Raw genomic sequence first — 59,695 nt, 5'->3', positions numbered from 1 at the left:
AGTCTTGCTGTCACTGAGAGGTATTTGGCAAATTTGATATCGAAAAGTTGGTTTATGTCAGAGCAGTAGTGATACTTGTGTTGATATACAACTGAACAGTACAATTTAAATATAATGGTTGCTATGAACGATGATGATGATGTTATGTGTATCTGCTTTATCAAAGTGATTTTCCTCCATCATACAGATGAAGTTGAAGCAAATCTCTATTACCACATTTAATGTTATGAAAAGAACCATCATGACAGAAATATATATTTATATATGAATTGAAAGTAATACAAAAAATAAAAAATAAGACCAGAAACCCATCATGAGTTAAAAAACTGGCTATGCTCAGTTGTAAGGACTTTTTTGAAATGATTAAGTAATTTCACATTATGTGTCATTTTCTGTTTTAAATTAAAGTGACAACACAAGTAACAAAATTGGGTGTTCCAATAATAAAACTGATTGTGTTGTTTTAACACATCTGTTTTTAAAGTGTATTTATTACTGTACAGTATGCTGTAGCATTCATTAACAAAGTTTTAAATAATATAAACTGTATACTACACTTTACTATAGTATGGGTATTTACTATAAATTACTTTAGTACTTTTTATGTGGGCAGAATTTTTATGACTGGACTGACACACCTGATCCACATACAATCACGATATAGTTTGCATACTGCTCAGGCCTGTCTTTCTGCTTACAAAGAAGGAACGTGAAACAATACATAGGCTTCCTATACTGTATTTGGCACACATAATGTTTCTCAAAGTGACAGGTTTGGAAGGAGGGGAATGGTACTCTAATGGATAAACTACATAGGCCTGTTTGCCATTTTTAGTTGAGTTCAAAAGAAAACATTTAAACAAAAATAAATAAGCTACAAAAGATGCAAGAGAGCATACATTATGTACATTATGTAGCAAACATTGTGTATAATGTTTGCTTAATCTGGGTTTTGACAACCAATAAGCCTAATAATCATCTAGCCTACAATCGGAGATGACTACCCATCACACTGGTCTTATTTATTAATAGTGTGTTTTTAATTTAATTATCATAGCAGCATTAACATATACATATAAGCCCAAACAGAAATGCACAGTTTGTGTGTGTGGCCAACACTACGTATTCATCAAGGTGTGGGGTCTGTTTACACAGCCAGAAACAAACAAACAGCTTTATTTTATCTAACCCTAACCTTATTGAGCCTTCAAAGTGCTCTCTGAAACTACACCTGAGATGGCTTGTGTACTTGAAATGAGAACATGAAAAGTTTGTTGTAGAGCTAAGCCTAATACATCGTTAGAAAGGTCTTCTTGACCTGCAGAATAACATATGTCAGTATAAAGAATCTACGTGGCTCCTGCTTTGAAATACGGACCTTTGAAACATCACTTTGGTGCATTTTTGAAGGCTTATAATAATAACAAAAGGGGTTATAGACATGGGACAAACTCTTAATGAGAGCTCTTGGCCTCAGTTATAATGTCAATTATAGTCAACAATTTAGGACACTGTCAAATATGGTTAAAATTAATTTAAACCTATTTAACAATTAAATATTAAAAAACCTGATTGTATAAGTGTGTTAACAATCCCCCTAAACACCTTACTGTACTCTCAACTCACTATTTACAACCTCCAATTATAAGAAAAACACAAATGTTTTAAAAAAACTACAATTCCCTACATGTGTGTAATGCAGCTTGATACAAATTAGCACTAAAATTGTAGTTTTTCTAGTTTGCAAAGTAGGGCTGTAAAAACATATATCTACTGAATATATTAACACCTAGTTCAAGATGATCTACGTTAAGAAAATGTAAAAAAGTTGTTTTTTTAAGGTATTTTAGCATAAACAGTGTTTTTTTGCTAGATGGGATACAGCTACGCAATTTATGGTTATGTTTGGGGTAGAATTCGGATGGAAACAGCGGATCTGTCTAGATGTGATGCAACTTGTCTAAATCGCGTGAAATGTTTGGTTCAGTGTTAGGTTTTGGGGATAGGATTAGGATAATAACAGCGCTCATCCGCGAGATTTTGCTGTTGCTGTATCCCTTCTAGCCACAACGCCGAAACAGCAGAACACGCAAACCCCGCCTTCAACACAATGCACTTCTGTAAACTTCTGCTACCAAAAAACTAATTTCTCAAAATCGACAATGAGAAATTGTTGAAAATGATCGTATTGTTGAGTTATCAAATTTTGTTTTCTGTAGTAAAATGTTAAATGTCATTTAAAAAGAAAACACGTCATGCAAGCTACGTTTCAGTGATAGCAGCCTCATAGCAACCACCATAGCAACGAACTATATAATAGCCTACTAAAGGTAATATAATGGGAAGAAAAAAGTATTAATCCACATCAACTAAGTTCGGGAGAATTTTAAGCCAATAATGGTTATACTGTATGTGGCAGTCTGTCTTGTGGATTATGACTGTAAAATAAATCATAAGTCATTTATTAAGTTCATCACAATTCATTTACCTCTAAAGTGTGCTGTGACAATAGCTGAAATCATGATTATAACTCATTGTGGAAAACTTTTTATTTTTTACAAACTTTTACAGTATTTGTTTCAAAGGATTCAAAAACAAAACACCTTACACACATTGACCACATTTGTACATTAAAGTAAATAAGTAACATCACAATGGTAAACACACAATTTTGTCCTCACACAGACTAGTGTGAATATGTGTGCTTAAAAACAGTACCTACGCTTTAAAATAAATCAGACCTAGTAAAACATCATGTTTGCACAAGTAGGGGAGAGCGGGGTAAGTTGTCACACGGGTAAGTTGTCACACTGTTAATAACTCCAACACTAGAGGCTCTATCTCAAAAATCAAATAGCCACTTTATGTGACTTCTTCTTCTATAGTGAACTTCCTGTTCACATGTGGTCAAGATCACTGTAATCTGAGGTTAGCACAATTTTCTTATTTTTCTGCTTAAAAAGTAAAAAAAAATCACTTTACATTTTATGCAATACAACTTTGTTAGGTGTGAATGTTTAAAATGATTATTTTGCACAAAATAGAGGAGACCGTAAAGTGTCTTTTGATACTTTAGCTAAAGTGATATGATGAGCTAAACTTGAGATTTAGACAACATTAGCACACAAGTAAGTATGGGGCAAGTTGTCTCAATGACTTTGGGGCAAGTCGTCACATCTGACAACTTGCCCCTGTACAAACAAACACATCGAACATGCTCAGAAAACATGATATAGAAAAGAATAAGCCTCAATCTAGCAAAAAGCTGTTTCAAAAGAAAGGGAAGCAGAAATCTGGACCTATGAAAAACAAGGCAGCTAAAAGAAGAAAAATCATGCAAGAGTCATCATCAGATGATGAAGAGTGCTTCTGCCTCGTCTGTGTAGAGCCATTTTCAAAGAGTCGTCCAAAGGAGACCTGGGTAAAATGTGTAAAATGCAACAATTGGGCCCATGATGCTTGCACCTCAGGCCAGGCAATTTATGTGTGTCAGAATTGTGATTCTGGAGATGAGTCCTATTAGTCATACAGGGCATGTGTTTTGTTCAGAGGTTAAACATGTTAAGTTAAGCAAGTTATCTGCAGCGTTCCATTCAGTTATCTGGTTTTATGTGAAAGCCATAGAACATTTGAACCAAAGTTCAAAGTAAAGTGGTCTTGCCACTTAATTGAAATGTGCATTATTTGGATTGAAATAATTGTTTTTCCAGATTCTCCAGGCACGGATGTTTATATTTCCAGTTTGGTTTGAGTTTAAAAATTAAAATCAATATTCACAATTAAGTAGTTGTGTTCTTATTTTTAGATAATCTAGTGTGACAACTTACCCGCCCTAGTGTGACAACTTACCCTCCGATGGGGCAAATTGTCACAAGTGCACAGTCACTATTCAACAGTCTACAACTCTGTAATGAGATAAGATATAAAGATGTTATGAATACAACATATGTGCCCAAGACTTCCTTCTTTCATTTGGTATGAGATTTATACCATTTTGATGTATGGTGCTCAGTAAATGTTAGACAGTGTGAAAAGTGTGACAACATACCCCGCTCTCCCCTAAGGCGAACATTATATTACACCACCATAAAGGTTTCTATGATATGCTGCAACATATACTAACCATTTTACATCTTTCTTTTTACAGAATACAATATCAGACTAAAAATTAACAAAAAATCTGTAGTGCTAGTTATCATATTTATCCACATTTTCATCATTATCACTCTTATCATTGTATACCAGTGTCTGTATGCTTGGCATGGGGAGGGCCTGACACAAGTGGGGGTTGTCTGTGGGTGAAACATCACAATGGCTTGATGTAGTTTTCTTTCCAGGTGTTGGACGTGTTGAATGAGAGCAGCTTTTGCACCAGGCTGCTCAGTGTCTTTGATGTTAGAGCACAAATGTTAGAGGCCTGCTGCTGATGGGGTGTTCAGTTAGGGGCCGGTCACACCAAAAGCGCTTTAAACGCTTGCAAACGCAAGGCGCGAAAAAAAGAGCAGTGCGACGCGGCTTTTCATATTGCTAAGCAACCACCTAGTCAGCTGTCTTGTCAATCAAATATTGAAGCGTGAGCGCTCTTTTGCTGTTAACTGTCATATTAACAGAAACTTTAAAAAGATGACGCTTGCTCTGACCTTGTTTGGGGGTGAGAGGTGCAGAAACATGCAGGAGAGAGTGAGCGAGTGGAGTCCGGTTCTTCAAAGCAACTGTAAACTTCACTCACCACAACGTAAGGCCCGCCTCTCCCCTCATTCGATTGGACAATGGAAAGACCCGAATGACGTCAGCGCTTCTCCGCTCTCAGCGCTCCTTCAAAAACGCAAGGCGCTCGGCGCGCATAAACAGCGCGCAAACGCGCCCTGCCCATAGAATATCATTCAAAAAAGGCGCCTGCAACAGCCATAAACGCTTTTGGTGTGACTGGCCGCTTAGACTTCTCATTTCCTGGTAAAGCATGCACTTTTCCTCAGCTGCCCGAGTCTTCATATGTAAGGCATCAATCCCTCGCCTTTTAGACTCCTCGAAACATCATCTTCTTCAATCTAGAAGACAAAAGAAAACTAAATGCTATGTTATGTTACCAGGTGGTTTCTAATATGATTTGCAGGTAGTAAGTTTGTCAGATGGTTACTAGAGTGACTGCTGTGTGGTTAACTATACTTACAGTGTCATTAAAGCAGAAGTAGACATGCCAAGAGGGATCACATGATTCCTGAAAATCAATTGGCTACCTGCTTGGAGAGTCTAATGGCATTGCCCTGCCCATCTGAAGCAAAGCTAGGAAACACACATGCAAAAAAATTAAATGTATTAGTTTGTATTATAGTCCTTTTTAAGTTCAAACCTATAATGTCATATTGTATCTACTTATCCACTTATAGCACTATACCTGGATATATTCTTCTCAGGTGGAGGACGACTGCTCTCTCCCTTGATACAGTTCTAGCCTTGCAGTTGGACTCTGAGCTCACGGTCCACATCTTTAAGGGTAGACTGGAAGTTTGAATCAGACTCTTGCCATCTTCTCCCGATACGGTATTTTTTCCTCAATGTTCAGCAGAGTCCTCAATTCTACAATTGTTAGCAAATAATTAGTATTAAACGTTATGTACACACTTGATCAGAGAACAGTAACAGACAGATTATTGTTTCACCCTTTTTGTGTGACTCACAAGTCCCATATCCAGTGTTGGGAAAGTTCACTTTCTACATGAACTAGTTCAGTTCACAGTTCACAAATTTTAAAATGAACTAGTTCAGTTCATAGTTCATATTTCCAAATTTTGAAATAGTTCACAGTTCCAAAAATGAACTAATTTATTGTTCTTTTTCCCCATATTTTTTTTTTTTAAATATTGCCATTATAGCCCATATAGAACCACAGACAGGAATTATTTTATCAGTTTTAACACTGAAGCTAAATGCATCAGATTTCATCTTCATATCCAACTTTAAAGGAGCATTTCACCCGTGGAAACATTAATCTTTATTAAAAGTGGATCATATTTGTAGTCGAAATGTAACATAAATTTAGAATTTGACCAAGAAAAGGAGTGTTTGTAGTCTCACACGCTCTATAAAGATAAAGGACTTCCTTCTTTCAATGATGCAAAATGATGATTTTTACATCATTGAAAGAAGGAAGTGCAACACTGAAATCCACATTTCTCCTGTCTCAGGTGAAACAGAGGGAATGATGCACGACTATTCAAAAATATGACTGGGTTTCTAACTATACAAAGCTTAATGCAAATGGGTGAAGTGTCCCTTTAAACCCTTATCCAACCAGGGTTTACGAGCATTGACTGTCTTTTAATTTTGTATTTGCTTGCACATACCTTGAAAGGCTAGCCGGGTGCTTCAAGGGGGTTTTCCGGGCGAGAAACGCTGCGAGGCGTTGCGTGTATGACAACTCGCAGGTATTGCACACGCCGCACGTGCACGTTAAATAGCGTGAGCTTATTCAAAGTCTATTTCAAGATCCAGAATATGCGTAAGCAGCCTTTGTTAATCGTTAACGATTTAGGACAAATATGATGTTATTTAATGTTAAACTATGCGAGTGGCGCGGCAGGGATTTGGATAGCAGCGTCCAGTCAGTGACAGTGTTGTTTTGATGACGTATGCAGCCTGGTGGCAGTGTTGCCAGATTGGGTGTTTTTTCCGCTACACATTAAGGCCTGTTTACAGTGTGTTTTAGACGAGTTTTCGCCTGGAAGACTCTATAGAAATCTGGCACCCTACTGAATGACGTTAAAGTGAGAGAACGTGCCGTTCACAAGCCCCAGAATGAACGAGTTCACCTTGCGTTCATCAGGCAGTAATACAGTACGTTCAGTTCACGTTCGCCCAAAATATGAACTAGTTCAATGAACTCGTTCAGGCACAACACTGCCCATATCTACAGATTACAAAAAGTACAGCACAAAAGTTAAGTAGCTAGCAAGCAGAAAGCATTTCCGTGGTACACCTGACCAAACATACGTTACAAGTAAAGCCTTGGTGGTAATAGATTACTAATTACACCACATGAAGATTTGCAATAATGCTGCAATATTTTAATTTATAACCACTGGTGACAGTTTCCTTCAAAACTATGCCATTAATATAATCACACGTTAAAGCACATCAGCAACACCGCTTTTCATAATTTTACTACAGGGCTATTCAGATCTTACCCTGGAGGGCCAGAGCACTGCATAGTTAAGCTCCAACCCTGATCAAACACACCTGAGCAAACTAATCAAGGTTTTCATGATCACTAGAAAAATCACAGGTGTTTAATGGTACATAAACTCTGTAGTGCTCCAGCCCTCCAGGGTAAGATTTGAATAGCCCTGTTTTACTATGTTCTTACCTCAACTTAGACGAATTGATACATACCTCTTTTTTCAATGCGTGCACGTGTCTTTGTACAGCATCTTGTGAATGTATAAGCTTTTACCCTAGCCCCAATAATTCATATGGCTCCAAACAGGGGTGAATTTAGAAGCCACCAAACACTTCCAGGTATTTACACGAGTAAGTATAGTGGCACAAAATAAAACTTTTGTTTGGAGCCATAGGAATGAATGGGGCTAGGCTAAATGCCAACACATTCACGAAGTGCTTAACAAAGACTAAAAGTGCATGCATTGAATAAAGACAGGTATGTATTAATTCATCTAAGTTGAGCTAAGAACATAGTAAAATATTGAAAAACAGTGGTGTTTTCCTTTAAAGACGTCTGTAATTACCAAAGTCTTACATAAAAACATTAAACTCTTGAACTTGTAGAACTGAATCAGTCTGATGATGTAGTCCCTTTTCCATCTACAGACAGTGTCTGAAGAAAAGACGACATTACTACCACTCTAATAAAGTCAGTAATTTCATGTTACTTCTTAACATGATTATATTTTATTACTGTACACGGAAAGGTAAGAATTACATTTGCAATATTCTTTGTTAATAGTATTCATGACATTCTTACAGTATTTAAGACTTTAACTTCAGTTCCTTACTTATTGGTTTCTGTTGGGCTAGCTTTTTCCATCTCTCCATGTCTCCTTCAGAAATCAACACTATACAACAACAACAATAACAGAAAACAAGACACACATCAATCCTAAATACTCTTGTGCAAAATGCACTTATAAATGGAATGTAATATTCTCTCATCTACAACTAATTGTTACCTGCTTCTTATGTGCATTGTTTACCTGATGCCTCTCTGATGACATGAGATATCTTTTTGAGCAAGAATCAATATTTTCTCTGCTTTGTCTACTCTTTGCAGGAGCTGCACCTCTGAAAAGACAGTTTAATCTACTTATAGTATGCTTACCATTTTGTGTGTGATCGGCTTCACTCCAGAAAATATAAAATGTATAAACAGTGAACCACCAGCACAGAATTTTGAAAGGTTATACAGCAGTAGACACACCTAGGTCAGTTGATTTCCTCCGTCCATAATGCAAAAGGGCATCAGTCAGTAGGTCAAGGCGATGAGATGGAGTCATCTCCTTTGTGACTCTGGCAAATCTTTGGAGGAAAGACCACAGCCTTTCCATTCCTTCCCCGTCTGTGAGCCCAAACCCATCAAGCCATCTGGTACTGTACTTGATCTATGATTAAAGCAAAGTGGTAAAATATCACATACTGTACACAAAGCATGACCATACTGCTTATAGTGATCTTATGTTATTTTATCTTTTAATTTGTAAAAATAGCAAAGCTGTTCTTTTTATTACTTTATATTATTGTAATTATTATACAAATTAGGTAATCTGAATAAAAAGAAACAAAGGAAACCAATTTGGTTATAACAATCCTCTGCTTATAGTGATTAGATTGACCCAGACAGATTTGAGATAAACGGTTTCCACTGGATTGTCTTACACATTGCATCTCTGAAACAAGTTTAGACAAATGTCAGGTTGGAAAAATGTTAGATTAAAGATTATTTTAGGCATTTCTGGCTAATTTCAGCTTTGCAGTGCATAGACAGGAAAAATTGAGGCCAAACGGGGAGTGAATGATGTGTGTTATATGTCCTGATATCCCTATAAAGTCAATGAATTACCTTGCAGGGCAATTTGTGTCCATAAACATGAAATGCTGGTACGGCCAAGGCAATGTTGTGTGATATGCCCTCACCTGATTTCTGATTGAACATAGTATGACATAAATAAGTTAAAGGTCTTTTCTTAAAAACAATAATTCAGTTTTACACAGAAAAAAAGGGTACTTACCTGCAAATGTGAGGCAATAACACAGGCAATGTAACAGACTACTCGCAGGTGTATGTTCTTTTCCTCACATCTTTGAAGTAGCGCATCGATGACATACAGGGGATAGGCTAATTTATTTCAACACAAAAATGTGAATGATAAAATACTTTATACCGAGGAAAAGTGAAAAATAATTATACAATCTCCAGCATCACATTCAATACCTAAATACTCAAATCTAAATTGATCTATGCCCAGCCCATATATATATAAACATAAACTTTGTTAGATTTACCATGTTAATAACTGTGGAAATGCATCATCACAATCTGTGAAAAAAGACCATTATAATACAAAAAGTTTTTCAATTGGTAAATGCATGTGTACACATAAATGCCTCTTACAACAGCCTCATAAAGTCTCTGCATGACTGGTACTGAATGATGCCTCTGAACGTTGACGTTTTTTGTGGAGCGATGCTGGCCTCTCTGCGTTGTAATAAAGAGCATTGGAGAGAAGCCCAGTAATTCCATCTTATGAAGCTGAGAAGAGAGAACAAAATGTTTTAAACAAGAGTACACAGTCAAATGAAAAACTATGCTCTTATCCACTATCTACTCAAATAAATATTTGGGTTTTTTTTACTGAACTGAATTGTACTTGTAATAATTATAATAAATAAAAAATATATATATTTTATAAATGAAACTTACAAGCAAGTCCACACAGTTCATAATTTTGCCCACTGATCATCAAATTTTACTTTTGGGGCTTCCAAGTTTTTTCTTTTGTATAATCTTTACTCCACAGTATTTGCAGGTAGGGGTGGGCGGAATGACCAAAAATCTATTTCACGGAATGAGTTATTTTATTTCATGGAACGGAATATTTCACGGTATAAATGTTTTTCAGTTTATATTGTTTTTTGATGATAAAAATTTATTTACACCACTCACTATAGCTTTTAACTAAATGCTCACCACAGTTTTTAAAATATGAGCAATTTAAAGTTAATAATGTTAAAGTGAAAATGCCCAGAAGATAACAACAGATAAGTCTTGATTAAATAGAATCTTGTTTTTAATTGAGTTATTAATTTTATAGACTATTGAAGCTATAGTATGGCAGGCTTCATTGTATTTTGTATTTATGCATATATTACATTAAACATATGCAATATGTAAAATGAACATGTATAAATATATGCAAAAACCTACAGACAGGATAAATACTATACCTGTGTATGAGAGAGGAAGCTCTGGATGTTATGGGTGTGACATGTGCTGTGATGTGATGATCATGGAGTTTGTTTTGGGGTTTTGACACCCTTTGCTTTCTATTGGACCTTGACATTTGCATCTTTTTCTCGTCTTTCCGATCAAATATGTTTGTAAGCAAATGGCGCGTCAAACTACATCGCTCCAGCAGCGCACGTGTCACTGATATAAACGGGAGTTTTGTCTTAGCTTGCTTAAAGTTCAGAAAACTTTACAACTATTAGCATTCGAGTTCGAGAAGAACTCTTTATTTGGCGTCGCAGCTCCTTGTGCTTGCCTAGAGACCTCTGCACGCGAGAGACTGGCCGGCTGCTGCATGACCCGCGGTGGATTCACTGGCACTTATTATAAAAATTACACAAATAACTCGTTCATTTTTAATAAGTGAACTATTTTACATTGCTCCGTCACACTCAGTCTAACATGCTGGAGGGCAGAGTTAGCCACGCCCACTTATTTGCATTCCGCGGAATTGAAAAATCTGTTACGTCAGACATTTTATTCCGCGGTAACGGAATATACCGTCATGCCGCCCAGCCCTATTTGCAGGTTTTGGAGGCACTGCCAATTTCTTTGTAGCAAGCACTATAGCGTGTTCTGGATCCAGGTGCCATGTGTGTGTCAGTAAGGTGAGTGAGTGAGTGAGTGAGTTGGAAAGTGAGTGAGTGAGTGAGTGAGTGAGTGAGTGAGTGAGTGAGTGAGTGAGTGAGTGAGTGAGTTGGAGAGTGAGTGAGTGAGAGAGTGAGTGAGTGAGTGAGTGAGTTGGAGAGTGAGTGCGTGCCTGAGTAGGAGAGCTTTTGCAGGTGATGGCTCTTAAAAGAGATGTTGGTTTAAATGTTGTGGAGCGTGTAGATGGAGGAGTATGAGATGTATGTGAAGAAACTGCAAGACAAAAAATTGTGAATTACAAACTTTGGATATTTTTTTAATTCTTTATTTACTAAACATTGTATGTGTATAACTATTTACAACAAACCCCAAGATCCGCCCACTATCATAAGAATAATAAGATAAATAAATAAATAAATAAATAAATAAAACGGCAATAGATTAAAACTGACCAAAAAAGAAGGATCTGAATGTCTAAAGATTTCTGAATTGTACATCAAATGTATTAAAAGCATGGTGTTGTTGTTGTTACTGTTTTTTACTATGTATAAAAAGGCTGAACTAGTGTGGTAAAAGCATAAGGTTTGCTGTTACTGTACTACAAAATACCACAGTAGAAGTAAACTAACTCTGCGGTAGAAACAAGGTATGATTTGTGTACTATAAACACAAAATATCACAGTAGAAGAACATTGGTAGTTAATTCCAAAAATATGAATATAATAAAATAATCGAGGATCTGTCACGTTATGTTAATGGTGACTAACATAACGTGACTTTTAATCACGCGCTAATCACTATTTTGAACAAAAATAATGTAATATAGATGACCAATACAATCCAGACAACATTTAGAAGCCGATCTGGATTAATAAAAAACATATAATGAATTTAATATAGATCAAACAGAAATTTAATGGTATACTCACAAAGATGCGGCGACTGGCGAGGTTTGTAAATAAACATCGCGATGATGTGCGAACGAGATTTGGGTCACGGCAGGGGCGTAGCCACGGGTGTGCGGGAGCCACCCATGGGAGCCACCCACAGTGGCACACCTAAAATGGATGCAGAATATTTATTTATAGTTTCAATAAAAACATGTTTACTAAACCTGGGCTGTTGTTGTTTACTTAGAATATATATATTTTTAAAATCAACCATTTCACGCGTAAGTTAAAAATATTTAACTTTAGATATCCGACCCCTTGTGTCCATGGCGACGAGTCATATTAGGTTAAAGGGATACTTCACCGATTTAGCATTCAGCTTTGTATCTGTAGAAACCCGGCAGTATTACTGAATGACCATGTTTCCCTCCCTCATTTCCCCCTGAGAGGAGAGATATCTGCATTTTGGTTCTGCAAAAAAGTCCTCCGATGATGCAAAAATCGTCATATTACATCATCGGAGGACTTTTTTGCAGAACCAAAATGCAGATATTTCTCCTCTCAGGGGGAAATGAGGGAGGGAAACATGGTCATTCAGTAATACTGCCGGGTTTCTACAGATACAAAGCTGAATGCTAAATCGGTGAAGTATCCCTTTAAGGACCAACGTAATAGCAATGCTTATATGTTGGCATGTAACGTAATTGCGATTTGCAAAATAGTTTCCTCAGAACGTATTTCATGTGCTACAGGGTTGCAAAATGTATATTCATATCTATATTAATTACCATCAACGAGTCTTTGATAAAAAATAATTTCCCACCCAGCATGCATCAAGTCTATAATAAAAGCACTTACCTACATGATCAGAAAACGCTTAAAATGCTTACTCTCACGCGCCGTGGAGCGTTGTTAAAATCACCTCTGAATGTTGTTTTACCTGTAGCTGAATGCGGTTTTAATAAAAAGCTTGTTCGACTTCATGCGGCGCCGTAAGAACCTTCAGCCGGATGACGTCAAAGTACCGCGAGAGCGATTTAAAGGAGATTTCTCCGTATGAGTTCGCAAATCGCTCTCGCGGTACTTTGCCGTCATCCGGCTGAAGGTTCTTACGGCGCCGCATGAAGTCAAACAAGCCTACTGTCTTTAAAAGACGTCATGTGACGAGCCCTGGCAGTGTCCATAGCAACCAAAACGTATCAGTTTCACATTATTCTGGCGAGATCTGAAAAATCTGCGTAAAATCGAGCAAGCGATGATTATGTAAAGTCACTGAGTGAATATTATGAAAATAAAATATATATTTCTCGCTAGAAATGTAATCAAAACATGTTTTTTGTTCTCACGGCCGGTAGCTTGAAAGTCACGTGACTTGGACGAAAAAAAAAACGTAAGAGTCATACAATTCAAGGGCCATTAAAAGAGTAGGCGAAAAAAAATGTAACAGTCATACAATTCTAGGGCCATTATTGTAACCCCTCTACGTTTTGCAGATTGGACCAACGTAGTCAGGGTACGTTTTTACATGAGACTTGGTTACATAGGGACATTTTGTGCCATTCTGATTTTTACTTTTAAACCATTTTGACTGTGATGATTGAATAGAGAATGTCTGTGATGATCATCTAAAATTGGCAGAGGTCACTCATTTTTGATACGTTTTTGATTTCAGTTTTTCAAATTAGCTTAAAATGGTTAAAACACATGTGATTCTAGGGCCAAAAAATGCCCCATTGAAAACCATTATAATTACCATTTTGACCCCCCATTTATTTTAACATAAACTAATGCATATCTTTATGTCAAGATAAATATTTTGAACTACTGGCCTTTTTATACTTGTCCACCAGGTGGCGCTACTTTTTACCATTCCATCCATGCATCAGATTTCATTTTTTTCTGCGGGTGCATTGCTACTGTAAAGATAAGCATTTGATGTGAAAAATGGCGTGTGTTTAAAAAAAAATGTCTGAGGGGTAAGAGGGTATAAAATCTGCCCTGCTCAAAAAATATCAATGCATCAAAATCTATGTTGCTACCAATCTTTGACCCATCATAATAATAATCAAATGGTAGTTTAAAATTATATATATATTTTTTAAATATTTAGTGTTTTATTTTTATGTTAAGAAAAATGGGTTAATGTAAACAAACTGGCATATAAATTAATAGCTACCATTAATATTTGATGTGTATGTTGCAGGCAGAAGTATTCTTAAAATATTGTCTTGTTTAAAGTGGAAAAAATATTGATGCATAATTTTTTACATTTAAGCAGAATTCATAAATGCCCGAGGGAATAAAACACAAGTAGCAAATAGTTAAATCAGTTAACCTTGAGTATCTATTAATTAAATGAAAACAAAGAAATTATTAAAATAACTTGTGTTTTAAGGTATTAAATACAGTTATGATCACAAACTGATACTGTAGGCATCATGTTACATATATAGGTACATTGTTAATATGTAGTCGTCTAAAAGTAAAATCCTACCATGATAAGGAGAGAGATGGTCTTGAATTCTGCTGTAGTTTTCCATCAGTTCTCTGTCAGGATCTGATGAAGACACTAAAAATAAGAGGAAATTAAAAGATTTGAATCTTAAAACCCACACATATAATGTGCAAAATAACTTGGAGAAAATATCAAATAAAAGGTCATGCTCTCTATTTTTAATAAACATAGTACATGTAAAATAAAACACATTTCTCTCGAGGTGCTCAAACCACTTTTGGTGTCCATGCATGTACACATACTAGACGTCTGTTTGTTAGTATGTTCAGGATGTTGTTCATGAGTAACAGTACTTACAATTCATCCTAAGAGTGCTCAGTTTTCCAAGAAGAAATCAAACCCAGGCGGACAAAACCAGCAGGAAATGTTTAGTCCTATCAGACAGATTGACTCCATTATGACCTGAAGATGATGACCTGAAGATGACTTCATGATTTTAGTGATATTTTGTTAAATATCTATATGATGATATAACCGCACTTATGTTAAAATGTAATTAGAAATTATGCAAAACCACATGTGTTAATATGGAAGCCCATTTCCGCCACATAAGAAAAAAAATCATGCTCTGATAAATCATAATTATGACTTTAAAAGTCGAAATTATGACTTTTAAAGTCATAATTATGAGATAAAAAGTCGAAATTATGACTTTTAAAGTCGAAATTATGACTTTTAAAGTCATAATTATGAGATAAAAAGTCATAATTATGAGATAAAAAGTCATAATTATGAGATAAAAAGTCATAATTATGAGATAAAAAGTCGAAATTATGAGATTAAAAAGTCATAATTATGAGATAAAAAGTCGAAATTATGAGATAAAAAGTCAAAATTATGAGATAAAAAGTCAAAATTATGACTTTAAAAGTTATAATTATGAGATAAAAAGTCAAAATTATGAGATAAAAAGTCGAAATTATGACTTTAAAAGTCATAATTATGAGATAAAAAGTCGAAATTATGACTTTTAAAGTCGAAATTATGACTTTTAAAGTCATAATTATGAGATAAAAAGTCGAAATTATGAGATTAAAAGTCGAAATTATGACTTTAAAAGTCATAATTATGAGATAAAAAGTCGAAATTATGAGATAAAAAGTCATAATTATGAGATAAAAAGTCAAAATTATGAGATAAAAAGTCAAAATTATGAGATAAAAAGTCGAAATTATGACTTTAAAAGTCATAATTATGAGATAAAAAGTCGAAATTATGACTTTAAAAGTCATAATTATGAGATAAAAAGTCGAAATTATGACTTTAAAAGTCGAAATTATGACTTTTAAAGTCATAATTATGAGATAAAAAGTCGAAATTAAAAATATAGAGATGTAAATGTGAATTCGTAAAAGACGGCGGCTCTCATGGAGCTACTGCAGAGACAAAGCAGGTCGTATCACCCAAGTAAGTCATATAAATGATTAAATTACAAGAATTAAATGATTAAATGAAGATTAAATTTCATGCATACTGCAGATGTGAATGAATTGCAGTAGTCTATACTGTACAATTTACATTTTCTTTATGTTTATAATATTCTGTACTGTTCTATAGTGATTTCATTAACTGTATACTACAGTACTATGTGGGTGTACACGAGAATGCATATCGCAGTCTGTTAACTGTATGATAAGTATGCACTATTACCTAAGGCATTATTGTTACCTAGGTGATTATTTATACATTTTAAAATGTTTATGGTTGGGCAATGTTTAAGAGAAAGAACCGTAGGCGCTTAGGAGGCTATAGTTCTCGCCCTGGAACGTTGGTCAGAACGCATGACAGGAGCCGAGGCAGTTATCAATTTGACTAATTTACTGAAATTCTTCAACAGCACAGACATACATTTCCAATTGTACAGTGTGATAGCAGCTCAGCTTATTATGTATGTTTTCATAGAGTAGTGGCGTGAATGTGTGGCTGCAATAAACAAAATAACAGTTTACTTGTACTATAAAACAACAAACGAGATTACAGGTTAACTAAAGCATTGCTCCTTATAAAGGCATATAAACTTAGCATTATGGCTGTCTCATAACTCGTAAATACAATGCTCTTAAGTATAAAGTGTTAAAAACAAATAACCAATAACCGTTTAAATAATAAAACAATGTCTAAATAGCAGGCATAAGAAGTCAGCAATGGCGTTAATCATTTAGTACTAATGCCACAGGATTATATGACATTATACACATTTCCTATAAATTAATTTCCTAATGAAATACTTATTTGTTCCTAAATATACACGTCATCAACATTTAACATAAAGGGAACAATAATAAACGCACTTTTCTCAAATGGACGCACACAATTCGTAACAAACACCACAAACTCTGCACCGCAACTTTCCGACGATCTTTCCAGTCTCCGTTTCTCAATACCAAGTACGCCAAACTCGGACTTGTGTCCTTCCTAGTTCGGACTTGCAAGTTCAGACTCTGAAGAACGAACTCCTGACGTGAAATGCATTCTGGGAAACTTCGCTGTCATAAGTCCACACAAGTCTCCTCTGATGCATCCTCGATAAAATGGGCGGATCAAGAACACATCCGGGGATTTTATGTGAACTTGGGCTTGATGCGAACTTTGAATTGGAACAGTACTTGGGCCGCGACTGATGACGTTTCACAAGTCCACAAGAACGCAAGTACAGACAAGAACGCATATTGAGAAACGGCTAGAGTGCCTCAGTTAATGAGATGCGGATTTCTCACGTGCACAATCAATGCTGGCAGGTCCTTCAAAGACAGCTAGAGGGCACCAAAGCCATATCTTTGTAGCAGTGTTGGGAGTAGTTGAGGTTGAGATTGTGTTTTGGTAATGCTTACTGCTCTGCTCCTTGTGGACAGCATGCGAAAGACAGTATATTTTATAGTTTGAATTTATTTGTATTTATTAAAATTTTCTAAGGCAGCGCAGGTCAAAGTTAGTTATAAAAACATGACGACAATAACAAAGTTAATGTTTTGCTGATGGATAGCATGAAGCATATGTACTGCAATGTGCAAAGGAACAATTTTATGTAGCTCAGTACAAATACCGTATTGTCCCGAATATGCAATTTTTACGAAAATGCATATGAATATGAAACGTATTGAAAAATGTGGACAACCGAAGTCCCTTTGGCTTATGAAAAGTATTTTTTTTAAATTAAAGCTTCTTTATAAAAGACAAGAGTTGGTCTTCAAAAAGCTTTATTTTTCAAAAGGTACACATTGAAATGGGGGATCGTATTCAGGGTTGTCTTATATTCAGGACAATACGGTATGCATAATTGATTGTCGAAATGCGTCAAGTGTCAGGATGGCCAATCAAACAAAGATGGAATGGCTTTACTTTTCACCGAGACATGTCTAGGCTTTAGGTTTAATGATCAGAAAGTGTACGGCAAGATGTAAGTAGCTAAATATTTAATATTTGACAACTGCTCTACGATATACGTTAAACAATTGGTTAATCTAGATTCACAAATAAATAGAATGATATCCACAATTGTATTAGTGGCATATTGTTAAACGGATGACGACATTGTTAAACCTAGAATTTCCTTACGAGTGATACATTACATTACATGTAATGTCAATCACTGAAAGTGAACGTTTGCATAACGGTGTATTACTGTGACTTAAAATGACTGGTTGGCAAACATAAGCATTTCAATGAACATATCTGAACTAACTGTATAATACATTTAAGTTCCCTTTCAGTCGGTCACTACGACGTCACGTCGTGACCGACGAATTGGGAACCGCTTCGCGGGTGACCTATCTACTTCGAGAACTATCAAAAACGCCAATGAACTTGGCATGCAGGTATTTGCATAATGCCGGCGCCGCCCCGCCAGGTGCGTATATAAGGCGCAGGTGCATAATACCAAATCAGCTTTATTGCTTCGAAGCCGGCAGACATCTGCTCTCGAGAAGCTTTCTAAACTGATCTTCGTAGATCCTGTTCTGTGAAGGGAAGAAAATAAGATCTCAGCTTGCTGAAGTTGGTTGGGCAAAGACACCTCAGCGGAGGCTCGCAGTGTTTTTTCCACCCTTTCTCTCTCTCTCTCTGTCTCTTTAATTTAGGACTTGAGTTCGAGTGAGTGCGTTTGCCTCTCCCTGTGTGTTTCACCAGCTCGCACAAAAGAGTGATTTCCCTAAAAGAGCAGCACGTTTGAGCTTTGTGTCTTTTTAAAGACAGCCACTCATTCGTGTCACGGTCGGGGTCGTCTTTTTAAAGATGGATTTCCGTCCGTGCTCCGTTTCTGGATGCGGTGTGTTCATCGCCCCCCAGGATGGCCACAAGCGTTGTCTTTCGTGTCTGGGGCTCCAGCACGCAGAGGCAGCGTTGCGTGATAGCTCATGCCCCATCTGTGAGGGCATGACTATAGCGGATTTGCGGAGACGGGTGTCGTTTCTCCGGCAACGGCTCCCGCCTTCCCAGTCTGGTGCTGCTAAGAGCGCAGCTACCAAACTTGCGAAGGATGATCTCCGTATAACGGTGCTGGGTCGGTCTGCTGGTTCGTCCAGTAGCTCCCAGCGCCCTGATCCGTTGCCAGCGGAGGTCCCGATGGAGACGAGCGGCCCGTGTTCTACGGTGTCCTCGCGCTCTGTCGAGCCTCCACCTGACGCGATATCCACCGTAACGTCGGAGGGGGGGTTGTCAGCCTCGGACGTCGATCCGGATCCGCTCCCGCCTTCGGGCCAGGTTGCGGGTCCTGCGTTCGACCCTGAGATGGCAGCCATGCTCGCTCGGGCGGCGGAGGCGGTCGGCTTGGAGTGGACTAAACCTCCCCCACCTGAACCGTCCCGCCTCGATGATTGGTTCTTCGGGGGTGCCAGGGCTTCTCAGTCCTCGCCCCCGGTGCCTTTCTTCCCCGAGGTGCATGAAGAGCTGACGCGGTAGTGGAAAACCCCGTTTTCCGCCCGGAACCGGCCGTATCAGCCTTCACCTCTCACCTCTCTCGAGGGTGGAGATGCCAAGGGGTACACTGGTATCCTGTCAGTGGAGCGCCCGGTCGTGATGCAGTTGTGTCCGGCCGGTGTCGCTTCCTCCTGGCGGGACCAGCCTACTCTCCCCTCACGGGCCTGTAAGCAGTCTTCGGCGCTGTCCGGTGCTGCTTACAAGGCTTGTGGGGAGGCAGCCTCTGCCCTGCATGCCATGGCATTGCTGCAGGTTCATCAGGCTAAGGCTCTGAGGGATCTGCACGCGGGAGGTCACGACTCGGCGGAGTTCTCTGAACTACGTGCGGCTACAGATCTGGCGCTTCGTGCGACCAAGGTCACCGCACGCGCCGTCGGGCGTGCGATGTCTACCCTGGTAGTCCAGGAACGCCATCTCTGGCTGTGTCTGGCGGACATGAAGGACGCTGATAAAACCCGGCTCCTGAATGCTCCGGTTTCCCAGACCGGCCTGTTCGGCGAGACGGTCGAGGAGTTTGCGCAGCAATTCTCCGCGGCCAAGAAGCAGACTGAGGCCATCGCTCAGATCATGCCACGTCGGAAGCGTCCTGCGCCTGCCCCATCCACGTCGGAGGAGGGCCGGTTGGGGAATCTTTTGTTTCATTTTTCTGTTCCGCCGACTTTTCAGTCGGCACCCACAAATCCACAAAAAGAGCGAATTCCACTTCCATCTCTAGGTCTTCAGATGAGCGCCGGAGACACGAGCGGGCTCATAACCCCCCCTCGTTCTCCGACTCATCAGAGGAGAACGAGAGCGACGCACGGGCTCATAACCCCACCGCGCTCTCAGCCCGTAGGAGACAGCTACGGGCTCATAACCCATCGTCTCCCTCCTCCTTCGCCAGAGGGTGCATCGAGTGGTGTGAGGTGTCTTCAGCAGAGCCTCCCTTACTCAACCACCCAGCAACGGACTCAGGTGAGTGTTATCACACACAACACTGCTGTCGGTGCGGCCGTTACGCACACACCGGCGATCACCTCCGTTGCGCCCGCCGCGGGTACACCGATCGTGCCTTTAGTCCCCCTCGCACGGTATCTGGGGGCGTGGGAACAGCTTCCCAGCCCGTCGCGTTGGCTTTTACGCACGATTCGTCTCGGCTATGCGATCCAATTTGCCCGGGGTCCCCCCAAATTCTCCGGCGTTCGTTTCACTACGGTGAGAGCTGCCGATGCGCACGTCCTCCGTGCGGAGATCGCTGTCTTATTGGCGAAAGACGCGATCCAGCCGGTCCCTCCAGCCGAGATGAGGTCGGGGTTTTACAGCCCTTACTTTATTGTACCCAAGAAAAGCGGCGGCTTGCGACCGATCTTGGACCTGCGTTCGCTGAACCGTGCACTTCACAGAATGCCGTTCAAAATGCTGACACCCAAACGCATATTTCCATGCATTCGTCCAAACGATTGGTTCGCATCTATCGACCTGAAGGACGCGTACTTTCACGTATCGATTCTCCCCCGACACAGGCCGTTTCTCCGCTTTGCGTTCGAGGGGCGAGCATACCAGTACAAAGTCCTCCCATTCGGGCTCTCTCTGTCGCCCCGTGTATTCACCAAAGTAGTGGAGGGGGCTTTAAAACCCCTGAGAGAGAGAGGTGTGCGCATTCTCGCGTATCTGGACGATTGGCTAATAATAGCTCAAACACGTCAGACGCTGTGCGATCACAGAGATTTAACTTTAAAACACCTCGCTCGTTTGGGTCTTCGGGTCAACTGGGAAAAGAGCAAGCTTTGCCCCGTGCAGAGAATCTCTTTTCTCGGTATGGAACTGGACTCGATCGATTTGACAGCTCGTCTAACAGAAGCGCGTGTACAGTCGATTCTGACTTGCCTGAATACATTCAAGAGCAAGAGCGCGGTCCCGCTGAAACAATTTCAGAAGCTTTTGGGGCATATGGCAGCAGCCGCAGCTGTAACTCCGCTCGGAGTTTGGTGGCACCGTATTGGACAACCAGGAGTTGGTTTCCAGAACTCTCTCTCCTCGCGACAGCCCCTCCGTGGAAGATTCCCCTGAGGAAGGACCTTCTTTCTCAACAAGAGGGCACATTATGGCACCCGCGCCCCGACCTGTGGAACCTCCATGTGTGGTCTCTGGACGGGGCACGGAGGATATGAGTGATTTACCGCAAGAGGTATCTAACACTATTGCTGCTGCGCGAGCGCCGTCTACAAGACAGGCTTACGCGCTTAAATGGAACCTGTTTGTCGACTGGTGTTCTTCCCGAAGTGAAAACCCTCGAGAATGCCCGATTAGTGTTGTGCTTTTATATCTCCAGCGTCGTTTGGAGAATAGGCTGTCACCATCCACTATTAAAGTCGATATCGCTGCGATATCAGCTCACCATTCACCCGTAAACGGTAGAACAGTGGGTCAGCACGACCTAGTCATTAGATTTCTCAGAGGCGCTCGAAGACTGAATCCTTCGCGTCCCCCCTCTATTCCTCCTTGGGACCTGTCCTTGGTGCTGAAATCACTCCAGGAAGCCCCATTCGAGCCTCTGCATAGTGTGAGTGTTAAATTTCTTACAATGAAAACATTAACTCTCCTTGCTTTGGCTTCTGTTAAGAGGATAGGGGATATTCATGCATTTTCGGTCGATGAATCGTGCCTTCAGTTTGGGCCGGCTGCATCCAGCGTAACACTGAGACCCCGGCCCGGCTTTGTGCCCAAAGTTCCCACCACTCCTTTTAGAGATCAAGTGGTGAATCTCCAAGCACTGCCTTTGGAGGAGGCAGAACCAGCCATGGCTTTGTTATGTCCTGTTCGTGCACTACGTGTGTATATAGACAGGACGCAAAGTTTTAGGACCTCAGATCAGCTCTTTGTTTGTTACGGTGGTCAGCAGAAAGGAAAAGCTGTCACCAAGCAGAGGATGTCCCATTGGATTGTGGATACTATAGCCCTTGCATATCAAAAGCAGAATGTGCCTTGTCCATTTAATTTACGTGCCCACTCTACACGCAGTGTGGCATCATCTTGGGCACTGGCTCGCGGTTCCTCGCTAACAGATATTTGTAGAGCTGCAGGCTGGGCGACACCTAATACGTTCACAAGATTCTATAGTGTTCGTCTCGAACCGGTTTCCACTCGGGTTCTTTCTACTAACTAGTTAAGAATGCCGAGGGTCGGCTCGTGTGTCGGCTTGGAGCCTCTATTTTGGTGCTGCACATTTGCACCATTATGGAAGGCAATCGGGGCAAAAACGTCTAAAAAACTGTTTTTGCCTCTCCTCCACCGCCCTGATAGCTGGTGTTGCGGAGCATCCGCTGTCAACCTATCACTGATGTATTCTTTGTAAACCTGTGTAGGCTAGGCGTCCACATTTGTCCCCTACGTGGGGTTCATTTGTGTGTAAAGTCCGTGGGGTTCTAATCCTCCACGTTTTTCCTTAGCAGAGCCTGCTCTGCATCTCTCAACATACCATGTATTGTTCAGAGACTTTATTTTGAGCAACCTGTCGGTTGTTTCATATATTTTTATGTCATCCATTTAACCTTCTTAGGGGATGGCTTCCGCAGTGTTCTAGCTCCGCTCAGTTTAGACGCTTCTCCCAGTTCGCTGCTTCACTATCGTGGGTTAAGGAACAGGTAGTGACCGGCCTTCTGCATTTCGCCTTAGGTTCCGCCCCTTATGTGGAGGGCGGAGGGCTTTTGCAGGCACTGGAAGGGTTCAGCTGCAGTGGCGTTTTGGTAGGGATTCCCAATTCGTCGGTCACGACGTGACGTCGTAGTGACCGACTGAAAGGGAACGTCTCGGTTACGTATGTAACCCTCGTTCCCTGAAGGAAGGGAACGGAGACGTCACGTCCCGTCGCCACAGTTTGCTGTTCCATTGCTGTTCAGGCCGGGCACTGTTGCTCGGCTTCTCAGCAATAATATAGCTGATTTGGTATTATGCACCTGCGCCTTATATACGCACCTGGCGGGGCGGCGCCGGCATTATGCAAATACCTGCATGCCAAGTTCATTGGCGTTTTTGATAGTTCTCGAAGTAGATAGGTCACCCGCGAAGCGGTTCCCAATTCGTCGGTCACGACGTGACGTCTCCGTTCCCTTCCTTCAGGGAACGAGGGTTACATACGTAACCGAGACGTTATTATATAGGCCTACATTTATTAACTGAAATCCTCCACTACAACAAATGTGTCAGTCATTTGTGTGTTTAATGTTCTAGGATGGAAGACCTTTGTGACTTTTTGAAGTCAAGAAATGTTTCTGAGGACATCATACAGCGAATGCAACAGGATAAGGTATTCAAAGGAGCTGTTAAAATTTTGAAAAATGCATCACACATGCAGCTTAAGATAAGTTTGATGAATCCCATCAGTCCTTTGAATGGTCCCTTTGCAGAACTGTGTAGATCAGTGATTCTCAAACTTTTTCAGCGTGCGCCCGCTCGAACTGATTTTGCCAAGTGAGATATGTCCTCAGGGCAACATATAATGTTGACCCAAGGACAACATTTTTGTAAATAAAACCTAAACCCAATCCAAACCCCAACCCTAACCATAACCGAACCCTAAAACCAGAGGGACATGATAGGCTACATGAAAAACAATGGTCTAGAAGCAGCTAATCCTGGTTGTAAGCTTAAAGGGATAGTTCACTTTAAAATGAAAATTCTGTCATCATTTACTAATTCTCATGTTGCTCTAAACCTGTATGAATTTCTTTTTTCTGATGAACACAAAAGAAGATATTTTGAGAAGTGATGGTAAACACACAACAGATAGTGACCATTGACTTCCATAGTAGGAAAAAATATTTTGGAAGTATTGTGATAAATGATGAAGAAAATATTTTGATAAATGATGGTAAGCACAGCGTTGACGATACCCATTAAATTCCATCATATTTTTTCATTTTTTAAATTATTTTTATTATAAATTTATAACATAAAACATTCCAAAACTTAACATTTGAAATTAACAAACTCTTAAAGTATACAATGTAGTGCTGTTGTAGTCTTATTTTTCTGAGGTTTTATTACTGAGGTTTTATTACACAGAATTTTATAATAAATAAATGTATTTTATAAAATGTCATTAAACTGGGGTCTAAATAGCCAGTTTGAGAACCACTTAGTAATCTGCTTTTACAAAGAAATTGTGGTTGTTGTGCTGAATATCCTAAAATAATTCAATAAATATAATAGATAGATTTGAAAACTTGAACTGAATTGCTTATAAACATATCAGTCACAACTTCAAACAGTACCTTTTTACATCATGTGATGTAAGTGTTAAAGATATGTATTGGATTATGATTATATGCATATAGAAAATGTATTCAAACTTGATTCTATATTCACAAACTGTTAGTGGCATAAAGGTATATACCAAAGGCCCAGGAATACAAAGTTATACATATAATTTCATAAATGTAACACAAATCAATATTTTTATGGCCATATTTACATCTGTTTTGGTAGCTTTGCAATGAGTAAGACCACCAGCTATTTGTTAAACCTTTAGGTTTATAATAAACAGTTGACTATACATTATTTGTTATTTAGCAGAGGATAAATGCCATCAGAGAATGAGACAATTTGTGTTCTTAAAGTATTTTTTTTTTTGCAGATTGATTGCAGTGTCTTACAGCTTATGACAGATGACCAGCTGAAGGAATATCTGCCTTCCTATGGTGACCGACTGGCTGTTCATGGATACTGCAGGAGAAAAGAAAAAGATCCCACTGGCCGAAAATCTAAACTTTTTGATAGGTTGAAAACCAGGCTAGCAAGAAGCACAGGCGATGCTGACAATGCATGTGATAAAAGAACGGTAAAAAATGCTCAAAAGAATATGCGAAAAATTGAGATGGGATGGATGCATTTTCGTGAAGGGAAATTTACTCAAGTTCGAACAAAAAAAGGTGGGGGTACACGGAAGATTTCTGTGTCAAAAGACTGTAGAAAAAGTGAGTTGCTCGAAAAGGCTGCTGAGTTGTTTTTTCCTGGTGAGAAGTGTTCAGAAGGAAGCATTGAAGATTTTGTGGTCGATATAACAGATTTTCAGGAGCAGGCAATAGATGAACAGATCACAGTTGGAGAACTTTATGATCAGACCAAATTACCAGTCTTACGTTTTTACTTGACAACCAGGAAGAAAGTCATCGCTAGTGACACACACTCAGACTTCGACAGTGGAACAATTGAACAGGGAGGAGAAAACATGCAAGATGAAAATGTAGAGTCAGACATTATATATGTGGGAAGTAGCAGTGTTCTTGCAACAGGCAGTGTTTTAGTGACTGACTCCATAACAAACATGACTGATGTATCAAGTGAGATTGAGATTGATACAGCTTGGCAGCCATATGTGCACAGTTTGGATGATAGTAGCATTGTAACATTCTCCACAGGACACATCTCTGGGATTGAAGACACCTTACTTGATGACACCTTACCACTCTTAGAGGAATCAGAATCTTTGCCTTCTCCAGCTGATAACCCACCAGAGCCCACTGTTCAGAACCAAAAGAGGAAGAGAATTCTTGTCATCCATCGTGGTCAGGTCCTTCAAGAGCTTATTGCACATTTTTGTGAAAAAAGTGTGTTAATGGCGGACATATCCATGAAAGTTATTCTTCCTGATGGACGGCTGGAAAATGCTGTTGATGAAGGCGGTGTTTTGAGGGATGTGCTTTCAGAGTTTTGGAATGACTTTTACGAGCAATGTACTTTGGGAAATAGTTTTAAGGTCCCTTATCTACGACATGACTTTGGTCAACAACAGTGGGAAAGCATTGGCAGAATCCTTGCATTTGGCTGGCAAAAAGAGAAGTACATGCCTGTAAAACTAGCACCTGTAATGCTGGAGCAGGCAGCCCATGGATGTGTCACAACAAGTCTTGTGGACTGCTTTCTCAAATATGTTCCAGAAGCAGATAGAATGATCCTAGAATCATGTCGTTCACATTTTGAAGATGTGGACAAGGATGAGCTGTTGGAGGTCCTGGATCATCATAACTGTCGAAGAGTTCCAACAGCAGATAATGTTGAGCAGCTCTTGGAGGAGCTAGGACATCAAAAACTGATTCAGGAACCTGCATTTGTGATAGAGCAGTGGCATAATGTTCTTGCACCTTTGAGAATGGAGTTCCAGGACATTACAGCTGCCTATAATGAACTACATCCAACATCAAGAAAGATCATGAAATCAATAGTCTATCCTGCTATGGTGAATGAACAACAGAAACACAGTGGCAGGTATCTAAGTACATTTCTAAGAGAATCAGATTTACAACACCTCTCCCTCTTTCTTCGGTTTTGCACCGGTTCAGATTTGTTTCTTGGAAAGACCATCACTATTAGCTTCACACAGTTAGAAGGCTTTGAGAGACGGCCAATTGCACACACATGTGGCTGCTACCTGGAGCTTCCTGTGAGTTATGATAACTACCCAGAATTCCGTCATGAAATGAACAAAGTGTTAGAGAGCAACATATGGGTCATGGACATAATCTAGTGAATTTAGATTTTCCATGAGAAAGGAATTTATGTCGCATCAACAGCATAATTGATGTCACAATAGACTTCATTTTATTTTACATTTATTTTTTTCATATACGTTTTCATTTCTGTTAACATTCTCACTGAGGCACAGGATTTGAAATGGTGTTTTTGTCATTTTTGTTACAAAGTTTTACAGTAAATTGCCTCATTTAGGTCCATGAAAAGAAGCTTTTGATGTCACCATAGACAACATTTTATTTTACATTTATTTTTCAAGATGTTTTTTTACATCTTTAAATTTTCAAGTATACATTTCTGTTAACATTATCACTGAGGCACAGGATTTGAAAGGGTGTTTTTTTTCTTACAAAGTTTTACAGTAAATAGCCTCATGTAGGTCCATAAAAAAGAAGCTTTCAATGTCACAATAGACTTCATTTTATTTTACATTTATTTTTTCAAGATGTTATTTGCATCTTCACATTTTCATAACAAGTATACATACCCAGTTTCTGTTAACATTCTCATTGAGTCACAGGATTTAAAAGGCAAAGGGCTTTTTGTCATTTATTTTACAAAGTTTTTGAGTAAATTGCCTCATTTAGGTCTATTAAAAGAAACTTTCCCTTTAAAGTACACACTGAACAAAGGTCATTGAAATAAGTTTTTCAGTTTAAATGTCCTTCAGGTTTTCTAGTATTCTCATGATCACTGTTCTGCCATGTCTACAGTTTAAGCATGCTACAGTTTATGTTTTCTTCAGCAATGATGATGTTATTTTGTGACAGTTGATTAAACCATTCCCTGGTTGAAAGAAAACCTGTATGTCTTCACTACCTACCACATAATACAAATCTCAAATGTATAGGGGCGGTTTCCCGGACCAGGATTAGCTTAATCCAGGACTAGCACTTAGTTTAATTAGTAAATATAACTAGTTTTAACAAACATGCCCACATGCCTTACTAAAAACATTGCCTGTGTGCATTTTGAGGTAAACCAAAGGGCACTGATGTATTTTAAGATATGTAAGTGCAAGTTGTTTTCAACTTGGAGAGCTCTTAAAAGTGTTTAAGTTGAGGACTAGTCTAATCTAGTCTAATCCATACATCAGTGCCCTTTGGTTTACCTCAAAATGCACACAGGCAATGTTTTTAGTAAGGCATGTTTGTTAAAACTAGTTATATTTCCTAATTAAACTAAGTGCTAGTCCTGGATTAAGCTAATCCTGGTCCGGGAAACCGCCCCATATAGTTCAGCAACACTGAACTTTTTAGTTATGAGGCTCCAACTCACTGTTGATTAGCTGCCTAAGTTTTATGTACAAGTCCACAGCTGCATACACATCATACGTTAGGTCCAAATCATGCTCTGACATAAGATCAACACATACGTTAAAAATGTCTTCATCACAAGGAAATTCCTTGAAAACACACTCTTCTAAACAGACTTGAACCTTGTCTAGAGACACTGGATGTAGATAGTCTGTGGCTTCATAAAGATTAGGCACTGCATACATGATGGATGGTCGTCCATGTGGTGACCGTGAGTTGTGGACTGGCCTTATTCTGTGGTCGTTCCAAGCTAATACAATCTCATCAAGCTCTTCCTGTAAAGACACATGTATTGAAACAGAGTTAGCAGATGTTTGGATATTTCAAATATATATTAAAGATATTTTAGGCACACATTTTTGCATGCATTATATATTATAAATATAATTCATAACATTATCAAACATTAAAGTAGGAAGTACATGATTTTAGGTGAGTCAACAATTTCATGTTAAATTTTACATGACATCTGGTGGACACTGGGGGAAGTAGACAAAATTAAGTGACTAATTACCTATAGTACCTATCTCAGTTCGTAATTATTATAGAAAGTTTTGACTGTAAACACAAGGTTGAAGATTAGGATTAAGGCTAAGATAAAAGAAAAATATTTTGAGATTAAAGTGACTAAAGTGAAACTTTGCTCGTTGTATTTAGAGCACATCTCCCTCATTTGCCTGTTTTATTAATAAGGCAGACATTATAATGTTTTTAATTTCAAGATACTTTAATTTATTATTTTAGTTTGGCCCTAATTCTACTTGGTAAGTCTGCCATATATATATACAGTATACACACACGCGCACGCACGCGCGCACACACACACCCACTGAAAAGAGGTTTTAAGAGGCCGTTGCAAGATTTTTTTCATCCTGTCGCCTACCAACATTACTGCCACATTCCTAATAAAAATAATGTTTATATTTGCAATTATTTGAAAAATGAAATCAGTCAAACTAACAATATAACATAATATAACACAATGCTTTTATGAATTTATAAACAATTGGATATTTGATGGAATATCCCTGATTTTTAATCAAATCTTTCATGAGTCTTGGCATGCTCTTAGTCTTGCACATTGCTGTTGGGTGACTTTATGTCAGCTTTGCTTTTGTTGAATTTTAACAGACACTGTACTGAAATGGTCACAATATAGCCTATATGTAAAATAAATAAAATGCAAAACTCGAGTGCTCTCTTAAACTTTTCAGTGGCTATAAATATAAATATAATTTATTTCAATTCATTCAAGTCATTTAAGAAGATAAACTCACCTGGATTTTGTTAAGAAAACAAAACTGGACCAATGATTTGTCCAAGAAAGTGTCTGAGAAGTGCCCGTCCACTCTTAGTTTGTCAAAGAAGTCTATCCAAAATTGCACACATTCACTTCGCAAAGTGAGCCACCATCTTTCGATGCGCTGATTTCCAGAGCTTGGGCCAAAAGTAACATGCTCTGTGTCTGGCTGATCTTCAGAAAAATGCAAAAATCTTTGCATCTCTGCCACATGAACATTTTCTGTTCCTAAATCTAATCTCACTTTGTCAGGGCAACCCCCAGCTTTTATTACTGCATCCATGAAGTATCCAGCAATCAATCTTGGATCACTGTTGGTCTTGTATGCCTCGAGCCATATCATGCTCCTGGAAAATCCATCGATACATCCACTGATTCCAATTCCGAATGGCTTCAATTTATCATAGCCATCAATGTGCCATATGAAATTAGGACCACGGCTATGATAAACACGCCGCCTCAGTCGATTTCTGGATCTCAAATCAACCCCTTCTCCATCTAAAAGCCGCAGCAGAACTCGGACAGTTTCTCTGTCAATTACAATATTATTTAACCAACATTTTTGGTGCATCCATCTATAACCATGAGATTGTCCGGAGGTTTGAATTTGTTGTTCAATGAAATCGGCCACCACAGCTACGTCGGTTTTGTTCTTTCGGCGCCAAAGTTTCTTTTTACTTAAAATCCTTTCAAGGGTCCGTTTGCTCAGTACTATCCCATGCCTTTCTGCTAATAAGACAAGAATTTCATCATTAGTAAAACCACGCTTAAAATACTCCTCAATGTGTTCGCAATTCATTTCTGGTTTAGATCAGTGAGCGTCTATGTCAACAATGACCAATTATGCCATATTTCTGAATTTTTAAAGTCATAATTTCAACTTTTTTATCTCATAATTATGACTTTTTATCTCATAATTATGACTTTTAAAGTCATTATTTCGACTTTTTATCTCATAATTATGACTTTTTAATCTCATAATTTTGACTTTTTATCTCATAATTATGACTTTAAAAGTCATAATTTCGACTTTTTATCTCATAATTATGACTTTTTAATCTCATAATTTCGACTTTTTATCTCATAATTATGACTTTAAAAGTCATAATTTCGACTTTTTATCTCATAATTATGACTTTTTAATCTCATAATTTCGACTTTTTATCTCATAATTATGACTTTAAAAGTCATAATTTCGACTTTTAAAGTCATAATTTCGACTTTTTATCTCATAATTATGACTTTAAAAGTCATAATTTCGACTTTTAAAGTCATAATTATGACTTTTTAATCTCATAATTTCGACTTTTTATCTCATAATTATGACTTTAAAAGTCATAATTTCGACTTTTTATCTCATAATTATGACTTTTTAATCTCATAATTTCGACTTTTTATCTCATAATTATGACTTTTTATCTCATAATTATGACTTTAAAAGTCATAATTTCGACTTTAAAAGTCATAATTTCGACTTTTTATCTCATAATTATGACTTTAAAAGTCATAATTTCGACTTTTAAGGTCATAGTTATGATTTATCAGAGCATGATTTTTTTTTCTTGTGTGGCGGAAATGGGCTTCCATATGTTAAACATTTTAAGGCAGGTAAAATTTGTTGTTGTTAAATATCTAAAGATAGAAAGTGAGCTCAATGCAGGCATAGGCGGAGCTTGCAGTGAAGCAGGCCCCTCATTGGCTAAAATTATTTTTATAAAATAAATGATATTTCACAACAAACATACATATTAATTTATATTATACATTTTAAAACGTTTTTAAGATGCTTTGTAAAACAATTGTTATTCTGCTAATAGTGTGTATTTATCAAAAGTGGCGCGCTGTAAATCGCTTTTGTCCAATCACAATGGAGGAGAGGCGGGACAAACAGTACATCGACCAATCGGAACATTCTTCCTCTACTACTGAAAAAATATAAAAGTTAATATTTCTTGTCAATTACAACATATAACAGTCCGTGCTACCACAATATGATTCCGAATTGATAAGCAAATTATCTGCAAAATATGATACTTATAAAACAGTACTTCCGCGGAGGTTTTAATGATAGCAACCAACGCACATAAGCGCCTCTAAAGCGCCCTCAAGCGGTCATTTTTAGAACAGCGCCTGACGTGTGAGGCTTCGGTGGAGTTTATTTATCATAAAGATTATAGAAATTAATGGGCTATTGTGCTGTTCACTGTATATACATTTTCCGTTTCGTTTTAACTTGTATATTAAATAAGGCATTGAATTTTGTTGTGTTTTAGAAGTGAAGAAAATGTCATAAAATTCACTAAACCTGTGATTTTTTTTTAAATAAAGAATTTTAAAATCTAAATAACAAAAATTTTAATTTGCTTATTCCAACTCATTCTGCCAGCATCACAAATGAATGATTAACAGATTAAAGGTTTTTTTTGTACCGTATACTGTAAATGCAAAACCACACTGAATGGTATAAAATCAGAGTAAAGACCGCCTTTTATTAAATATTCATGATTTAAATGCACAATACAGAGAGACGTGCAAAGATATTAGATCGAGATTCTCATTATAGTCATCACTAAAGTGCAATTTATTATTTTCACAGATTAACATTTTCTTGTATTCGCAAGATAATTTTTTTAAAAGTAAAACCAGCAACATTCATCATAGAGATAGAAAATGGCGACTTTCGAATACTTGCAGCTCAATGCAGGCATAGGCGGAGCTTGTGGTGGAGCAGGCCCCATTGGTTAAAAGATTTTTTATAAAATAAATGATATTCCGAAACAAATATACATGTTAATTTTATATTATACATTTTAAAACGTTTGTAAAGATGCTTTGTAAAACAATTGTTATTCTGCTAATAATGTGTATTTATAAAGTGGCGCGCTGTAAATCGCTTTTGTCCAATCACAATGGAGGAGAGGCGGGACAAACAGTACATCGACCAATCGGAACATTCTTCCTCTACTACTGAAAAAATATAAAAGTTAATATATCTTGTCAATTACAACATATAACAGTCCGTGCTACCACAATATGATTCCGAATTGATTAAACAAATTATCTGCAAAATATGATACTTATAAAACAGTACTTCCGCGGAGGTTTGAATGATAGCAACCAACGCACATAAGCGCCTCTAAAGCGCCCTCAAGCGGTCATTTTTAGAACAGCGCCTGGCGTGTGAGGCTTCGGTGGAGTTTATTTATCATCAAAAGATTATAGAAATTAATGGGCTATTGTGCTGTTCACTGTATATACATTTTCCGTTTCGTTTTAACTTGTATATTAAATAAGGCATTGAATTTTGTTGTGTTTTAGAAGTGAAGAAAATGTCCTAAAATTCACTAAACCTGTGATTTTTTTTTTAAATAAAGAATTTTATAATCTAAATAACTAAAATTTTAATTTGCTTATTCCAACTCATTCTGCCAGCATCACAAATGAATGATTAACAGATTAAAGGGTTTTTTGTACCGTATACTGTAAATGCAAAACCACACTGAATGGTATAAAATCAGAGTAAAGACAGCCTTTTATTAAATATTCATGATTTAAATGCACAATACTGAGAGACGTGCAAAGATATTAGATCGAGATTCTCATTATAGTCATCACTAAAGTGCAATTTATTATTTTCACAGATTAACATTTTCTTGTATTCGCAAGATAATTTTTTTAAAAGTAAAACCAGCAACATTCATCATAGAGATAGAAAATGACGACTTTCGAATACTTGCAGCTCAATGCAGGCATAGGCGGAGCTTGTGGTGGAGCAGGCCCCATTGGTTAAAATATTTTTTATAAAATAAATGATATTCCGAAACAAATATACATATTAATTTTATATTATACATTTTAAAACGTTTGTAAAGATGCTTTGTAAAACAATTGTTATTCTGCTAATAATGTGTATTTATAAAGTGGCGCGCTGTAAATCGCTTTTGTCCAATCACAATGTAGGAGAGGCGGGACAAACAGTACATCGACCAATCGGAACATTCTTCCTCTACTACTGAAAAAATATAAAAGTTAATATATCTTGTCAATTACAACATATAACAGTCCGTGCTACCACAATATGATTCCGAATTGATTAAACAAATTATCTGTAAAATATGATACTTATAAAACAGTACTTCCGCGGAGGTTTGAATGATAGCAACCAACGCACATAAGCGCCTCTAAAGCGCCCTCAAGCGGTCATTTTTAGAACAGCGCCTGGCGTGTGAGGCTTCGGTGGAGTTTATTTATCATCAAAAGATTATAGAAATTAATGGGCTATTGTGCTGTTCACTGTATATACATTTTCCGTTTCGTTTTAACTTGTATATTAAATAAGGCATTGAATTTTGTTGTGTTTTAGAAGTGAAGAAAATGTCCTAAAATTCACTAAACCTGTGATTTTTTTTTTAATAAAGAATTTTAAAATCTAAATAACAAAAATTTTAATTTGCTTATTCCAACTCATTCTGCCAGCATCACAAATGAATGATTAACAGATTAAAGGTTTTTTTTGTACCGTATACTGTAAATGCAAAACCACACTGAATGGTATAAAATCAGAGTAAAGACCGCCTTTTATTAAATATTCATGATTTAAATGCACAATACAGAGAGACGTGCAAAGATATTAGATCGAGATTCTCATTATAGTCATCACTAAAGTGCAATTTATTATTTTCACAGATTAACATTTTCTTGTATTCGCAAGATAATTTTTTTAAAAGTAAAACCAGCAACATTCATCATAGAGATAGAAAATGGCGACTTTCGAATACTTGCAGCTCAATGCAGGCATAGGCGGAGCTTGTGGTGGAGCAGGCCCCATTGGTTAAAAGATTTTTTATAAAATAAATGATATTCCGAAACAAATATACATGTTAATTTTATATTATACATTTTAAAACGTTTGTAAAGATGCTTTGTAAAACAATTGTTATTCTGCTAATAATGTGTATTTATAAAGTGGCGCGCTGTAAATCGCTTTTGTCCAATCACAATGGAGGAGAGGCGGGACAAACAGTACATCGACCAATCGGAACATTCTTCCTCTACTACTGAAAAAATATAAAAGTTAATATATCTTGTCAATTACAACATATAACAGTCCGTGCTACCACAATATGATTCCGAATTGATTAAACAAATTATCTGCAAAATATGATACTTATAAAACAGTACTTCCGCGGAGGTTTGAATGATAGCAACCAACGCACATAAGCGCCTCTAAAGCGCCCTCAAGCGGTCATTTTTAGAACAGCGCCTGGCGTGTGAGGCTTCGGTGGAGTTTATTTATCATCAAAAGATTATAGAAATTAATGGGCTATTGTGCTGTTCACTGTATATACATTTTCCGTTTCGTTTTAACTTGTATATTAAATAAGGCATTGAATTTTGTTGTGTTTTAGAAGTGAAGAAAATGTCCTAAAATTCACTAAACCTGTGATTTTTTTTTTAAATAAAGAATTTTATAATCTAAATAACTAAAATTTTAATTTGCTTATTCCAACTCATTCTGCCAGCATCACAAATGAATGATTAACAGATTAAAGGGTTTTTTGTACCGTATACTGTAAATGCAAAACCACACTGAATGGTATAAAATCAGAGTAAAGACAGCCTTTTATTAAATATTCATGATTTAAATGCACAATACTGAGAGACGTGCAAAGATATTAGATCGAGATTCTCATTATAGTCATCACTAAAGTGCAATTTATTATTTTCACAGATTAACATTTTCTTGTATTCGCAAGATAATTTTTTTAAAAGTAAAACCAGCAACATTCATCATAGAGATAGAAAATGACGACTTTCGAATACTTGCAGCTCAATGCAGGCATAGGCGGAGCTTGTGGTGGAGCAGGCCCCATTGGTTAAAATATTTTTTATAAAATAAATGATATTCCGAAACAAATATACATATTAATTTTATATTATACATTTTAAAACGTTTGTAAAGATGCTTTGTAAAACAATTGTTATTCTGCTAATAATGTGTATTTATAAAGTGGCGCGCTGTAAATCGCTTTTGTCCAATCACAATGTAGGAGAGGCGGGACAAACAGTACATCGACCAATCGGAACATTCTTCCTCTACTACTGAAAAAATATAAAAGTTAATATATCTTGTCAATTACAACATATAACAGTCCGTGCTACCACAATATGATTCCGAATTGATTAAACAAATTATCTGTAAAATATGATACTTATAAAACAGTACTTCCGCGGAGGTTTGAATGATAGCAACCAACGCACATAAGCGCCTCTAAAGCGCCCTCAAGCGGTCATTTTTAGAACAGCGCCTGGCGTGTGAGGCTTCGGTGGAGTTTATTTATCATCAAAAGATTATAGAAATTAATGGGCTATTGTGCTGTTCACTGTATATACATTTTCCGTTTCGTTTTAACTTGTATATTAAATAAGGCATTGAATTTTGTTGTGTTTTAGAAGTGAAGAAAATGTCCTAAAATTCACTAAACCTGTGATTTTTTTTTTAATAAAGAATTTTAAAATCTAAATAACAAAAAATTTAATTTGCTTATTCCAACTCATTCTGCCAGCATCACAAATGAATGATTAACAGATTAAAGGGTTTTTTGTACCGTATACTGTAAATGCAAAACCACACTGAATGGTATAAAATCAGAGTAAAGACCGCCTTTTATTAAATATTCATGATTTAAATGCACAATACAGAGAGACGTGCAAAGATATTAGATCGAGATTCTCATTATAGTCATCACTAAAGTGCAATTTATTATTTTCACAGATTAACATTTTCTTGTATTCGCAAGATAATTTTTTTAAAAGTAAAACCAGCAACATTCATCATAGAGATAGAAAATGACGACTTTCGAATACTTGCAGCTCAATGCAGGCATAGGCGGAGCTTGTGGTGGAGCAGGCCCCATTGGTTAAAATATTTTTTATAAAATAAATGATATTCCGAAACAAATATACATATTAATTTTATATTATACATTTTAAAACGTTTGTAAAGATGCTTTGTAAAACAATTGTTATTCTGCTAATAATGTGTATTTATAAAGTGGCGCGCTGTAAATCGCTTTTGTCCAATCACAATGGAGGAGAGGCGGGACAAACAGTACATCGACCAATCGGAACATTCTTCCTCTACTACTGAAAAAATATAAAAGTTAATATATCTTGTCAATTACAACATATAACAGTCCGTGCTACCACAATATGATTCCGCATTGATTAAACAAATTATCTGCAAAATATGATACTTATAAAACAGTACTTCCGCGGAGGTTTGAATGATAGCAACCAACGCACATAAGCGCCTCTAAAGCGCCCTCAAGCGGTCATTTTTAGAACAGCGCCTGGCGTGTGAGGCTTCGGTGGAGTTTATTTATCATCAAAAGATTATAGAAATTAATGGGCTATTGTGCTGTTCACTGTATATACATTTTCCGTTTCGTTTTAACTTGTATATTAAATAAGGCATTGAATTTTGTTGTGTTTTAGAAGTGAAGAAAATGTCCTAAAATTCACTAAACCTGTGATTTTTTTTTTAATAAAGAATTTTAAAATCTAAATAACAAAAAATTTAATTTGCTTATTCCAACTCATTCTGCCAGCATCACAAATGAATGATTAACAGATTAAAGGGTTTTTTGTACCGTATACTGTAAATGCAAAACCACACTGAATGGTATAAAATCAGAGTAAAGACCGCCTTTTATTAAATATTCATGATTTAAATGCACAATACAGAGAGACGTGCAAAGATATTAGATCGAGATTCTCATTATAGTCATCACTAAAGTGCAATTTATTATTTTCACAGATTAACATTTTCTTGTTTTCGCAAGATAATTTTTTTAAAAGTAAAACCAGCAACATTCATCATAGAGATAGAAAATGACGACTTTCGAATACTTGCAGCTCAATGCAGGCATAGGCGGAGCTTGTGGTGGAGCAGGCCCCTCATTGGCTAAAATTATTTTTATAAAATAAAAGATATTTCACAACAAACATACATATTAATTTATATTATACATTTTAAAACGTTTTTAAGATGCTTTGTAAAACAATTGTTATTCTGCTAATAGTGTGTATTTATCAAAAGTGGCGCGCTGTAAATCGATTTTGTCCAATCACAATGGAGGAGAGGCGGGACAAACAGTACATCGACCAATCGGAACATTCTTCCTCTACTACTGAAAAAATATAAAAGTTAATATATCTTGTCAATTACAACATATAACAGTCCGTGCTACCACAATATGATTACGAATTGATTAAACAAATTATCTGCAAAATATGATACTTATAAAACAGTACTTCCGCGGAGGTTTGAATGATAGCAACCAACGCACATAAGCGCCTCTAAAGCGCCCTCAAGCTGTCATTTTTAGAACAGCGCCTGACGTGTGAGGCTTCGGTGGAGTTTATTTATCATAAAGATTATAGAAATTAATGGGCTATTGTGCTGTTCACTGTATATACATTTTCCGTTTCGTTTTAACTTGTATATTAAATAAGGCATTGAATTTTGTTGTGTTTTAGAAGTGAAGAAAATGTCCTAAAATTCACTAAACCTGTGATTTTTTTTTAAAATAAAGAATTTTATAATCTAAATAACTAAAATTTTAATTTGCTTATTCCAACTCATTCTGCCAGCATCACAAATGAATGATTAACAGATTAAAGTTTTTTTTGTACCGTATACTGTAAATGCAAAACCACACTGAATGGTATAAAATCAGAGTAAAGACAGCCTTTTATTAAATATTCATGATTTAAATGCACAATACTGAGAGACGTGCAAAGATATTAGATCGAGATTCTCATTATAGTCATCACTAAAGTGCAATTTATTATTTTCACAGATTAACATTTTCTTGTTTTCGCAAGATAATTTTTTTAAAAGTAAAACCAGCAACATTCATCATAGAGATAGAAAATGACGACTTTCGAATACTTGCAGCTCAATGCAGGCATAGGCGGAGCTTGTGGTGGAGCAGGCCCCATTGGTTAAAATATTTTTTATAAAATAAATGATATTCCGAAACAAATATACATATTAATTTTATATTATACATTTTAAAACGTTTGTAAAGATGCTTTGTAAAACAATTGTTATTCTGCTAATAATGTGTATTTATAAAGTGGCGCGCTGTAAATCGCTTTTGTCCAATCACAATGTAGGAGAGGCGGGACAAACAGTACATCGACCAATCGGAACATTCTTCCTCTACTACTGAAAAAATATAAAAGTTAATATATCTTGTCAATTACAACATATAACAGTCCGTGCTACCACAATATGATTCCGCATTGATTAAACAAATTATCTGCAAAATATGATACTTATAAAACAGTACTTCCGCGGAGGTTTGAATGATAGCAACCAACGCACATAAGCGCCTCTAAAGCGCCCTCAAGCGGTCATTTTTAGAACAGCGCCTGGCGTGTGAGGCTTCGGTGGAGTTTATTTATCATCAAAAGATTATAGAAATTAATGGGCTATTGTGCTGTTCACTGTATATACATTTTCCGTTTCGTTTTAACTTGTATATTAAATAAGGCATTGAATTTTGTTGTGTTTTAGAAGTGAAGAAAATGTCCTAAAATTCACTAAACCTGTGATTTTTTTTTTAATAAAGAATTTTAAAATCTAAATAACAAAAAATTTAATTTGCTTATTCCAACTCATTCTGCCAGCATCACAAATGAATGATTAACAGATTAAAGGGTTTTTTGTACCGTATACTGTAAATGCAAAACCACACTGAATGGTATAAAATCAGAGTAAAGACCGCCTTTTATTAAATATTCATGATTTAAATGCACAATACAGAGAGACGTGCAAAGATATTAGATCGAGATTCTCATTATAGTCATCACTAAAGTGCAATTTATTATTTTCACAGATTAACATTTTCTTGTTTTCGCAAGATAATTTTTTTAAAAGTAAAACCAGCAACATTCATCATAGAGATAGAAAATGACGACTTTCGAATACTTGCAGCTCAATGCAGGCATAGGCGGAGCTTGTGGTGGAGCAGGCCCCTCATTGGCTAAAATTATTTTTATAAAATAAATGATATTTCACAACAAACATACATATTAATTTATATTATACATTTTAAAACGTTTTTAAGATGCTTTGTAAAACAATTGTTATTCTGCTAATAGTGTGTATTTATCAAAAGTGGCGCGCTGTAAATCGATTTTGTCCAATCACAATGGAGGAGAGGCGGGACAAACAGTTCATCGACCAATCGGAACATTCTTCCTCTACTACTGAAAAAATATAAAAGTTAATATATCTTGTCAATTACAACATATAACAGTCCGTGCTACCACAATATGATTACGAATTGATTAAACAAATTATCTGCAAAATATGATACTTATAAAACAGTACTTCCGCGGAGGTTTGAATGATAGCAACCAACGCACATAAGCGCCTCTAAAGCGCCCTCAAGCTGTCATTTTTAGAACAGCGCCTGACGTGTGAGGCTTCGGTGGAGTTTATTTATCATAAAGATTATAGAAATTAATGGGCTATTGTGCTGTTCACTGTATATACATTTTCCGTTTCGTTTTAACTTGTATATTAAATAAGGCATTGAATTTTGTTGTGTTTTAGAAGTGAAGAAAATGTCCTAAAATTAACTAAACCTGTGATTTTTTTTAAAAATAAAGAATTTTATAATCTAAATAACTAAAATTTTAATTTGCTTATTCCAACTCATTCTGCCAGCATCACAAATGAATGATTAACAGATTAAAGGGTTTTTTGTACCGTATACTGTAAATGCAAAACCACACTGAATGGTATAAAATCAGAGTAAAGACAGCCTTTTATTAAATATTCATGATTTAAATGCACAATACTGAGAGACGTGCAAAGATATTAGATCGAGATTCTCATTATAGTCATCACTAAAGTGCAATTTATTATTTTCACAGATTAACATTTTCTTGTTTTCGCAAGATAATTTTTTTAAAAGTAAAACCAGCAACATTCATCATAGAGATAGAAAATGACGACTTTCGAATACTTGCAGCTCAATGCAGGCATAGGCGGAGCTTGTGGTGGAGCAGGCCCCATTGGTTAAAATATTTTTTATAAAATAAATGATATTCCGAAACAAATATACATATTAATTTTATATTATACATTTTAAAACGTTTGTAAAGATGCTTTGTAAAACAATTGTTATTCTGCTAATAATGTGTATTTATAAAGTGGCGCGCTGTAAATCGCTTTTGTCCAATCACAATGTAGGAGAGGCGGGACAAACAGTACATCGACCAATCGGAACATCTTTCCTCTACTACTGAAAAATATAAAAGTTAATATATCTTGTCGATTATAACATATAACAGTCCGTGCTACCACAATATGATTCCGCATTGATTAAACAAATTATCTGCAAAATCTGATACTTATAAAACAGCACTTCCGTGGAGGTTTGAATAATAGCAACCAACGCACATAAGCGCCTCTAAAGCGCCCTCAAGCGGTCATTCTTTAGAACTGCGCCTGGTGTGTGTGAAGCTTCGGTGGAGTTTATTTATCCTCAAAAGATTATAGAAATTAATGGGTTAATGTACTGTTCACTGTATATACATTTTGCGTTTCGTTTTAACTTGTATATTAAATTAGGCATTGAATTTTGTTGTGTTCTAGAAGTGAAGAAAATGTCCTAAAATTAACTAACCCTGTAATTTTGTTTGGGTAAGCTATGTTAACTTTAATATAATTCTTGTTTATAAACTGTAACTTATTATGATTTTGCTTCAATATTTGATCACTGTTTTATAATAAAAACAGTTTCTAATTACAGTGGGAGTCATTTCACTGATTATAGTATTCATATTCTAAAAACATACAAATAATTGTCATCATTCTTTACTTTTAACTTTTTATGATTTTCACGAAGTAAGTGTGTAAGAGTGCCACTTAGTGGATCTAAAAACCAAAACTATTTTTTTTTGCAGGGAAAGAGAAACTGTTGATTTATGTAAATGATATGTTCTCTAAATTGACTGTGATTTATGCCGCGTTCCAGGCAACCGGTAACCCGTAACTCACGACTTCAAAACCACGACTCACGACTCTGAACTGGGAGTACATCGATCTCGTACGAGTTCACGGGTGGGAAGTCACGAGTTTGACTGCCGTGCACTTTCACAGGTAGAAGGTTCTAAAAACACGGGTTACCGGCTGCCTGGAACGCATACGGTCGTGAGTCGTGGTTTTGAAGTCGTAATTCACGGGTTTAAAAACGCAGCATTAATCTCATGAAGTGGGCGGAGTTAACTTACACAGGTGTGCAATCATTTATAAAATGGCCGCTGCTCTCTTGTGTGGGTGTGCAGGCTAAACTCCAGATCATGTCTGAGTCATAACTTTTTTATCCTTCGTTATGTGTGACCGGTTACAAAAATCTAACTGAGATGGCAGTGCCGACAGGTTATGGGCCCAGTAAAGACTTTGGGAACCGATGGAATCGATTATATTTCGACAGAGAGGAAAAAAATGACAAACTATGGGAAGCAAAGTTCCTTGCACATTTGCGTCTTCTGGGATTGAATTCCACCATATTGGGTGAAGCATCAGCTGTGGATGATGAAGGTGCGAAAGGAGGAAGACGACGACAGTAAAAATGAAGAGGCATACGCAGTTCTGATCCAACTTTTAGACGATAAAAGTATGTCGCTTGTTGTTGAGAGAGGCCGCGGATGATGGCAAGAAGGCATTACAGATTTTGAGAGATCATTACGCTGGTAAGGGGAAGCCACGTGTGATAAGTTTGTATACAGAGTTGACATCTCTTCAGAAAGGTGTAAATGAAACCGTTACAGATTACATTATTCATGCAGAGACTGCCATCACAGCATTGCGAAATGCGGGAGAGACTTTAAGTGACAATTTATTGACTGCCATGATTTTAAAAGGTTTGCCCGATACTTTCAAATCATTCTCCATTTTCGTTACACAGAGTGATGAAAAACTATCATTTGCAGACTTTAAAGCAAAACTTTGAAGCTATGAAAGCACCGAGAAGTTTGGCACTGCTAGTTCGGGAGAGGACAGCGTAATGAAAGTTAAAGGAAGGGACAACTGGAGTATGAGACTCACTTGTTACAACCGTGGCCAGAAAGGTCATAAAGCCGCGGAGTGCACAGTGGTTGCTGGGGAGCGCGGGGAACGGAGACTTTGACAGGTTTGACATCCTGAACAGCCGCAATCCACGTGCCAAGGGATCCAAAGCTCCTCTGGGTACTTTGAATTGGACAGAGAGAGTATAGATCTTGTCGAGAGGCAGGGAATACTTGCTCAGTTTGGTGATAAAAGATGGCACCCCTCTCCACAAAACAAAGAGGGTTTTTTTAAATATTGAATGATGGTTTCCATGAAAAGTTCACAACATCATAAGTTCTCTTGTTATGCATCAAGTTCATGAGATGTTTTTTCTCTTGTTTGGATCTTGTGGCAAAAATGGTATGAATGTTCATATGATGTTGCTGTGTGCAAAACCAGAGGCAGGAGGTAATGTGAGTCCCTCCTGTTTTAAGGAGCATATCTTGTATTGCACTTTTTCTTGTTTATGATGTTTGTCTCTGTGTGTTGTAATCTTCTTGTGTTCAGTGTTTTTCAGGTCATAGGGTTGTCAAATGGTATGTATGACATGGTCTTGTTTTAAGCCCTGCTAAAAATCAATAGAAACCATCACAGAAATTCTAATGGTTTCCATTAAGAAACCATATAGAACCCAATACGTAACAGTAGAGACTTACAAATACCCATAGAGACTATTATAGTTTCCAATGCAACCAATAAAATTCTATCCTATTAATTCCAATAGAATTTCTCTGATGGTGTCTATTGTTTTTTTAGCAGGGGGCTCTCCTTGTTCAGTTTTAATATAGTTAGGGGTCAAGCCCAGAAAGGGCGTTGGGCGAGATCCCTATGGGATTGTTAGTTTTCTTCTTCTTATTATTATTATTATCTATTATTCTTCTTCTTCCGCCATTGCGTCTATGGCAGCCCATAGAACCGTATGTAGGAAAGTTATGAAATTTGGCACACTCAAAGAGGACATTCCAAACAGTCATCACACCCAATTTGGAGTGTCTATGTCAAACCCAATAGCGCCACCAACAGTCCAAATTTTCACTTACATTTTTGGTTATAACTGCTGACCCAAACGTCATAGAAACCCAATTCTTGTTTCTTCTGATTCCTTGGCTCATGCCGATTCGATTGCACCATATGACGTCATTTCCGTTATGCTAGTTATTTCGATATTTTGAATTGTCCAATGTCCAGTTTGCGTAAAGAATGGGTGTGTAGCATCTAGAGACACTCATGGCAAAAAGTTATGGAATTTGTGTCGATTCGCCAATCCGTTACCGTATAACGCGTCAATGAATTTTACGTAGAGCGCGGAAAAACGGATTTGAGGCTGTATCTTCGCCAAAGTTGAACGTATTCACACGACACTTGGTAGTTTTGATGGCAGTCATGACCTGAGGGTTCATGCCCAGTTTCGTCACGGCGCCACCTAGTGTTCACGAGAATTGAAAAATGGCTATTTTTGCTTATAACTACTGCAAACTTGAGTCTAAAATTATAAGAGTGCTATTGTTAGATTCCTTGAGGCATGCCGAGTCAAACGATAGCAAAATGTTTTCGGTCGGCCATTTTGGGGGTCGGCCATTTTGAATTTTAACTTTTTTTGTCGGAAAGTTATGAAATTTGGCACACTCAAAGAGGACATTCCAAATAGTCCCGACACCAAATTTGGAGTGTCTTTGTCAAACCCGATAGCGCCACCAACAGTCCAAATTTTCACTTGCATTTTTGGTTGTAACTGCTGACCCATACGTCATAGAAATGCAATTATTGTTTCTTCTGATTCCTTGGCTCATGCCGATTCGATTGCACCATATGACGTCATTTCCGTTATGCTAATTATTTTGATATTTTGAATTGTTTGTAAAACCTACTTTTTCGAACTCGTCCTAGAGCTTTTGTCCAATTTGCGTAAAGAATGGGTGTTTAGCATCTAGAGACACTAATGGCAAAAAGTTATGGAATTCGTGTCTCGATTCGCCAATCCGTTTCCGTATAACATTTTGCGTAGAGCGCGAACAAACAGATTTGAGGCTGTATCTTTGCCAAAATAGTTTTGATGGCAGTCATGACATGAGGGTGCGTGCACAGTTTTGTCACAGTGCTACATAGTTTTCACGAGATTTGAAAAATTGCTATTTTTGCTTATATCTAATTATAACTTGATATTAAATTTATGGATTTGAGGCTATATCTTCGCAAAGGTTTTGTACATTAATGTGAGCATTGCCAGTGGTTCAGTGGTTAGTGTAGGTTGTCTACAAATCGGAAGGTTGGTGGTTCAAACCCCAGCTCCACTTGACCAAGTCTTGAGGTGTCCATGAGTGAGACATCTAACCCCAACTGTTATATGTCATGAACTGAGGGTGCATGGAATGGTTTGTCACAAGGCCACCTAGTGGTCACGAGATTTGAAAAGTGACTGTTTTTGCTTATATACTGCAAAATTGAGTCTAAAATCATGAAATTGTTATTGTTAGATTCCTTGAGGCATGCCGAGTCCAACGATACCAAAACGTTTTGCTTGGATTTGGTACACACAATCTAGACTCTAGACAAAAAGTCATAAAAAGATTTTGATAGACCAGTCAGTTATTGTATAGCGCATCAACAAATATGATGGCGAGCACGCCAAAATGGATTTGAGGCTATATTTGCAAAAGTTTTGCATATTGGTTTGCGTATTTCCAGTGGTTCAGTGGTTAGTGTAGGTTGTCTACAAATCGGAAGGTTGGTGGTTCAAACCCCAGCTCCAACTGACCAAGTGTTGAGGTATCTTTGAGCGAGACGTCTACACCCGATGGCTCTTGCATGGCTGACACTGTATGAATAGGTGAATGTTTAATAACTTGTAAATGTAAATTGAGGGTGCATTGAATGTTTTGTTACAGCGCCACCTATTTCATCAGCAACATATTTTGAAAGCCCTTGTCATCACAGTCATGACCCCAGGCACCATCTATTGTTTCGGTGCAGCGCCACCAAGTGGTCTCAAGATTTGAAAAATTGCTATTTTTGCCTTAATCTACTGAAAACTTAGATCTAAAATCAAGACAGTCATTACCGATACTTCATTCTGTGCCCTTTTTGGCTTGACCCCGGCATCGCTGCTTTGCAGCTATATTTCCTAGTTGTTCCTGACACTGACTTGTACTCTCAAGAAGAACCTAGTAATGTAGATTACCCAGTAGATTTGTACTGCACTTAAATCATTTACCACTCAGGGACTTTATTGGAACAAAACATGTATTTCTACCACTATCACTGTCTGTCACCATGTGTTGTTACATTTTTATGAATATTTGTAGAAAAGTCAATTAATTTCTTACACTTATTATAATTACTAGGTGGTCTTGAGGTGTCTTGTCATGATCTTATTGATAAAACGTTTTCTTTTGAAGGTATCTGTCAGTAATGGGCTTTATCCGCCTTTATGGCGCACTTCATGTGGACTTTCGGTCTCGTGGCCTTAAATTGCGCGTTCTCGCTTAGTCTACGAGTCCGTAGGGTGTCCCATCTGTCATTTTTACGCTTTGAAGTGTGCTCATCAGCACCTCCTTTGCCCCCTTGATGCGGTCTTCAGGGAAGCCCGCACTGCAGCAGGCTTCGCGCACTTTACCAACCCAAAAGTCCTTCCGAAAGGGCAATCAGACCAATCAGACGACGGAAGGGATGAGTTCACACTGACGGACAACTTCTCTACCTATTTCCGGTGTGATGCTCGAGTCTGTCCCAAAATACGACTCCGGTGCACCCCCGTGGACTCGCATCAAGGTCCCTAAAGTCTGGACTACGTGATGTCATCAAAGTGTGGACTCTGAGGAGGACCACAAGTCCGGAGTGTGCCATTTGGGACAGGGCCTTTGAAGCTTAAAGTAGGCATTGCCTGCCATCGCCATCTTGGTCGCGCGTCACCGCGAATCACTCGCGGAAAACCGAAAATGGGTAAAGAGGCGGGACATGGGTGAAGCTGAGGTGAAACCACGCCCGCCTAGCGCGAGTCTAGTGACAGCAGTGGCTGTTCAAACGTCACTCAAGCGGCCACGCCCTTAATTATGCAGAACTTTAAGGCTTAATATAATTTAAACGGATGAGTTACTAAAAAATTCACCCCCCTCACAGTTGTCATGAAGGGTAAAATTAGCTTTATAGACCAAAAGCACTTTTTGTACCAGGCTGTAAACATATTATTTTCTACTGTAAAGTTGGGCATTTTTAATATGGGAGTCTATGGGAATTGACTCCCTTTTGGAGCCAGCCTCAAGCGGCCAGTCGATGAATTGCAGTTTAAGTCACTTCCGTATTGGCTTCATCAGAGAGATCGGAAGGTTGCCCCTCGGTCTGCACATACCGCTTCAGTCAGGATCACTTGGAGCTTTTTTAAATTCTGTCAGGGCATCAGGTAGAATTTTCACATTTATAATTAGTTTTTTTTTAATCCGTTGGCCAGACCGAAAAGATCGAGTAGATTTTTTTTAATACCTATACATCCCTAGTTTACAGTATGTTTTAATTTGATAGCCACCAATAGGTGACCAGTCTGAGATCACCTCATGAAGTAACCCACTCCCTAAAGTAAATGGCGCATCAGACACCAGTGTGTATCTTTTTATGGCCTACCTGTGGAAGAAACATGGTTATACAGTTATTACCTTACATTTTATAGCCTATCTGTGGGGAAAAAATGGTTTTAAAGTTTCCTTACTTACCCTTAAAATATATATCTTTTATGACTCTGACTGTTCAAATTAAACATCTCTGTAATCTAAGTGTGTATATGTTTTTGATTTTTTTTATAGGAGGCTGGAATAACAATCCAACTGCAGGGCAGTTCCAAGGCATTTTCCGCCGTCTGATGGTCCGTTGTGGTGTCTCAGCAAGTGGGTCAGGCAACGTGGCAGCACAAGATGGAACTGTGTCCCTAGCAGCTGCAGACATGCACTCTGCTTGAATGGCAGAGGAAGAGTTCTGGTCCCCATTCGCAAACATTTCTGCAGTAATATGTGACCACAGTACTTGCCCACCCGCTTTGGTGGTCTTGTGGACAATGCCCTTGTTTACATTTCATTGTTACATTGTTTACATTACATTACAATTCTGAAAAAACTGTCCTGTGAGGTGTGCCGTGCAAGCCTTGTCACAGCTGCTGTACCCTCATCCTTTGACCAGAGCTACCACTTGCTTGAACTTAAAAACAATGGTGGGCAGTGGGCTGATGATCCCCTCAGAGGGAACAGTGAAGGTGGTCAGAGCAGCAGAGTGTGTGATTCGGCAGAATTCAAAAGAACAAGGTGTCAGTCTGTCCTTCATCAACCGTTTCGTTCGGGCGGAGATTGGTTCAGAGGATGTGTTCTTACTCGGGGAGCACATTGCAGAATCCCAATTCCGAATTGAGAACCATCATTTCATGTTTGTGTCATTTGTGGTGTCTGTATTTCACAAAGTAAGGCTGCACCACATTGCAAGATTAACTACCCTGGAGTTACGGAGTGCCAGCACATAGAAGCTGTGCAAAACAGTTCTTTTTCAAGGGTTTTAGCTCCCGAGACCCAGCTGTGTTTGTGTGTGTGTGTGTGTTTGTTTGTTTGTCCATAAAAAGTTCACAACATCATAAGTTAATATGATGCTCTGTTCTCTTGTTATGCATCAAGTTCATGAGATGTTTTTTCTTATGTTTGAATCTTTTTGCAAAAATGGTATGTACGTTCATATGATGTTGCTGTGTGCAAAACCAGAGGCAGGAGGTAACGTGAGTCCCTCCTGCTTTAAGGAGCATATCTTGTATTGCACTTTTTCTTGTTTATGATGTTTGTCTCTGTGTGTTGGAATCTTCTTGTGTTCAGTGTTTTTCAGGTCTTAGGGTTGTCAAATTGTATGTATGACATGGTCTTGTTTTTAAGCTCTCCTTGTTCAGTTTTACAGTTTTTCTGAATTGCTAAAACACTAAACCCCAATTTCTGAACCAAATTCATAGCAGCCTAAACCCATTTGTCAAATCATGCACTCTTTTTGCAAAATTCTAAACACAAACTTCTCACTAACACACATTTCACACTGCAATGCACTTGTTTTATAAATGCTAAACACAGGCAGGCAAAAGTTGAACACAACTAAAACACCTTTATCATCGAGTAAACACAACAACTCAAAATTCGACACACTTTTATCTAATGGTATTTTTTTTACCAATTGTGTGAATTGGAAACAGTCTGAGAGGCAGATGAAGAGTATGAGGAAGAAAAGGACACCAGAGACGATGCAATTGGTAATATTTGCAGTTGGATTGCTGACTTTTTACAAAATACAAAAAGTGCTGCTTACAGTAATATTGAAAACTTACTATGACTTGCAGTACTTACAGTAAAGCATTCACTATATTCACTGAACTAAACTTGTGATTACAGTAATATAGATTTTTAACACTATTTGTCAAGTGTGTTGTTATGTACAATAAACATGTATTTTTCTGTAAGCAGATCTCCTGGATGTTGTGTTTTCCATTTTTTAAGGTAGTGTCTAATGGATGCTTGTAGTGTTTTATATTATAGACTTATGTGTGTATGATTTGAAAGCTTAGTTTGATTTTGAGTACAAGTGAAATGGTTTTGAAGCAATTACAGCTTTTACGATTGCTTACACACAAAATCTTTTCATGTCACACGATTTTTGAAGCCTCTCACTCAAAGTGCAAAACTACATGCCAAATCTTCAAAAAGCATAAGCTATTTCTCAGCCTTTGACTCAGTTTTCAATTGCATAAAACACTTTTTTCAAAACACTACACACAATTCTCTACCTAAAACACAAAGAGGCTGTTTACACTTGGCATTAACATGTGTTTTCGTCGATCGGATAACAAGTGGACGACGTTAATGCCAGGTGTAAACGGTGTTCAAAACGTTTTGAGCTCGTCCACTTTCAACCACATCCAGAGGTGGTCGAAACCACTTTCGATCGGATCGCTTTGGAGCTGCGGAACGCACATGTGGTTGAATGCGTTCGAACAGCCACACGCGACCGCCTTCTCTCCGCCCATTTATCTAATCTGAGGTATTAAACACAAGTTTTACGTCTTTTTTTACTTCTGGCGTTAACATTTGGTGAACAGCGCTATTTTTAGCCTTTCATTGATAAAACTAAGCGGCTGATCTCCGTAGTTTCGTTTTGAAAGCGTGTGAAAGTTGCGCGATCCTATTTCATCAATTGCGCTGAAAATTCAAAGAAAGCTCTTACACACTCATGTACAAAACACTGTGCAGCATGTTTACTTGCTAAACAAGCAGTGCACTCCGACATTAGTTTGCGTCCATATAAACTCATAATTACTCCCGCTCGGGTTTCAATGACAGCAGAGAGACTCGCCCACCGTCTCACAGACCACCCCCTCATAGTATTCAGCACAGAAGTGGTCGAAAGTGGACAAAAGAGACGGATTTAAATACCAGGTGTAAACGTATTGTGTCTCTCTCATCCACTTGTGATCCGATCGATGAAAACACATCTTAATACCAAGTGTAAACAGCCCCAAAGATCTATGAGGAAGTCACTTGCTTTCCTTTTCCAAACACAACCAATCAAAATGCTACACTTATTCACCAGGTCACACAGACACACTCCTCACATGTGCAAACACTAAATGCTTAACTGATCACTAACCAATCACTGCTTTACTTTACAGTAGTATAGATATGCCTATTAATAGGTCAAAGGTCACTGTTTTGTCAATCTGCACCCCCCCCCTGCCAATTCCTGGACCGGGACACCACACACAATTTACTGTATTCTACTGTAAAGAATATACTTTTGGTTTACATGTTTATAGTTTTGTTGTATGCTAATGTATACAACAGTAATATTTGGCCTTATAAATATTTTCTGTTTCTACATTGCATTGGTGTTTCCGGTGTACTTTTTACCCCTCTCAGCAGATTACTTTCACTGTAGAACATTGTATTGAAATGTAGATATAAGCCTATAAAAGACCAAAGAGCTTTAGATTTAGAACAGCAGTGTTTAGATGGTATATCCAAAAATATATTATTTTGAAAGAAGTGTTTGCCATTTGATGCAAATGCTTCATTTTGACACGTGTTTGTGGCATTTTGAATGCAGTGTTGCATTTTGAAGGAGATATGTGCTATTTTGCATTTTCGTGTGCAGTTTGAGAATTGTGTGTAGAGTTTTGAAAAAAGGAGACTTAGTTTTGAAAACGTGTGTAAGCAATTGGATAAAACTGTAATTGATTTTGCTAGAAGAGTCAGGGGTTCTGTAGCCTGGCTCCGCCCTCCTACGTGCTTCCGCTTTAGTGCTGGCTTACGATTAGTCGCGACTAATCGTTTGCAGAATAAAAGTTTTTGTTTACATAATATATGTGGGTGTATTGTGTATAATAATTATGTATAAATACACATACACACATGCATGTATATAATTAAGAAACATTTGCATGTGTATATACATGTTTATATTTATATATAATCTATATATAAGTACACACACACTTATTATGTAAACAAAAACTTTTATTCTGCAAACGATTAGTCGCGACTAATTGTGAGGCAGCACTATTCCGCTTAATTTTCATTTCGCTTCAGCAGTACGTCTGGGATTGCTCTATAGAGTTTCGTTTTCTCCTGCAAAAATCTGTCGGACCAATCAGCAAACAGATGGGGGTGGCTAAGAACAATGACGTTGAGGTCGTGCGTCAGTTTGAGTTGTAGTTCAGTAATGGCAGCGGAGAATGACGTGAGATTTAGTTATGATACAGGATGCTGTCACATTGAAAAATACTGCTTATCGTATACGTATATCTCTACGTATACATAAAAGTAAATTTTCAAGTAGCCTATCTGTATTTTTTATCAGTGTTTTTCTTTGGAAAACTTATATTCCAAAGCATATTATCATAATTTTTACTCCACTACATTTCATAATGTCAAGTTTTTGGTTTATATTTAATATTTCAGTACATTAAACATCTCATTCCAAAATGGCGGCAGCGCTACTGAAGCGCCATCTAGTGGCTGTGGCCAAAAACGAATCAGAGTTCCCCCTCTTGTTCTTCAGAGCTTTGACGACTCTGTCACAACAAAACCCTCCCGTTTTATTGCAACTTCCCATTGCCCCCTCATGCCTGTATCACTGGGAAACATTTAAATGTGAAGAAAAAACAGCGAGAGATCATGAGAGAGAGAGTACCAGTTCCTGCTTAACATTGACATAATATTATAAATAATAACATAAAATAACCAAAATGATTGTTCAATCTTACTTGTGAAATGTAATCTCATGTGATCTGGAATCAATACTGCGCCGGTTATTGCAACTGTAAGCTGCACAAAATACGGGCATAGTTGCTTTCTTCCGTTAACTCCAATGTGCTTGTGTACAGTGAGGAGACCCATCCAATATGGCGCAAACGCTTGATGCGTTCCAGCACGTCATGAGGTGGTTTTTTATTTTGTTGTAGTGTTTTTTAATTTGCTTTAGTGGTTTTAAATTTGCTGTAGTGTTTTTATAAATTGTTGTTGTTTTTTAATTTGTTGCAGTGTTTTTTAATTTGTTGTGGTGTTTTTTAATTTGTTGTTGTTGTTGTTTAGTAATTTGTTGTTGTGGTTTGCACTTCAGGGCCACCGTACATAGCCGCTTAAATCTTATTATCTTATATGGTAAGTTTTACATTCATAAATGCAAATGGACTCGGACTAAGCCCAATATTACCCAATTTAAGGTTAAGATGAAGATTTATTTTGAAACTTTGAAAGGACTTTCAAACGCTAAGGCTACCAAGACTATGGCATATTACAATGCGTTAAATTCCTCATTTTGAAAGATTTGTATTGTATACCCTCTTTCTTTTCTTTTTTATTTCTTTCCTTTTCCTTTTTTTTCCTTAAAGTGTATTTCTTTTACTTTAAATGATGTTTTATTAACAAAGTTCGGGAGGAGCACGTTCAAATAATCAACCTAATTACCTTGTAACTATGACCAGCTGTCGACAATCAGCAATCAGGTCTTCACCTGATCTGCATCAACAGAAACCTATATAGACTGAAAATCAACTCACCCTCATTCCTTGATAGTTTCAGCATCCCTCCACCTCCCCTTCTCCGCACGATTTGCCTAGTCACCTTACTAACCAGAACAGGGGGGATTATTCCTGGGTTCGGGCCTAATGCCGAGCCAGGAACCCTCTCCCCGCCAGGAGGTGCTCCGGGCTCAGGCCATTAATGAGCTCGGAGCCCTCTCCTCGGACAGCACGCCAAATACGCATATTGATAACCCTGTTCAGAATTATTTGTAAGTGTGAACTCGTAAAATGTTATTTGTAATCCTTTATGCTTGCAATGGTGCTACATGATGCTTTGATTGTACAATTATTTTGATACATAATAAAGCACAAAAAAAGGCATAGCCGCCCACCTTGCAGCTAAAAACCTATGGCTAAAACATGCACATAAAGATGTTTTGACGGATAAAACAAGAAGATTGGGATTATATATGGTGCATCTGTGTGTTTTTGTTTTTGCAATCCGAAGCCACGTCAGCTCACATATGGTTAAAACACTCGACTTCTGTTATAAAGTCAGTTTGTAGCAAAAAAATCCCACCAGTTCTCCTGTTTTGATGGTGTGCTAAGCTAATACCTGCTAAGCTAACGTGCACCTGCTAACATTTAGATATGCAAAATAGGTTTTAGGAATTATTTCAAATGGTAAAGCTCATTGAAAAGGCATTTGACACAAAGTCAAACAGTTGAAGACATTTAATCAAAGAAAAGAGGGGAAAAGCACTGTTAATAGACCGTTGTCAATAATTATTATAATAATAACAAATAATGATAATTAGAAGCCAAATCCAGTCTGAAGATAGTTCACCAGTAGGGGGAGTTGATCACAGATGAGCAGTGTCTAATATGATTTAGGCGAACTTTGGTCGGTTTTTACTATTATAAGTTCGTAAAACATTTATCCTTCTGACTGATAACGCTACAATTTTCTCTAGTTTTTATTTATAGACAGATTTAATGACAAACATGTGCATAATTAAAAAACCGGTAAAAGTCTTAATAATGATCTAAAAAAAAAAGAGAATACACTTTGACTTAATGGCTTTAAGTTAAGTTAAATCAGTAATTTTTCCCAAAATCTTGTATTTTAACAAAATCTTGCAATTGTGTAAAAAGTGCAAAATGTTTGGAGTGAGATCTTGATGCTTTTATGTTTTCCCCAGCAGATGTTTTGAGCACTTCAATCATTTCAAGTTTATTCTAGATTCATTTAAGGCCAATTGCAATTATATTATCATAAATATATATTACATGTATTTCGTAAAGTAATGTACTTTTAATCAGCTCTTAACTTTACAACAAAAATAATAGCCAACAGTGATAACAGAAATAGCTGCAGAGTAGCAGTTTAATTTATGCATGATTGGTGAAATGTTCAATCCACAGATTTAAATAAAATAAGTTAATCAAAATGTCTCGATGATTGAGAGAAATCATGCAAATTAAACTAAAACACAGAGTAATGAAGGGTATATTTTAAGGTTTAGGTCAAGTGTACTTATTTATTTGGGTTAAAACAGCATCAGGTTTAACACTGTGTCCGATTGGATTTACTACGTTAACTCTTAGTATTTTATACCAAGGTCAAGGGTTTGATATTGCATATGAAAAACATGTACATAAGTAACCAAGTTAATCATTTTGTTCAAATAAAAAATTAAAAAAGCAAATTAAAACATCTGCTAAAGAAAAGTCTTCCATATTCAATTCAATTTTATACTGTAGCACTTTTCACAATTGTTTAATTATTTCAAAGCAGCTTTACATTAATAAACCTGACTCCCTAAACTCCTAGGAGAAAAAACCCTAGAGAGAGAGACAGACATCGCTGATTCTATAGAGGACATACTATATATTAGATACTTTATTATACAACTTTAAAATATAAAAACATTAAGAATTAAAACATTTTTTTTAATGTGTTCAAGGATGAGACAGGATCTGCATCAGACGTTCAGCCAGCGGTCTGTGTTCATGAAGTCTGAAATACAACCTGAAGATAAGAAAGAAAGAAAATGTCAACATTTAATTTTTAGTCATCATATTTATAGTATAGCCTATCTAGAACCTTAAAGCCACAATATCAGTGGCGGCTCGTGACTGCTCATCCGAGGGACGCTAATTCAAAATAAGTGTTCGGAGTGTCATGTGTTTCGCATTTTTTAAATATTTGTTTGTTGCGTCATGTTAACCATGTGCATCATGTGTTTTGTCAAAATAAGTTCCTGCTGCACACGCGTCAAAACCATTTATGATTAAAGAGACGCTCACGTTCACAAAATACACGCAAGACACTCCCTTAACAGTAAACTTTGATTACGCGTGATATTATGCGAGTATCTGGCAGACGCAAGCGTCTCTTTTTATCATAAACCCTTTAGATGCGTCTGCAGCAGGCACCTATTTTGACCATACATGTGATGCACATAAGATCTCTCGACGTGCAGAACACATATTTTGAAATTATGAACCACACACATGATGGGCTACATAAACATTGTGACAAACTTGAACTTTGCATCAAGCGCCTTCGGAAAAAAGAAGTCATCGGCCGCCAGTGCACAATATGTATGATTTTTGTAATAAAATATACAAAAATAAATGCAGTTGTGAACTTACATTATGCAGAAAGTGTGCAAAAATGAGTTCCTCCTGAGAAATTGAGGCCCTTTTAATGTCTGTGCTATTCTCGCTTTCTGGTTATAGAAACTAGAGAGACACAAGAGGACAAATGCAGAAGTGTTGGTTAAACAACATCTAACACACAGCTATTAACTTATACATTATAATGCCATTAAATAATGTGATCAAACGGATAGTTAAAAAAGCATTAATTTATTACCTTATTTATCCGTAAACATGATTAGCAAACTCCATATGTCTCAGGATGATGAAAACAGCATCTCCAATCATTCCCCTCTTCTTCAGTCATTCAGCTTCATCCTTTTTATTTTCTGTGGATAGTGCCCTGTAGTGATGAAAATGTATATTTAAAACAATCTTACTATACAACTAACTACACAAAATAAAAAGCATGTAATCTGCAAAATGTAGTTTCCTAATTGGTCTGTTACCTCATTTTGTATACGAGTAGCTCTTCTTCATCAGACTCAGTTTTAAACCAGTCATGATCTAAGATCTGCTTGAGCGTCGGACGATCACTTGGATTCAGGGCCAGGCAACCACTTAACAGATCACAGATTTCTGTACAAGATTTAGGAGAGAGCTGGTTAGTCATCATGACACACAAATGACAATAATGATCACGGCATAAAGAGACGCTTTTGTTGTCATTTAATAATACTGCAAAAAAGTCTGTCTGTCTGTCTATCATCTAAAGGGACCCTGGTCACAGACAGACAGTACCTCAGGTTAAGATGATGGCACAGTGATGTAATACATCGGCGAGCCACTAAATGACTGTTTAGTTAAACACAATAAAATCTAACATCTTGCCAGACAGACCGTATCCTCTGATAATATTTATTGTGGCTTTGTGTGTGCATGTTGATCAGTCATTTTCACTCACCCTTTGATAAATCCATCTCATTTGTCTCCAGATTCCCGGAATTAAACTCGTTTAAAGGACAGGGGAAAGATCCAAGCACCATGAAGTACAGCATAGTACCTAAGGCCCAGACGTTTGCTGGCACGGCGTGGAATTTCTTAGCCGTTTCGATCTCAAGCGGGGTGCAACATGGAGCTCCTGTACACAAAACATCATGTTGAGTCATTTTGTAAAAGACGACCCTGCACTAACAACAAGTTTCAATACTCAATAAATTTTTTTTTAGCTCACCCCTAAAGTCACAGGAATCATAGGCCTCATGCGTCAGATAATGTCCAAGCCCAAAGTCAATTAACTTCAGGCTCATTGTTGATTGCTGCACCAAGAAGTTTCCGGGATGGATGTCGGTGTGAAAAACTCCATTATCCAGACAGTGTTGTACTGCCAGTACCGCCTGACGCATGAGATGTCTTGCTGTATTTTCACTTAGTTTTTCTTCAAGAAGAACATATAGCAACAAGGATTCGCTGTGCAGTGGGTACTCCAACACGAGCGTGTAAAAGTGTTTAGTCTCGTACCAGTCATACATCTGTATGACATTGGGGCATGAGGGCGCTTCTCCTAACTTAAGCAGCAGCGCCACTTCTGTAATAAGTGGTTTGGGGTATCCAGGCTGGAGAAAAAATGGTCAACAAATTACAATTAGATAGAACAAATAACTTGTATTGGTGCGTAATTGCTATACTGTCTATTTTCTGTTTAGTTCACTTCATCAAATTTTATGACAACTTACAATCTGAAGAGTCCTTTCATTCTTTCGTTTGATTATTCGCTTGATGGCAACCTGTAAAGAGAAAAACAACAAAAGTTAATTTCTCTTGAGCTGACTGAAGCGGCTCACCTGACACTTCACACATAACTTTAAGGTTTAAGAATCTACAAACTTTAAAACATGGTTTAGATCAAGTGAACATACAAATTTCAGCAAACATTGTGTTTGATATAAATACGAGTGCATTACCTCACTGCCATCCGATTTACGGATCCCTTTGTACACTATGGCACAGCCACCGCACCCAAGCACTTCATCCTCCAAGAGTTGATATTTAGAATCAAAAGTGTCTGAAAAACACACAGAAAAATTATGAGGTGAGAGTACATGTTAACACTCATATACTCACAGATGAAAGGTACAGCATACATTTCCAGGTACAGAAGAATATGATGAAGAAACCATTTCACTTATTGGTGCAACCCACCGTAGGAGTAATGAAGTCAATACACTCACCTTTAGGCACTGACGGATCAGCTGGTTTCTTCTTGCTTGGCGGTTCAGAAGCTTGTTGAACAACATTTATAACTTTTGGCCTGACAACTTTATCATCTTCTGACAAGGGATTTTTGGGATTTTCAAGGGCTTTTGCTTCAGGATTTCCTTCTTCTTTCGGTCCAGGATTTCCTTCTTCTTTTGCCCCAGGATTTCCTTCTTCTTTTGGTCCAGGATTTTTAGTTATTTTTGCATTAAAAAACCAAGGAAGTCTGAGATTTCCAAAAGCTTTTGGCCTGGGATTTTTACCACCTTTTGCCTCAAGATTTCCAACATCTTTTGACCCAATATTCTCTGGGATGGCACCTAACGTCTGTAGCCTGGCATTGGCTGCAGCGATGCCACCAAAACTGGCCAGATCCGCACCATCCATGGCACCAGGAATAGCTGGATCGGCATCTTTTTTCACTTTACTCTTCCCTTTTTTTCTAAAAGGGTTGTGAAATGAGCGGCTCTTTGAAGCCTTTTGTTTTTGTTTCTTTAAGCCAACACTCTTCGATTGAGAATTTGCCAGATCAACAACTTCCCTGGCATCAGGGATAGCTGGATCGGCCTCAATCTGTGAAGTCGGCATCGACTCCACTTTGCCCCTCCGGAAGCATCCAAAGAAGCGTTGCGTCAATGTCATGCGTTTATCCGGACGAATCTTTGGTTTTGATTGGGGGCCGGCCAGAGCAGGAACATCCATGCCAACAGGAATATCTGAAATAGCCTTGGGCTGTTGAGTTGGCACAACAGTCACTTTTTCTCCCTGGAGGTTAGATTTGCGGCTCTTTGAAGCCTTTTGTTTCTGTTTCTTCGGACCAACGTAGGTCTTTGACTGTGATGCAGGATCAACAACTTCCCTAACATCAGGGATAGCTGGATCCGCTTTAAGCAGGGGAGTCGGCACTGACTCCACCTTGCCCCTCCGGAGACAGTCAAAGAATGCCATTCGTTGTTTTTCCGGTTTGATCTTATTGTTTAATTCAGAGCTGGCCAGACCAGCACCATCCTTTACATTAGGATTATCTGAATCTGCATTAAGCTGTGGAGAAGACCAGAGGTGGGTCAGACAGACGGACAGACAGATGTTTCCAGCTATGTTTAGAAGCCATGTTTCCATCCAAGGCTTTTTAGCAAAAAAATGATTTAGCGCATAAACGCAATGTCAATACCTAAAAAAATATATATATATAAAAAAATAGCTTTAATGCAAATAAATGTGATGTCACATGATAGACCGATGTCCGAGAATCAGACACAGTCGATAATTTTAAATCTAGACTTAAAACTTTTCTCTTCAACAAAGCATTCGCATAATTCGTCTAGTAAAAGTACTTAACTCGAAATAGTTATCTGTACAGAACAAAGCACTCGCGGTCATAACACAGACCAACCAAATAAATAAATAAAAACCTTATCTTAACCTATAGTCGGATTGCGATTTTGGAACTTTCGTGTTCTTGTGAATAGTATGCCATACAGACCCGTTTGCCACTGAACCTGCATTAACGACGACAGTGGGGCCTCCAGCCTTAGTCAATTGGGTTGACACGTATCGTCAGGCTGCGATGTTGGCGTTTTTTTCGTGATCTTGTACATAGTATGCAATATAGACCCATTTGCCACTGAACCTGCATTAACGACGACAGTGGGGTTACAGGCCTTAGTCAAACGGGTCGACAGGTTTCATTTTCTCTTAAAAATCGGAAGGTGACCCTTAGTTACCATATATACCGTCGCAGTGGGCCCCCAATTTGCAAAATCCTCAACTGTGGATAATATAATTATGCCGCAATAGTTAGTCTGTCTGAAACTAAGCTGATTAAACCACATCACTGTGTGACACTTGCATTACATGTGAACGGCCCCTACGCTAATATGATTTTGTTTTTCTCTCCCTGTCTCGTCCCTGGGTCCCATTGACCCTGAGGACAATGGGACAAACAGACCCAGTTCCGGTAGATGTGAAAGTCGGCACACCTCTGATCTACTGGTCGTCCTTCAATGTGATGCCCAGCTGATGCCTGACCAACGACCACCGGCAGGACCCGCTTAATATCCGCTTAATCTCTGCTTAAGCTCCTTATCCATTAATATGTGTGTATATACATGTATATCTCCCAAGGGTT

General features: G+C 37.7%; 3 protein-coding genes across 7 annotated transcripts; 1 reads left to right on the top strand and 2 right to left on the bottom strand.

Moving 5' to 3' along the window:
• Positions 1–4,066: 4,066 nt before the first annotated feature.
• On the bottom strand, positions 4,067–14,992 carry LOC129416367 (uncharacterized). 5 transcript variants are annotated; one of them, XR_012372017.1, is made up of 10 exons: positions 9,932–10,317; positions 9,514–9,760; positions 9,240–9,346; positions 9,071–9,151; positions 8,432–8,612; positions 8,208–8,295; positions 8,010–8,069; positions 5,396–5,577; positions 5,171–5,283; positions 4,067–5,048 (listed from the first exon to the last, which is right to left on the bottom strand). XR_012372017.1 is itself a non-coding variant. In XM_073872906.1 (10 exons), the coding sequence occupies exons 5-10, from the start codon at positions 9,631–9,633 to the stop codon at positions 7,671–7,673; spliced, it is 606 nt and encodes a 201-aa protein (XP_073729007.1). In that variant the 5' UTR covers positions 9,634–9,760; positions 11,277–11,377; positions 12,034–12,162; positions 14,489–14,563; positions 14,807–14,992; the 3' UTR covers positions 7,461–7,670. The 5 variants fall into 5 exon arrangements, 3 of the variants coding, with proteins under 3 accessions (XP_073729007.1, XP_073729006.1, XP_073729005.1); XR_012372018.1 differs by lacking the exon at positions 9,071–9,151 and having other exon boundaries at positions 9,514–9,547; positions 9,623–9,760; positions 9,932–10,313; XM_073872906.1 differs by lacking the exons at positions 4,067–5,048; positions 5,171–5,283; positions 5,396–5,577; positions 8,208–8,295; positions 9,932–10,317 and adding exons at positions 7,461–7,831; positions 11,277–11,377; positions 12,034–12,162; positions 14,489–14,563; positions 14,807–14,992 and having other exon boundaries at positions 9,240–9,351; positions 9,623–9,760.
• Positions 14,993–15,787: 795 nt separating this feature from the next.
• Positions 15,788–27,711, top strand: LOC129449250 (uncharacterized). Its single transcript, XM_073872903.1, has 3 exons — positions 15,788–17,906; positions 23,633–23,708; positions 25,038–27,711. Exons 1-3 carry the CDS (start codon positions 17,839–17,841, stop codon positions 26,925–26,927), a joined length of 2,034 nt encoding a protein of 677 aa, XP_073729004.1. The 5' UTR covers positions 15,788–17,838; the 3' UTR covers positions 26,928–27,711.
• Positions 27,712–54,578: 26,867 nt separating this feature from the next.
• LOC129416363 (uncharacterized) lies at positions 54,579–58,903 on the bottom strand. The gene is made up of 9 exons (XM_073872902.1): positions 57,543–58,903; positions 57,276–57,376; positions 57,048–57,098; positions 56,546–56,927; positions 56,276–56,452; positions 55,821–55,950; positions 55,589–55,714; positions 55,366–55,455; positions 54,579–54,739 (listed from the first exon to the last, which is right to left on the bottom strand). Exons 1-7 carry the CDS (start codon positions 58,684–58,686, stop codon positions 55,675–55,677), a joined length of 2,025 nt encoding a protein of 674 aa, XP_073729003.1. The 5' UTR covers positions 58,687–58,903; the 3' UTR covers positions 54,579–54,739; positions 55,366–55,455; positions 55,589–55,674.
• Between the last annotated feature and the right edge of the window lie 792 nt (positions 58,904–59,695).

Source organism: Misgurnus anguillicaudatus, chromosome 11, assembly GCF_027580225.2.
Source record: "Misgurnus anguillicaudatus chromosome 11, ASM2758022v2, whole genome shotgun sequence".
Lineage (NCBI taxonomy): Eukaryota > Metazoa > Chordata > Actinopteri > Cypriniformes > Cobitidae > Misgurnus > Misgurnus anguillicaudatus.
The sequence above is the reverse complement of the archived record's forward strand: the minus strand, read 5'-3'. Positions and strand labels throughout refer to the sequence as shown.

Bases quoted from the DNA above. Each gene is read 5' to 3' on its own strand.
- LOC129416367 (XM_073872904.1), bottom strand. The intron at 9,352-9,622 runs GTAAGAGGCATT...GTGTTGAAATAA, and splicing joins AGAGACTTTATGAGGCTGTT to ATTAGCCTATCCCCTGTATG. The intron at 8,613-9,070 runs GTAATTCATTGA...CTTTAATCATAG, and splicing joins GACACAAATTGCCCTGCAAG to ATCAAGTACAGTACCAGATG.
- LOC129449250 (XM_073872903.1), top strand. From the start codon at position 17,839: ATGGCTTTACTTTTCACCGAGACATGTCTAGGCTTTAGGTTTAATGAT. The intron at 17,907-23,632 runs GTAAGTAGCTAA...TTAATGTTCTAG, and splicing joins CAGAAAGTGTACGGCAAGAT to GATGGAAGACCTTTGTGACT. The intron at 23,709-25,037 runs GTATTCAAAGGA...TTTTTTTTGCAG, and splicing joins AGCGAATGCAACAGGATAAG to ATTGATTGCAGTGTCTTACA.
- LOC129416363 (XM_073872902.1), bottom strand. From the start codon at position 58,686: ATGGAAACATGGCTTCTAAACATAGCTGGAAACATCTGTCTGTCCGTC. The intron at 57,377-57,542 runs GTGAGTGTATTG...TGTGTTTTTCAG, and splicing joins TGATCCGTCAGTGCCTAAAG to ACACTTTTGATTCTAAATAT. The intron at 56,453-56,545 runs GTGAGCTAAAAA...TTTTGTGTACAG, and splicing joins TGATTCCTGTGACTTTAGGG to GAGCTCCATGTTGCACCCCG.